The 60,948-nt window shown below is 45.4% G+C and overlaps 4 protein-coding genes across 4 annotated transcripts in view; all 4 read left to right on the top strand.

Annotated features, from left to right (window-relative positions):
* The first annotated feature begins 220 nt into the window (after positions 1-220).
* On the top strand, positions 221-3,984 carry LOC105486840 (putative olfactory receptor 7A2). Its single transcript, XM_071086184.1, has 2 exons — positions 221-252; positions 3,042-3,984. The coding sequence occupies exons 1-2, from the start codon at positions 221-223 to the stop codon at positions 3,982-3,984; spliced, it is 975 nt and encodes a 324-aa protein (XP_070942285.1).
* Positions 3,985-6,447: 2,463 nt separating this feature from the next.
* On the top strand, positions 6,448-16,438 carry LOC105496560 (olfactory receptor 7A10). Its single transcript, XM_071086974.1, has 2 exons — positions 6,448-6,870; positions 15,013-16,438. The coding sequence occupies exon 2, from the start codon at positions 15,026-15,028 to the stop codon at positions 15,953-15,955; it is 930 nt and encodes a 309-aa protein (XP_070943075.1). The 5' UTR covers positions 6,448-6,870; positions 15,013-15,025; the 3' UTR covers positions 15,956-16,438.
* A 14,385-nt stretch (positions 16,439-30,823) lies between these two features.
* On the top strand, positions 30,824-31,786 carry LOC105496626 (olfactory receptor family 7 subfamily C member 1). Its single transcript, XM_011767180.2, has one exon. The coding sequence runs from the start codon at positions 30,824-30,826 to the stop codon at positions 31,784-31,786; it is 963 nt and encodes a 320-aa protein (XP_011765482.2).
* Positions 31,787-54,821: 23,035 nt separating this feature from the next.
* The window catches only part of LOC105486850 (adhesion G protein-coupled receptor E2), a 39,128-nt gene continuing 33,001 nt past the window's right edge, over positions 54,822-60,948 (top strand). The window contains 4 exon segments of the mRNA XM_071087564.1: positions 54,822-54,952; positions 57,747-57,797; positions 57,999-58,115; positions 59,769-59,924. Of these exon segments, the coding sequence (XP_070943665.1) occupies positions 54,931-54,952; positions 57,747-57,797; positions 57,999-58,115; positions 59,769-59,924 (346 nt within the window). The 5' untranslated portion in view covers positions 54,822-54,930.

The raw sequence follows: 60,948 nt of genomic DNA, 5'->3' as shown, positions 1-60,948 counted from the left end.
CAAGAGGAAATGTGCCTAATGAGCAGATATACAAATCTGTAAGTACTTCCTTGGCTGTTGTCACTCAGCATATGCAACCTTGGGCTGGATGGAACATGCTTGTGTTTTTTGGAGTCTAAATCTGCTGGCTCAGGTACCTTTCCTTTCTCCTACTGTCTTGTCTCAGCACAGAGCTTCCGTCTCCACCATCAACCACCCAGGGAGGAATTCACACTTCCACATGGCGACTTTTCTTTCAGAAAACCAGTCAAGGTAAGTCCAAGTGTCCAGTAGGTACTGCGGGAAAGGGTCAGGGAGAATGGAACTGTGAACGTGAACCTAAGGTCACCTGAGAGCCAATCCAACCAGTGCTAGAGTGGAGAGATTGTTGTGGTTGTTTGCTAGTTTGCCTGACTAATTAATTGATTCAGGTATTTATTTAGGATACTAAAAAGAAATGTGAACATTGAATTCAGCATTGGAAGATGATTGTTGACAATGAAGTAATAGTAATAGAAGCCCAATTAGGAGAGGAAATGAGAGGATTAAAGTGGCTCCAGTAAAAGCAGCATCTGTGCCCAAGGATCTTTACAATTAAGTGAAGATGAAAAATAGGGTACTACTGTAATAGTTAAAGAAAGAGGAAAGAAACATGAAAAGCAGCTCAATGGTCAAAGACAGGTTTATTTTGGAGAACAAACATGAGAGGGGCTTCTGGCTGAGTTAGGTCAGTGGTACTCTTTTTTTTTTTTTTTTTTTTTTTTTGAGACGGAGTCTCACACTGTTGCCCAGGCTGGAGTGCAGTGGTGCAATCTCAGCTCACTGCAACCTCTGCCGCCCAGGTTCAAGTGATTCTCCTGCCTCAGCCTCCCAAGTAGCTGGGACTACAGACACCTGCCACCACACCCAGCTAATTTTTTGTATTTTTAGTAGAGATGGGGTTTCACTATGTTGACCAGGCTGGTCTCAAACTCCTGACCTCGTGATCTGCTTGCCTTGGCCTCCCAAAGTGCTGGGATTATAGATATGAGCCACTGCACCAGCCGAGGCACTCTTACTCTTTCTTATACACTAAGAGTTTTTAAGGGCTCAAGGTGGGAGAGCTTATCACCGGCTCAGAATGTTTCTGTGCCTCTTTGTCTTGCTTACCTGGAGACAGAGTTTTTGTGCCTGTTCCCACACATCTTCTTGCAGCTGCAGGCATACCCCCCAAGTCTGCTTTTAGCTTCCCTATCTTAGTGCACCTAAAGGGAAAAGAATGTGCTTATTAGATCCCACTGTTATACTGAGGCCCACTGTGCGAGTGCCAGGTTTGGTGGTTACCCAAGAGATTTTCCCCCTCCCTCTGTGCCCGAGTTGTCTTATCTGTGTTTTACTGTCTGCTTTTTCTGGTTGCTTGTTGTTAGAAGAGAAGTGATTTTCCGAAGATGCATGAGGTTAGAAAAGGAGCTGGAACTTACAGTGGCGTTTGTCCAAGATGACGGTGCTTCTGCTCTGTCAATTACCTGTGGAGACATATACACTGAAGAGAGGGACTTTTTCGTTTGTTTGTTTATTTTTAAGGGGCATATTTGACTCTCTTTCCATATTGGTGAGAAAGATCCATACCAATGAATTCCTTTCAAATACTATCTAACAACAGCAGTCATGAGGTACACATTTTGCAATATCTTCTCTCATGCTTAAGAATTCAAATGGGCCGGGCGCGGTGGCTCACGCCTGTAATCCCAGCACTTTGGGAGGCCGAGGCGGGCGGATCACAAGGTCAGGAGATCGAGACCACGGTGAAACCCCGTCTCTACTAAAAATACAAAAAATTAGCCGGGCGCGGTTGTGGGCGCCTGTAGTCCCAGCTACTCGGGAGGCTGAGGCAGAAGAATGGCGTGAACCCGGGAGGCGGAGCTTGCAGTGAGCCGAGATCGCGCCACTGCACTCCAGCCTGGGTGACAGAGCGAGACTCCGTCTCAGAAAAAAAAAAAAAAAAAAAAAAAAAGAATTCAAATGAAATAAAAAACTTATTTAATAGGTGAAAAGGTGATATACTAGCAACCTTTACTTTGCCACATTTTTTTAATAGTGAAGCTAAACATATCTGCGTATTTGTTAGACATTTACAGCTATTGCAAATTGTACGTGAACTTTCTGCTTGCAAAATGGGTTTGTAATCTTTTTAATCCTGTTTTTATTGCATTTATCAAAATAAAAGACTTGGAGTTTTTCATCGATTTTGGCATTTGTCTTTTATTACTGTTACGTAACTTTCAATGTATTTGAGGGAAATGTGTGAAAGCTTAGAAGTATTGTGTAGCCAAATCCATTTATCATAGTGTGCTCCCCTCATTGCTACATAAATGTAGAAAGTTCTTCTGCATCATTTGGACAAATAAATTGCCTTTTATGCGTGCATTTCCAACTTGTTTTCTCTCTCTTATTTTTTATTGTGCTTTTTGGATTTTTGTATTAGATCTCTTCTTAGAAGTTGCATCACCTTTGACCTTTGACCATCATTTGGTAATCATTCTTTATCATCTGACTAAAGACCACCTTTCTCTCTCACAAATATTGGAATCCTTATATAATTATATGAGAGGAAACCATAACCTTAGATACTACTTCTTCCCATGCTTGCAATCCCAGCACTTGGGATGCCGAGGCAGGTGGATCACCTAGGCTCAGGAGTTTGAGACCATCCTGGCCAACGTGGTGAAATCCAGTCTTGACTAAAAATTCAAAAATGAGCCAGGCATGGTGGCGTGTGCCTGTAATCCCAGCTACTTGGGAGGCTGAGGTAGGAGAATTGCTTGAATCCGGGAGGCGGAGGTTGCAGTGAGCTGAGATTGCACCACTGCACCCCAGCCTGGGCATCAAGATTAAAACTGTATCTCAAAAAACTAAAAATAAAAAATAAAATAAAACGTATCTTCTTCACTGTAGAATATGTATGACAGCATTTCTGGTGGGTTGGCAATGCATGTTTTTCTCATGTTCTCTTCTTTCTTGTGTGTGTGGGGTTTTTTTTGTTGTTTTTTTGTTTTGTTTTGTTTTGTTTTTTGTTTTTGTAGAAACATCAACCAGGTGAAAGCAGGGAATGAGACACGAATTTCAGAATTTCTTCTTCTAGGATTTTCAGAAAAACAAGAATTGCAGCCATTCCTCTTTGGGCTATTCCTGTCCATGCACCTGGTCACCGTGCTTGGGAACCTGCTCATCATCCTGGCCACAATCTCAGACTCCCACCTCCACACCCCCATGTACTCCTTCCTCTCCAACCTGTCCTTCGTAGACATCTGTTTTGCCTCCACCACGGTCCCAAAGATGTTGGTGAACATCCAGACACAGAGCAAAGTCATCACCTATGCAGGCTGCATCACCCAGATGTGCTTTTTTGTACTCTTTATAGTGTTGGATAGCTTACTCCTGACCGTGATGGCCTATGACCGGTTTGTGGCCATCTGTCACCCCCTACACTACACGGTCATCATGAACCCTCAGCTCTGTGGACTGCTGATTCTGATGTCCTGGATCACGAGTGTCCTAAACTCCATGTTACAAAGCTTAATGACGTTGCAGTTGTCCTTCTGCGCAGACTTGGAAATCCCTCACTTTTTCTGTGAACTTAATGAGATGATCCACCTTGCCTGTTCTGACACCTTTGTGAACAACATGGTGATGTATTTTGCAGCTGTGCTGCTGGACGGTGGTCCTCTTATTGGGATCCTTTATTCTTACTGTAGGATAGTTTCCTCCATACGTGCAATCTCGTCATCTCAGGGGAAGTACAAGGCATTTTCCACCTGTGCATCTCACCTCTTGGTTGTCTCCATATTTTATGGTACGGGGCTAGGAGTGTACCTTAGCTCTACTATGACCCAAAACTCACACTCAACTACTGTCACCTCGGTGATGTACACTGTGGTCACCCCCATGCTCAACCCCTTCATTTACAGTCTGAGGAATAAAGACATAAAGGGGGCTCTGACACAATTCTTCAGAGGGAAACAATAAAAGAGCCATTTTTCAGCCAGGTGCGGTGGCTCACCCCGTAATCCCAGCACTTTGGGAGGTGGAGGCGGGCAGATTGTGAGGTCAGGAGTTCGAGACCAGCCTGACCAACATGGTGAAACCCCATCTCTACCAAAAATACAAAAATTAGCCGGGCGTGGTGGCATGTGCCTGTAGTCCCAGCTACTCAGGAGGCTGAGGCAGGAGAATCGCTGGAACCCAGGAGGTGAGGTTGCAGTGAGCTGAGATCATGCCACTGCACTCCAGCCTGGGAGACAGAGTAAAACTCTGTCTCAAAATTTAAAAAAAAAAAAAAAAAAATTAAAAACAGCCATTTTTAAAGAAGGGTCTGTGATTCCAGAGTTCTAAGCCCCAGACCCAGAAACTCTGATTTATTAGTCAGATTGTGAAAATAGAAGTGGCTCCTTCCGTTAATTTTTTAGGATTTCCATTCGTATGATCTTAACTGCTTTGTAAAATGTATGCCTTTTCTTTAAAAGTTTTCAGCTCTCAAACAGCCAACAGTTTTTTTGTCCTTTGTCATTTTCCTACTTTTGCAAAGCTCTTTCCAGTCTAGGGTCAGAAACAAGGTGGAGATTCCTATCGGACTCATGGAGTAATGAGTTGTGTTAGACCAGATAACCAAGAATGGCCACTCTAAGGCCATTAATATAATTTTACTGTGGATGCCTAGCTGAGACCACAGGTTTTCACTTTTCCATTTGGCATTTCTTTCTCTGTCACTGTCTTAACTGGTCCTCCTCACAATGTAAACTTTAATATACTAGTGTGTTTTATAGCTACTCCTGGAATTTTATTCTCTTCCTTAGGATCCTGTCTTCTATTCTGCTTGGTATCTACAGTACCCACTATATTCTCTGGTTAAAAACAAGGAAGACAAAAAGTGCTTAGAGAATAGATGTTCCAAGTGTAATCTAAACAGAAAGACAAGTTAGCAAACATGAATTGACTTCATCTGGCCTTAGCCTCAGAGATGACCTTAAATATGACAGAATAAAACTTTCAGTCACATATGGAATTACTGTGGAACATTTGAAGCATAGAAGCTTGGTGTCCATGTGTAACGAAGTTCGTTCATCTGAGAGATTTGGTGTCATGGTCCATATAATTTTATTGTATTAGCTTCCTCATTTTACTTAAAATTTTCCAGTACTGCCTGTAGATATCACTCCTTCTGTTGTACTAACAAATATCTTCCTCTTTAAAAATTGTGTCATAATTGGGAGAAAATTTTTGCAATCTACCCATCTGACAAAGGGTTAATATCCAGAACCTACAAAGAACTCAAACAAATTTACAAGAAAAAAAACAACCCCATCAAAAAGTAGGCAAAGGATATGAACAGACACTTCTCAAAAGAAGACATTCATACAGCCAACAAACACATGAAAAAATATTCATCATCACTCACCATCAGAGAAATGCAAATCAAAACCACAATGAGATACCATCTCACACCATTTAGAATGGCCATCATTAAAAAGTCAGGAAACAACAGGTGCTGGAGAGGATGTGGAGAAATAGGAACACTTTACACTGTTGGTGGGACTGTAAACTAGTTCAACCATTGTGGAAGACAGTGTGGCAATTCCTCAAGGATCTAGAACTAGAAATACCATTTGACCCAGCCATCCCATTACTGGGGATATACCCAAAGGATTATAAATCATGCTGCTATAAAGACACACGCACACGTATGTTTACTGTGGCTCTATTCACAATAGCAAAGACTTGGAATCAACCCAAATGCCCATCAGTGACAGACTGGATTAAGAAAATGTGGCACATATACACCATGGAATACTATGCAGCCATAAAAAAGGATGAGTTCGTGTCCTTTGAAGGGACATGGATGCAGTTAGAAACCATCATTCTCAGCAAACTATCGCAAGAACAGAAAACCAAACACCGCATGTTCTCACTCATAGGTAGGAATTGAACAATGAGATCACTTGGACACAGGAAGGGGAACATCACACACCGGGGCCTGTTGGGGGGTGGGGGGAGGGGGGAGGGATAGCATTAGGAGATATACCTAATGTAAATGACGAGTTAATGGACGCAGCACACCAGCATGACACATGTATACATATGTAACAAACCTGCACGTTGTGCACATGTATCCTAGAACTTAAGGTATAATAAAAAATATTAAAAACAAAAAAAAATTCGCAATAGCAAAGACTTGAAATAAATACTTTTTTAAAAAATTAATGAGATCACCCTTATAAGGTGATAATCTAAGTGTAACTTGCATGAAAAGATGTAAATATATCTCTGACAATTATCAAATGTTTTATAAATGAAGGATTAAGTGACAGCTCTTAACCTGTGTTCCTATCACAAGTCAATGCTTTGGAGACTCAAGGGGCTTAGTCAAGAAACATTCCTCAGTTTAAACTTCGGAGGAAACTTTCCATCAGGGTTGGAATGAAGGGAGAGGAGGTTAGACCTTTGGAAGGCAGACAAATCCATGGAGAAGGAATAATAAAGACTCGATTCACCTGATGTTTAATCTGGTGTCTTGGGAACTGAGTATGCAAGAAAAAAAATTCATTCCATGAAGAGCAATGTCCCACAGGGACTTGATGTGATCAGGGGTTGAATAACAAGAAGAAATGTCTCCAATGAGCAGGCATACGAAGCTGTAAATTTCTCCTCCGCAGGTGTCCCTCAGCATATGCAACCTTGGGCTGGATAGGACATCCTTGTTTCTTTCAGAGTCTATATCTGCTGGCTCAGGGGTACTGATTCTTTCCTTTCTCCTACTGTCTTGTCTTGGGACATAGCCTCAGTCTCCACCATCAACCATCCAGGGAGGAATTTGCACTTCTAGATTGAGACCTTCATTTCAGAAAACCCAACAAGGTGAGTCCAACAGGCACTGTAGGAAAGGATCAGGGAGATTGCAAGCTGTGAGCATAGACCCGAGATCTTGAAAGAGCCATTCCTGGCGACACCAGAGTAAAGAGGCTGCTGTGGGTATTTGCTTGGTGAACGAATTGATTTGTATCTTTATTTACGATGCTAAGAAGGGAAGTGCATGTTGAACTCAGCAATGGAGAGTGATAGATGACAATCAAGTAAGGATAATAAAAGCCCAATTAGAAGAGAAAATGTGGGGTCTAAAGTAGTTCCAGTGAAAGCAGAACATCTGCCCAAGAATCACTGCAATTAAGTGGGAAAGAGAAGTAGGGTATTAGCTATGGGAGATATGAATGGAAGTGAGGGCATTTTTTCTTTTTTCTTTTTTTAACACAGAGTCTCGCTCTGTCGCCCAGGCTGGAGTGCAGTGGCGAAATCTCGGCTCACTGCAACCTCTGTCTCCCAGATTCAAGCAATTCTCCTGCCTCAACCTTCCAAGTAGCTGGGATTACAGGTGCATGCCACCACGCCCAGCTAAATTTTGTATTTTTAGTAGAGACAGGGTTTCGCCATGTTGGCCAGGCAGGTCTCAATCTCTTGACCTCGTGATCCACTCACCTCGGCCTCCCAAAGTGCTGGGATTACAGGCATGAGCCACCTGGCCCCGCCAATTTTTCATTTTTAAGAAGGATATATTTAAGTTTGTTTCCATATTGATGAGAAAGATCCAGACCAATAAATATTTTCCAACTACTACCTGGCAACAGCAGTTTATGAAACATACAGTTTCAGCCTCTTTTCTTATGCTAGGTATTCAAATGAATTAGAAATTTATTTAATAGTTGAAAACTGGTATATTAATGGCCTTTACGTTGCAATTTTTCCTTACTAGTAAGACTGACTATACCTGTGTTCGTTAGACATTTATCACTCTATTGGAAATTGTCTATGAAAATTCTTGGCTTTTGTATGATGCATTCAAAGTGATTTCATTCATGTTTTTTACTGCTTTCTTTAACATATAAGCATTGGAGTTTTTGCCAATTTTGGCATTTGTCATTCAGTTCTGTTACGTAAGTTGCTACATAAAGAATCTTATATGTACTTTTTAAAGCTCTTTTATGTTCTTTTATATAAGTTTCAATGTATTTGAGAGGACTGGGTGCAAGTTTAAAAAGCTTGTATACCCAAATCCATCCATTGGTCACATTGCATCCCCCTAATTGCCTTATAAATGTAGAAAGTTATTCTGCATCTTTCGGCTAAATAAATCACCTCCTATACATAAACTTCCAACTTCTTTTCACATCTCTGTCATTCCTTATTGTGCCTTTTAGCTTTTTGTATTCAATCTATATCTAGAAGTTGCATCGCCTTTATTTCTTATAAACAGATTTGAATCCTTATATATTTAAAGGTCACATTTATCTGTCATAAACATGTTTGAATCCTTACATCTTTTTTTGTTTTGTTTTGTTTTGTTTTTTTGAGATGGAGTCCTGCTCTGTCACCTAGGCTGGGGTGCAGTGGTGCAATCTCGGCTCACTGCAAGCTCCGCCTCCCGGGTTCACGCCATTCTCCTGCCTCAGCCTCCCGAGTAGCTGGGACTACAGGCTCCCGCCACCACACCCAGCTAATTTTTTTGTATTTTTAGTAGAGACGGGGTTTCACCATGTTAGCCAGGATGGTCTCGATCTCCTGACCTCGTGATCCACTCGCCTCGGCCTCCCAAAGTGCTGGAATTACAGGCATGAGCGTCCGGCCCCTTACATCTTTATATAAGATCAAATTATAACCTTAGATACTGCTTCCTTTTCATTTTTTTTTTTTCTTTTGAGATGGAGTCTCACTCTGTCACCCAGGCTGGAGTGCAGTGGCGCGATCTCAACTCACTGCAACCTTCACCTCCCGGGTTCAAGTGACTCTCCTGCCTCAGCCTCCCGAGTAGCTGGGATTACAGGTGCCAACCACCATGCCCAGATAATTTTAAAAGGCTTCCTGTCATATTCTTTAGTTTCCATGACTGGCAGTTTAATCTTACATTTGTAACCCATTTTGATGTTATTAAATTATTAATATTTTATATGATTATATTAATTTTTTTCAGATTTTCATTCTATATTGCTTTATACAGTTGTTTTGAAACCTCTGTGCTTAACCTAATTGCATGTTAACTGCCATTCCTTGTTGTATAAGTTCGTTTCCTTTAAAACTTCTCTTTCTATATTGTGCACACTTTTGTATTTATACAGCATTTATACAAATGCATAGACAGAATCCTATGCATATCACAAATATGCTATATTTTAGGGCAGTTGTTTTTAGCTTGTCTTCTCCTTTCCTTTCGTTTCCTATAAATGCTATAAAAACATTTTGGAATTTTTTTTTTTTTTTTTTTGAGACGGAGTCTCGCTCTTTCCCCCAGGCTGGAGTGCAGTGGCGCGATCTTGGCTCACTGCAAGCTCTGTCTCCCGGGTTCACGCCATTCTCCTGCCTCAGCGTCTGGACTAGCTGGGATTACAGGTGCCCGCCACAGCACCTGGCTAATTTTTTGTATGTTTTAGTAGAGACGGGGTTTCACCGTGGTCTCGATCTCCTGACCTTGTGATCCGCCCGCCTCGGCCTCCCAAAGTGCTGGGATTACAGGCGTGAGCCACCGCGCCCGGCGGAATTTTTTTTTTATTTAAGACGGAGTCTTGCTCTTGTCGCCCAGGCTGGAGTGCAATGGCCCGATATCGGCTCACTGCAACCTCCGCCTCCTGGGTTCAAGTGATTCTCCTGCCTCAGCCTCCCGAAGTAGCTGGGATTACAGGCCCATGCCAGCATGCCGGGCTAATTTTGGTATTTTTAGTAGAGACGGGATTTCACCACGTTGGCCAGGTTGGTCTCAAACTCCTCCTGACATCATGATCCGCTCATCTCAGCCTCCCACATTTTGGAATCTTTATGTTAAAATTGTCGTTCTCACTTGAGTGGGCAGCATGATTTTGTCCCCCTGGGGACACTGAGCAATGACATATCTGGCTTTCACCCTGTGAAAGGTCAGTAGACAACAGGGACAGACCCTACCACAATAAATAATCTGGCTGAGAATTTAAGTAGTGCTGAGATTGAGAAACCAAGTGAATGAATATCTGAGTATTTTTAGTATTTATAGCTGTATCCAGGTGTATCACTTCACATTTATGCCAGCAAAATTGGAGAGTTTCCCTTTTCTCCCTATTTATAAGTTCCAACCCTACTTAATGTGGTAGCTCCTTAAGTTTTTTCCCAGGCTGATGGGTGTGACAGAGATTTATTATTGCCTTAAACTATTGTTTGGTTTAAGCAAAATTCATATATAATATATCATCACCATTTTCACTCTTTTTTTTTTTTTTTTTTTTTTTGAAACGGAGTCTTGAGTCTTGTTCTGTTGCCCAGGCTGGAGTGCAGTGGCATGATCTTGGCTCACTGCAACCTCTGCCTCCCAGGTTCAAGCAGTTCTCCTGCCTCAGCCTCCACGTAGCTGGGATTACAGGCACATACCACCGCTCTCGGCAATTTTTTTTTTTTTTAATTTTTAGTAGAGATGGAGTTTCACCATGTTGGCCAGGCTGGTTTTGAACTCCTGACCTCAAGTGAATCTGCCCACATCGTCCTCCCAAAGTGCTGGGATTGCAGGCGTGAGCCACCATGTCCAGCCCTCACTTGTTGATTATTATATGTCCATTTTTCTACAATTATCAGCATTTCCATTAATTTTTACAGAATATTGTTTCTCTGTTTACTTTTAGAATATTTTCAACCATTAAAGGTTTTAAATCTTATCTAGATAAACACGTCTCTCTTACTTCTGTTTCCTGCCTTAGTTAAGAGGGTTTGCCCACACATGCCTTTTATGTGTAGTTTTCCATCTTTTTTTTTTTTTGAGACAGGGTCTTGCTCTGTCACCAGGCTGGAATGAAGCGGCACGATCTCGGCTCTCTGCAACATCTGCCTCCCAGGTTCAAGCGATTCTCGTGCCTCAGCCTCCCAAGTAGCTGGGATTACAGGCACGCGCCACCATGCCCAACTAATTTTTGTGTTTTTAGTAGAGACGGGGTTTCACCATGCTGGCCAGGATGGTCTCCATCTCCTGACCTCATGATTCACCCACCTCGGCCTCCCAAAGTGCTGGGATTACAGGCGTGAGCCACCACGCCTGGCCTTATATGTAGTTTTCTAGATAGTCGCCAAAAATAGATTGTTTGCTTTTACACTGACATCTTTAAACCCTCTAATTCTTTACATGATATGAACGAGGAGACAAATATCATTTTCTTCCAGGTATACAGCTATTGATGCCAGGTTTTACCCAACAATCCAAACATTTTCAACCTAATTGAAATAAAACTTTGTCACATATTCAATGTCTACATGGACTGAGATTTGTTCCCTGAAACATTTAATAAATGGAGAGGATCTACTATGCACCAGAACATTCTAGATATATTATATATTGTATAATTTTATATCTAGGTCTTTGCCAATTCAATAATTAATCTATTTTGATGTTACTAAGTAATTGATATTTTGTATCTTGTTTAAATGAATTTTTGACATTCCTTTCCATTATGTTTAGTGCAATTGTTTGAAATCACACTATACATATATGTGTATGTGTATGTGTGTGTGTGTGTGTGTGTATACACATAGAGAGACAGATGGAGTCTTGCTCTGTCCCCAGGCCAGAGATTTATTGCCTTAAACTGTTGCTTAGTTGAAGCAAAATTAATATGTAATATATCACCACCATTTTCACTTGGTGTTTTTTTTTTTTTGAAATGGAGTCTTGAGTCTTGTTCTGTTGCCCAGGCTGGAATGCAGTGGCATGATCAGTGGCACAATTCTGGCTCACTGCAACCTCCACCTCCTGGGTTCAAGCAATTCTCCTGCCTCAGCCTCCCGAGTAGCTAGGATTACAGGTGCGTGCCACCACGCTCAGCTAAATGTTGTATTTTTAGTAGAGATGGGGTTTCACCATGTTGACCAGGCTGGTCTCAATCTCCTGACCTCGTGATCCACCAGCCTCGGCCTCCCAAAGTGTTGGGATTACAGGTGTGAGCCACTGCACCTGGCCCTGGAATCACTACATTTAACCTGACTTTATTCCTCTGGCATTCTTTGTATTTCATAACCTCTCCTTGCTTTAATTTTTTTCCATATAATGCACATATATTTACATACTTTTGTGAAAATGTGAAAGTACACAGAGCACGTGTAGTTTCTGTTCATGTGGATCTTGCATTACAACAGTGAAGACACAGTACAATATAATAAATGTGTGCGTGACAGTGTCTTCTGGGAGAAATCATATCCCGAATTTTATTCAGTGAAAAAGGACAGAATTATTATGGTGCATGCTCGATTTTATCGTGTGGCCTGGGAACGCCTTTGCATGTTAGAGGAAGATCAGCACAAGGACTAGAGCGTGCTCATTGGATTCAGCCAATGAGCAATTATATAAATTATTAAATATAAATTATTGGGTTGGTTCCAAGTCATCAATGATAGACTGGATAAAGAAAATGTGGCCAATTAATTCTCCTTTCTCTATGTTTATTGGGCAGATTTTTACAAAATATTTCTTTAAAAATAAGGCAGAAAATGGCCATACCAAAATATAGCCTCATGGCTACATGTGCATGGGAGATTTCCAAACTGGAATTTCTGTGTATCATTTGTATATGCTCTTGGGGAAAAATAATTTGATATTGAAATGTGCCTGGTATCCTTTTTTTTTTTGAGATGGAGTCTCGCTCTGTCACCCAGGCTGGAGTCCAGTGGCGCGATCTCAACTCACTACAACCTCCGCCTCCCAGGTTCAAGCAATTCTCCTGCCTCAGCCTCCCAAGTAGCTGGGATTACAGGTGTGCACCACCACGCCTGGCTAATTTTTGTATTTTTAGTAGAGACAGGGTTTCACCATGTTGGTCAGGCTGGTCTCAAACTCCTGACCTCAGGTGATCTGCCTGCCTCAGCCTCCCAAAGTGCTGGGATTACAGGCTTGAGCCACAGTGCCTGGTCTCCATTCCTTTCTAATAGTGAGACTAGGGGTGAGAAGAGCATAGGAGTAACACAGCCCGAGGAGGCCACGATGTGATGCACATGTGTATGCAGTGTGTGTGTGTGTGTGTGTGTCTGCACGCACCTCTAGGGTGAGAGGAATTTTCAGAAGAAAAGAACCTGGGACCAATATATTCCAAAAGGCAACTTGTAATTAAAAGACCAGAACTTGGCCAGTCAAGGTGGCTTATGCCTGTAATAACAATTACGGGCATAAGCCCATAATTAAGATGACAATTAAGGTCAATTAAGGACAATTAAGCCCATAATTAAGATGACAATTTGAGGTCATGTAGATGTTAATTAGCTAGATTTCGCTGTTCCACAATGTATTTATAGTTCAACACATCATGTTTTAAGTTCTTTGAGAAATCACCAAACAGGTTTCCACAGGGGTTGAACTAATCACATTCCCACCTTTTCTCCACAACGTCAGCAGTGTGTGTTATTTTTTTGACTTTTCAATTAGAGCCATTCTGACTGGTGTAAGATGGTATCTCACTGTGGTATCTCACTCGCATTTCTATCATGATTAGGGATGTTGAGCATTTTTTAATATGCTTCTTGGCCGCATGTATGTGTTTTCCTGAAGTGTCTGCTCGTGTCCTTTGCCCACTTTTTAATGGGGTTGTTTGTTTTCTGCTTGTTAATCGTTTAAGTTCGTTATAGATTCTGATATGAGACTCTTGGCAATTTCTCAAAGAACTTAAAACACAACAACCATTTGACCTACCAATCCCATTACTGGGTATATACCCAAAGAAATATAAATTATTCTGCCATAAAGACACACCCACACTTACATTCATCACAGCACTGTTCACAATTACAGAGACATAGAATCAACCTAGATGCCCATCAACAGTAGACTGGAGGCCGGGCACAGTGGCTCAAGCCTGTAATCCCAGCACTTTGGGAGGCCAAGGCGGGTGGATCACGAGGTCAGGAGACCAAGACCATCCTGGCTAACATGGTGAAACCCTGTCTCTACTAAAAAAAATACAAAAAATTAGCTGGGCCTGGTGGCGGGCGCCTGTAGTCCCAGCTACTTGGGAGGCTGAGGCAGGAGAATAGCATAAACCCGGGAGGCGGAGCTTGCAGTGAGCTGAGATCTGGACACTGCACTCCAGCCTGGGCGACAGAGTGAGACTCCATCTCAAAAAAAAAAAACAAAAAAAAACAGTAGACTGGATAAAGAAAATATGGTACATATATACCATGGAATACTATGAAGCCATAATAAAGAACAAGATAATGTCCTTTGTAGCAACATGGATGCAGCTAAAAGCCATTATTCTAAGCAAACTAAAGCAGGAACAAGAAATCATATTTCTCACTTCTAAATGAGAGTTAAACATTGAGTACATAGGAACACAAAAAAGAGAATAGGCCAGGCGCAATGGCTCGCGCCTGTAATCCTAGCACTTTGGGAGGCTGAGGCGGGCAGATCACTTGAGGTCAGGAGTTCAAGACCAGCCTGGCCAACATGGCAAAACCCCGTCTCTACTAAAAATGCAAAAATTAGATTGGCGTGGTGGTACCCACCTGTAATCCCAGTTACTCAGGAGGCTGAGGCACAAGAATCACGTGAACCAGGAGGCAGAGATTGCAGTGAGCCAAGATCACACCACTGCACTCCAGCTTGGGTAACAGCACAAGACTGCATCTCAAAAAAAAAAAGAGACAATAGATACTGGAACCTACTTGAGGGTGGAAGATGGGAGGAGGGCAAGGATCAAAAATCTATCAAGTACTATGCTTATTACTAGGTATTGAAATAACCTGTACACTAAATCCCCATGACACGCAATTTACCTGTGTAACAAACCTGCACATGTAATCCTGAAACGAAATAAAATTTTTAAAAACACATCATGTTATATGTGATAAATACATATAATTTTATCTGCTAACTTAAAAATAATTTTTTAATAAAAAGATATTAACTTCTTGACTGTGGAATATAAATGATAACATTTCTGATAGTTTTGGAATGCATGTCTGTTTCATGTTCTCTCTCTCTCTCTCTCTCTCTCTCTCTCTTTCTCTCTCTGGTAGTCACATCAACAAAATGAAATTGTGGAACAATACAATAATTTTAGAATTTCTTCTCCTGGGAATTTCAGAGGAACCAGAATTGCAGCCCTTCCTCTCTGGGCTGTTCCTCTCCATGTACCTGGTCACCATCCTCGGGAACCTGCTCATCATCCTGGCCACAATCTCAGACTCCCACCTCCACACCCCCATGTACTTCTTCCTCTCCAACCTGTCCTTAGTAGACATGTGTTTTGTCTCTACCACTGTCCCGAAGATGCTGGTGAACATCCAGACACACAGCAAAGTCATCACCTATGCAGGCTGCATCATCCAGATGTACTTCTTCTTACTCTTTGTAGGGCTGGATAACTTCCTCCTGACTGTGATGGCCTATGACCGGTATGTGGCCATCTGTCACCCTCTGCACTACATGGTCATCATGAACCCAAGGCTCTGTGGACTACTGGTTCTGGCGTCCTGGATCATGGGTGTCCTTAATTCCCTGTTACAAAGCTTAATGGTGTTGTCACTGCCCTTTTGTACACACATGGAAATCCCCCATTTTTTCTGTGAAATTAATCAGGTCATCCACCTTGCCTGTTCTGACACCTTTGTTAATGACATGGTGATGTATTTTGCAGTAGCACTGCTGGGCGGTGGTCCCCTCACTGGGATCCTTTACTCTTACTCTAAGATCGTTTCCTCCATATGTGCAATCTCATCAGCTCGGGGGAAATACAAGGCATTTTCCACCTGTGCATCTCACCTCTCAGTTGTCTCCTTATTTTATGGTACATGCTTAGGGGTGTACCTTAGTTCTGCTGCAACCCGCAACTCACACACAAGTGCAACAGCCTCAGTGATGTACACTGTGGTCACCCCCATGCTGAACCCCTTTATCTACAGTCTGAAGAATAAAGACATAAAGGGGGCTATGAAAAGATTCTTCAGAGGGAAGCAATAGAAAGGTTATTTTTCAAGAAGGGCCTGTGACTTCAGAGCTCTAAGCCCCAGAGCCAGAAATGGTGATTTGTTAATAAGATTGTGGAAGGAGGACTTGCCCCTTCCATTTATTTCCTGGAGTTTAAACTTCATTCCTCAACTACTTTATAGAATTTACACTATTCTTCTTAGAGTCAGAGATGATCTTAAATATGACGGAATACAATTTTCAATCATACATTAAATAACTATTGAATATTTGGTTTTGATGATGCACATCTAATCATTGAAGTAGAGGAGCCTGGTGTCCACATGTCACTAGATTTGTTCATCTCAGTGAAGGATTGAGTGCCATGTTCTGTACAATGTCCTTGCATCACTCTGCTACTTCTGCCTAATGGTTTCCAGTGCTACCTACAAATATGACTCCTTCCATTGTCCTAACTAACATCTCTTCCTTAAAAATGTCATAAGCATCAAAGTGTTGATAAGTGAACAATACATGTATTTACTTTATCTTTGGTTGTTTTCTCTCTTTTGTACTCTAAACACTCTTCAACTCTCATGATCAAAGGATGACTCACACAAGAGCTCGAACTTCTACCCAGTGTTGCCTCTGGGAATAGACACTTGTGATTGAAGGTCATAGTTCTTTCCTTCAAAGACATATGTGTTGTTCCATGAAAGGACTATATATTCAAAGCAGTTCCCAAGTGCAGAAGGATCTGAGAGGCCAAAGGACAACACAGACAAGCCAGTTTGTTGGTTAGGGTAATTTCCCAGGGAAACTTACAGACAGAAGCATGGTCTTAGGTGGCCGCAGGACAAGTGGATCTCCACACCTCCACCACCCAGACCCAGGGCTTGTATCTTGGAGGAAACATTATACGTGCTCTGGAAGGAATGTGTAAGCAGCTACAAGCATCATAGACTATGATGTATGGAAGAACACCAAGGGTTGTTTTGGAGGAAAGGCAAAAATTACTGTGGACACATTTCTATAAAAAGAGTAATCCATCAACTAGACATTTTTGGAGGCTTTTCTGGACTCAGGGTTACTCAAAAGTAACCTGGTGGATTAGCATGTGAAAAAAAGTCAGTGTTTTCCGAACATATTTACTTTCAACCTCTCCTAGCTACCTGAAGACAATCTAATAGGCAGTCTCATTTTAATACAGTTATCTGAAATAAATATGAATAACCAGGTAATCACGAACGTTTCCTTCAAATAACAGAACAAAGGTCCAGAACCAAGAAACAGCAGATTATTCTGAATCTCTTTAGTTCCATTTACATTGATTATTGTATCAGTAAGCTACTGCTGCATAACAAGTCATCCTAATAGTAAATGGTTTAATGTCATGCTTTTTGTTAATCACATAGGAGGCCTGTGGAGAAGTCTTAACTTTGGGAATTTGGGATATATGAAATTTGGAAGGGACAAAAATATTCAGTCCATAGGGCTACCCAAATCAAGTTCTTGAACTTTGGACAGCAAGGACAATTTGAGAGAGGAAGCTCAAGAAAAGTGATGGAATCTCAATTTTTTTTTTTTTTTGAGACAGAGTCTTGCTGTGTTGCCCTGGCTGGAGTGCAGTGGCGCAATCTTGGCTCACTGCAAGCTCCACCTCCCGAGTTCATGCCATTCTCCTGCCTCAGCCTCCCAAGTAGCTGGGACTACAGGCGCCTGGCACCATGCCCAGCTAATTTTTTTGTATTTTTAGTGTATGAAACAAACACTCATGCAACATACAACCCATGCCCACTTTGGAGTGGAGATTTTAACATTGAAATGTATTACAAGTAGACCCTATCCCTCAAAAGCTCTTTCCAGAACAGAAAGGCATGCAAGTGAGCAGCCTGTATAAACCAGCCAGAGCCAGTCCATAGTCAATGATACTGTTATCAGGAGAAAGTTGCCCAAATCAGTCACTTGTCCAATCAAAGCTGTAGTTATGGCTGCTGGGGGTCAGTTAGCATTCCAAAAAATGTTTGCCCAGACCAATGTCATGCAGTCTTTCCACTATGTTTTCATCTAGTAGTGTTACAGTTTTGGGTCTTATATTTAAGTCTTTAATCCATTTTGAGTGAATTTTGTATACGGTGTGAAATAGATCCAATTTCATTCTTAGACATGCAGATATCAAATTTTCCCAATGGCATTTATTAAAGAGACTGACCTAACATAAATCCTGTTGGTCGTGGACATAAATCCTGTTGGTCGTGGTGTACAATATGGTTTGACTCTGTGTCCCTACCCAAATCTCATCTCCAGTTGTAATCCCCGTGTGTCAAGGAAGGGACCTGGTGGGAGGTGATTGTATCACGGGGGCCGATTTCCCTGCTGTTCTTGCCATAGTGAGTGAGTTCTCGCGAGATCTGGCTGTTTGATAAGTGTCTAGCATGCCCCCCCTTCTCTCTCTCTCTCTCTCTCTTGCTCTCGCTCGCTATCTCTCTTTCTTTCCTGCTGCCTTGTGAAGATGTGCCTTGCTTCCCCTTTAGGCCTCTGCAGTCATGAGGACCTGTGAGGCAATTAAACCCTTTTTGTTTATAAATTACCCAGTATCAGGTAGAGTCTTTATAGCAGTATGAAAATGGACTAATACAGTGTATAATTATTTTTGTACATTGTGGATTGAATTTGTTAATTTTGTTGAGAATTTCTGCATCTGTGTTCATGGGGGATATTGGTTTGCAGATTTCCTTTCTTATAAATGTTTTCTGGTTTGGACACTAGGATAGCTTTTTCTTTTCTTTTCTTTTCTTTTCTTTTCTTTTTTTTTTTTTTTTTTTTTTTTTTTTTTTTTTTTTTTTTTTTTTTTTTTTGATGGAGTCTTGCTCTGTCACCCAAGCTGGAGTACTGGAGTGCAGTGGTGCAACCTTGGTTCACTGCAGCCTCCGCCTCCCAGGTTTAAGCGATTCTCCCGCTTCAGCCTTCCAAGTAGCTGGGACTACAGGCATGCACCACTATGTCCGGCTAATTTTTTGTATTTTCAGTAGAAACGGGGTTTCACCATGTTGGCAAGACTGGTCTTGAACTCCTGACCTCAAGTGATCCACCTGTCTCGGCCTCAGGTAGAAAGAAATTATTTAGGCAGATAGTGAGGGCAAGAGTCCTCAGAAGAGCTTCCATTTTAACAAAAAGCAACCCAAGAAATTATTTTTTTTCTAACAAAGAGCAGCCTGAAAAGTCAAGCTGCAAACATAGGTAAGCAAGCTGGAAGTTTGCACGGGGGGATGCCGGCAGCTGCGCCAATATAAAAGGGTTACCTCGGGGCCAGTCATATCCAACATGGAAGCTCTGTCTACTCTTTTCTTTTTTTACCACATGTACAGTAAAGAAACAGGCAACATGGCACAGCTCAGGCAGAGACCTGCTTGCATAATAAAAGATTAGAGTATGGTAGATAGTCTGACAGTCCTTTTAATCGGTGAATTACGGTAACAGAAATGAAGCCTTATTTAACTTTTCTTTAAATTTTAGTGTCCTCTGTGATTATCAGCTCCCTATGTCTGAATCTACCCTCTAAGTTGGGGGTCAGCAAACTACTGCCCACAGGCCAAATCCTACCCACAGCTTTTGTAAAAAGCTTTTGTAAAAAGGCTTTATTGGAGCACAGTAAGTTTGGTGAGTTGAATGTTGGCCCCGCTAAAGGATCAGCTCACATCCTCACCCCCAGTACCAATGAATGTAACCTTTTTTGGACAAAGGGTCTTTACAGATGCAATTAGGTATGTTGAGGTGAGATCATCCCGGATTATCCAGGTGGACCTTAAATTCAGTGACAAGTGTCTTTATAAGCGACATGCACAGCAGAAAACACACACAGGTGCAGAGGAAAACAAATGACACAGAGAGAGAGAGAGAGAGATTGGAACGACGCAGCTGCAAGGTCGGGAACACCTGGAACCACTAGAACATGGAAATGTTGAGGAACGGAATCACCCTTAGAGACTCTGGAGGAAGCCTGGCACTTCTTGCACCTTGATTTTGGACTTCTGGACTCCAGAACTATAAGAGAATAAAAATTCCTATTGTTTTCAGCTACCCAGTTTGTGGTTATATGTGGCAGCAGCCACAGGAGGCTAATATACACCACCATGCCCATTTGTGTCAGTATTGCATACACCTGTGTTCACAGCACTGGCAGAGTTAAGTATTGTGACAGAGAACATAGGACCCAAAAAGCCTGACATATGTACCATTGAGCCCTTTACAAAAATGTTTGCCAGTGCATGCTCTTAGTCACTGTCAGGTACTGATTATTTTTTATCCAAATTCCTTCCCATTTGAAAGAAATGCTCCGAATAACATACATAGGAATATAGCCCAAAAAAGTAGATCATGTGGATTAAAAGATATGAACGTGTTTAGCCCAGGTGAAGAAACTGAAAAACTGAACTTGGAGAACTTGAGACAAGAAAACTCTAACTCTGGAGCCAAAATGAGCCTTTTTTACTCTCTACCAAGGGAAATGGTCCATTAATTTTTCTCCAGAATCTGTCTCCAGCATCCAAAACAGAAGCCAGGATAAAGCCGCATTTAAGAGCTCATTTTGGGCCGGGTGCGGTGGCTCAAGCCTGTAATCCCAGCACTTTGGGAGGCCGAGGTGGGAGGATCATGAGGTCAGGAGATCAAGACCATCCTGGCTAACACGATGAAACTCCGTCTCTACTTAAAAAACAAAAAAAAACAAAAAAACAAAAACAAAAAAAATAGCCAGGCATGGTGGCGGGCAGCACCTGTAGTCTCAGCTACTTGGAAGGCTGAGGCAGGAGAATGTTGTGAACCCGGGAGGCGGAGCTTGCAGTGAGCGGAGATCACCCCACTGCACTCCAGCCTGGGCAACAGAGCACTACTCCGTCTCAAAAAAAAAAAAAAAAAAAGAGCTCATTTTGGTTGAATAAAGATGGTTAGGGGACAAAACCAAATGTCTAAGTCTAACACTGGAAACCCAGTGTCCCTCAGAAGCTTGGAGATTCATGAGGTGGTTCCTGAGACGTGCCCTGCAAGAGGGGTCATTTCCAGTGTTGGGAGGAAGGATGTTAATTCTAAGGGAGATGAAAACCATGGAATAGAAAGGAATATGTGTCTAGTCCCAAAGGTGAGCCCACAGGGAATGAACTGGCAGAAATACTTTTTATTTATGTTGCTTGGCCTCCAAGGAGCTGAACTGCTTGGAGAACTGAGCAACAATAAAACAACTTATTTAATGATGAGCCCTGAGAATTCAGCCTCTGATTCTCAATAAACTGCAAATTCTCCCTTTGCAGAACCCACCTGCAGTTCACCAGCCCCAGACCAAGAGCACCTTCTCTATGCCTCTCTGAAATGTCCATCTACTCCAGAGAACCAGCCCCTGACACCCACCCCCTTGCCCTTCCTGCATCCGTTGTGCAAGGAGGGAAGGTCAGCAGAGCCAAGTCCACTGAGGGATATCAAGAGAAGCCAGAGTAATCCCGTAAGTACTGTGGGAAAGTTTTGTGGCGGGAAGAAAAGCTTTTATTAACCATGTCTTCTGGGATACAGCCAGAAATGATGAGATGGTGAAAGAGGATTGAGTCAAAGTCTTGTGCAGTTTGTGTCCCTGGCTCTGAAGGAGATTCTTGCAGCCGGTCCTCTCTCTGTTCTTGCTTCCAATCTCTGTTTCTTCTTGCTTTCAATCTGTTTCTTCTTGCTTTCAATCTCTGTTTCTCGCTTTCAATCTGGCACAATTCCAGGGCCACTCTCTTGCTGCAAGCAGGATCTGACCTTCCTTTGCGTATGCTCAAGCCTCAGGATTCGGCTCTATTTCAACTTTACCATCTCCTCGTATTTATGAAGCGTTGTGAGTGAGAAAGGCCCTGACTTGGAGTTGGGCAGGTGTGAGTTTTACTTCAGCCTTTTCCCTCTAGAACCTGACCCCAGAGATGTTTCATACATTCTGTGGATCTCTCCCTCATCAGCACAACAGTGAGTTTAAGGAGATCTCAGAGAATGCTTTTGGAAGTAGAGATACAATGGGTGAAATTGAGGACTGAGTGTCACTCGAAACACACCATTGATTTATTTGTCCATTTACGTAACATGCCCCAAAAGAATTTCAAGAGACCTACTCAATATGCAAAACAAAGAAAAATATCTTCAATGTATATGACAAAAGAAATATTGTAACAGAAGTAAAAAGGGGGACATACAGCGAGGTGCATAATTACAGAAGTAATCAAAATATATTTCACAAAATGTTACATAGTAGCCCAAATTAGGCCCCTGATATGACTCTATGAATTCTAATGAGGACAAAGGATTGTGTGCTGTTAGGTTGAAATGTCTACATAAATGGAAAAACTTTTATTTTACAGATGTAATAAGTGCATTTGTGTTACATAGATACATTGCGTAGTGGTGAAGTATGGACTATTAGCGTAACCATCACGCAAATAGTGTACATTGTACCCAATAGGTAATTTCTCATCCCTCACCCCCTCCCACCCTCCCACTTTTTGGAGTCTCCAGTGTCTACCATTATTCCATTATCTATGCCCATGGTATACATGGTTTGGCTTCTACTTCTAAGTGAGAACATATGGTATTTGATTTTCTGCTTCTGAGTTATTTTACTTAGGATAATGGCCTCCAGTTCCATCCATGTTTCTGCATAAGACATGAATTCATTCTCTTTATGGCTGAGTAGTATTCCACTGGGTGTATACATACCACATTTTATTTATCCAATCATACATTGGTGGACACTTAAGTTGATTCTGTGACTTGGCTATTGTGAATAGTGCTGTGATAAATGTGTTAGTTCAGGTGTCTTTTATGTAACGATTTCTTTTTCTAGACCCAGTAGTGGGATTGCTGGATTGAATGGCAGTCCTACTTTTAGTTCTTTGGGAAATCTCCATACTATTTTCCATAAAGATTGAATTAATTTACGTTCCCACCCACAGTGCATAAGCAGTCCCTTTTCTCTGCATCCTCACCAACATCTATTGGGTTTTTTTTTTTAATTTCTTTAGTAATAACCATTCTGACTGGTATAAGATGGTATCTCATCGTGTTTTTAATTTGCATTTCTCTGACGATTACACCAGTCAGAATGGTTATTATTAAAGCAATAAAAAAAAATTGGTGAGGATGCAGAGAAATTTTTGAGCAATTTTTCATGTGTGTTGGCTGCTTCTAAAGAGTTTTGGGTTTTTTTTTTTTTTTTTTTTTTTGGTTTTTGGTTTTTGGTTTGTTTTTTGTTTTTTGTTTTTTGTTTTTTGTTTTTTGAGACGGAGTCTCACTCCATCGACCAGGCTGGAGTGCAGTGGCGCAATCTCAGCTCACTGCAAGCTCTGTCTCCCGGGTTCACACCATTCTCCTGCCTCAGCCTCCCGAGTAGCTGGGACTACAGGTGCCCGCCACCACGCCCGGCTAATTTCCTGACCTCGTGATCCACCTGCCTCGGCCTCCCAAAGTGCTGGGATTACAGGCGTGAACCACCGCGCCCGGCCTAAATACTTCTTTTTAACCCCTATATCAGAAGGATTCCTGGGAATGCAGGATACATACGTGTCCTACCCTGGATTGCATGCTCAGTAAGCATCAAGAAGGCCCTGATCTCTCACGTCTAGCTGATATTCAAGCTCTGTGCAAGTAAGAAGTTAAGGCAAAGGCGGGAGTTGAAAAATGTGCAGCTGAGTGTTAAAGGCATGTCTCAAAACACACACAGAGCCAAACTGCAAAGGTTGGGAGATTTTGGTTTTTGGCTCCACTGTTTAAGGAAATCTCTATCAAATCGCTATCTGGCCATGAAGCTAACAGCCTAGAGACTTCAACAGCCACACACTGGACAAATATGCAATCTTTATACCATTAGAAGACTCATTAGGCAAGTAAACAACTACAGATTACAATAAGCAGCAACCATAAGCCCCAAGGAGGAGAGAAAATTCGATTTCCAGAGTCGCCACACTATATCATATTCAAAATATTTAGTTGTAACAAAATATTATGAGACATGCAATGAAACAAGAAAGTATAGCAAAGGAAAGAATAATCAATTAGTAGAATCCGACCCCAAGGAAGCCTTTACTGAAGCTCAAGGCCTGGGCTTCTTCATTTACATGCAAACTCATTTACATGAAATGGTCACAATACATAAAATGGAGGATAACAAGTTGCAGGGACTGGGGCGTGGGGGTGGAGGATGAGGATAAACTGCTGCTCTAACGTGTAAGTAGTTTTATTGAAGAGTGATGGAAATGTTTTGAAACTAGATAGAGATGGTGGTTGCGCAAAACCCAGAATGTAGTGAATGGCGCTCAGTTGCTTGCTTTCAAGCAACTGGTTAATTTATGTGATATTAATTTCATCTCAATAATATATATATATATTTTGAGACAAGGTCTTGTTCTGTTGCCCAGGCTGGAGTGCAGTGGTGCAATCATGACTACACTGTAGCCTTGACCTTCTGGGCTCAAGCAACCTCACGTCTCAGCCTCCAAAGTAGCTGAGACTACAGGAATGTGCCATTACCCCCAGATGCTAGTGGATCTAGATAGATAGGAAGTCTGATTGCCTGTTAAATTCCTCTGCCATATATGTGGTCTCAATGCTTGAAGGAACAGTTCTTTGTTCGGCTTTGACCACTACACTGCAGAATGCCCAAAGAAGGCCCCCAGTCTCTATTCCCCACCCCACCCCCCCAAAAAAAATCTGAGAGTCCTTGGGACTAGAGTTTCCTCACACTCAAGGGGAATGAAATGCGCATTGATTCAAGGCTCATTGAGACCCTGGTGCCTTCTGTAATCTAGGACCATCCCTGGAGCATCTTCATGTTGCCCATGATGATGCACTGAGGCAGGACCCAAGAAACAGGAAAATAATTTCTTTCTTTTTTTTTTTTTTTTGAGATAGAGTCTCATTCTGTCACCTAGGCTGGAGGGATCACAGCTCACTGCAACCTCCGCCTACTAGGTTCAAGCCATTCTCCTGCCTCAGCCTCTCAAGTAGCTGGGACTAAAGGCATGTGCCACCACAGCCCACCACATTTTGTATTTTTGGTGGAGACAGAGTTTTGCCATGTTGCCTAGGCTGGTCTCAAACTCCTGACCTCAAGCGATCCTCCTGTCTTGGCCTCCCAAAGTGCTGGGATTATAGGTGTGAGCCCCCATGCCCAGCCTGGGAAATTATTTCTGCGTGACAAAAAATAATCTGAATGACCAGTTTCACTGGTTTTTTTTCCCACTTTCCACATATGACCATCCATTAGGGATCTGGTAATAACATTTTTAAGTCACAAACTTTGAGAGGGACCAGATATTTTTATTATCCCATTTATATAAGACTGCTATCTAAAAATTACAACAGTTTTGGGATATATACTGAGATGAGTCAATCCAAAAATGTAACTTGGATATCAAAGTAGGACCAGATGGTGACTTGTTAATTGGAGACACCAAATTAATGTTACTAATACAGAAAATTGTCCTCTAACTATGATGGTGTTATGCAATAAGTCTGTACTATTTAGAATCTAAATGTTCTTGTCACTCAATGAGATGTGCTTTAACTCAAGTCAAGGTTTACTGCTATTTTTTTCAGGGCCCCTGAATACCTGGACAATACCTAGTGTCCTTGGTTCCTCTCTCCCACTGTGTGGCTGTTACTGTGTGTGAGGTCTTTAGCCTACATTAGGGAACATTTCAAGAACCTTAAAATGTGTTTTTTGATTCCTTCAAGGGAATTGGCTGGAGACATTGCTCCTTCCATCACATAATGTGACTGCTTTAAGATGAACAGACATTAGTGTATTTTATGCCTTCGTGTCAGGAATGGCCATATTTCTTTTTTTAAGTTTTATTTTAAGTTCCAGGATACATGCGCAGGACATGCAGATTTGCTACACAGGTAAACGTGTGCCATGGTGGTGTGCTGCACCTGTCAGCCCATCACCTAGGTGCATGCATTAGCTATTTATCCTGATGCTCTGCCTCTGCCAACTCCCACTGACAGGCCTCAGTATGTGTTATTCTCCTCCCAGTGTCCATGTGTTCTCATTGTTCAGATCCCACTAATAAGAACATGCGGTGTTTGGTTTTCTGTTCCTGTGTTAGTTTGCTGAGGATGAGGGCTTCCACCTTCATCCATGTCCCTGCAAAGGACATAGTCTTGTCCCTTTTTATGGCTGCATAGTATTCTGTGGTGTATACGTACAAAATTTTGTTTATCCAATCTATCATTGATGGGCATTTGGGTGGATTCCACGTCTTTGTGAATAGTGCTGCAATAAACATATGTGTGGATGTATATTTGTAATAGGATGATTTATATTCCTTTAGGTATATACCCAGTAATGGGATTGCTGGGCCAAATGATATTTCTGGTTCTAGATCCTTGAGGAATTGCCACACTGTCTTCCACAATGATTGAACTAATATAGATTAGCATCAACAGTGTAAAAGCGTTCCTATTTCTCCACAGCCTTGCCAGCATCTGTTGTTTCTCAACTTTTTAATAATTGCCATTCTGACTAGCGTGAGATGGTATCTCATTGTGGTTTCGATTTGCATTTCTCTAATGATCAGTGATGTTGAGCTTTTTTTCATGTTTGTTGGGCGCATAAATGTCTTCTTTTGAGAAGTGTCTGTTCATGTAGGGATGGCCATGCTTCAGTTAAGCATTTTTTTGTTTTAATGTTATGGATCCTGTTAATCTTGTAATTGATCATTGTGCCAGAGATTGCCTACCCAATATGTCCATTCTTTTTTTGTTATTAATAGAACTCAATTATATTTGGAAGTGGTCATGTGTCCAGCTAAGATACTATATTTTCCACTATCTATTACAAAATCATGGAGAGTTGGTGGAGTATAGGAAGCTATTTGATAGGAATCCCGGAATCCTCCTTAGAAGACTTCCCCTCTGTTCATCTTTTTCTTGCCTGGAATTCGCACATGACGCTGGAATTCCCTTAGCCAATATATCTTGGAAAACAACACATTAAAGATGGGGCAGCAGAGAGACAGAGTAAACCCTTGTGCCTCAGGTTAGCATAAAGTGATCATGGTGACCCATTCTTTTATGAAGGAGACACATTAACTCCTGATTGAATTAAAACATTGGCGGATCACGAGGTCAGGAGATCGAGACCATCCTGGTTAACACGGTGAAACGCTGTCTCTACTAAAAATACAAAAAATTAGCTGGGCTTCGTGGCACGTGCCTGTAGTCCCAGCTACTCAGGAGGCTGAGGCAGGAGAATCACTTGAACCCGGGAGGCAGAGGTTGCAGTGAGCCAAGATCACGCCACTGCACTCCAGCCTGGGTGACACAGCGAGACTCCGTCTCAAAAAAAAAAAAAAAAAAAAAAAAAATTATTTAGACAGATAGTGAGGGTAAGGAAGTCCTTGGTAAGGTTTCCCTTTTAATAAAAAGCAGCCCCCAGATAATTTCTTTTCTAACAAAAAGCAACCTGTAAAAATCAAGCTGCAGATATAGGTGAGCAAGCTGGAACCCTGCAGGGTGGCGAATGCCGGCAGCCCTGACAAACAGGAAAAGGCTCCCTGGGAGCCCGGCATGTTCAACATGGCGGCTCCCTCTTCCCTTTTCCTTGCAAACCACGCGTACAGTAAGGAGCAGACAACATGACAGCGCCCCCGCAAAGACCCCATTTGCATAATATAAGATTAGGATGGAGCAGCCAGCTTCCTCCGGACTATGTAAACATCACACTTGGTCCAACTGATCTTTTTTTTTTTTTTTTGGAGACAGAGTCTCGCTCTATCACCCAGGCTGGAGTGCAGTGGGGCAGTGGGTGTGATCTCGGCTCACTGCAACCTCCTCCTCCCGGGTTCAAGTGATTCTCGTGCCTCAGGCTCCCAAGTAGCTGGGATTACAGGTACACACCACCACGCCCAGCTAATTTTTGTATTTTTAGTAGAGATGGGGTTTCGCCATGTTGGACAGGCTGGTCTCGAACTCCTGACCTCAAGGGATCCACCTGCCTCAGCCTCCCAAAGTACTGAGATTACAGGCGTGAGCCACAACGCCTGGCCCCAAACAATCTATGGGCCCTATTTAAATCAAAAACTGCCTCCTGAAGCCAGTCTATAAAATCCAGTGCACTTTGCTGCCAGCGGGAAGTCCCACTCAGGCACGTTCTCCTTTCTCTTTCTTTTGCCTATTAAACCTCTGCTTCTAAACCCACTTTTTGTGTGTCTGCATACTCAATTTCCTTGGTATGAGATGAGGAACCTTGGGTATTTACCCTAGACAACAACGCAGTTTCACTTCTACATTCCTAGGAATATGTGATAAATTTTCAAAGTCATATGTTCCAAACATCTCACTCCCCAGCCTTTCTTCCAAGACAGGTCAGCATGTCCATCGTTTACCACTACTCATATGCTTTTCCCTAGACACTTGTGGATAGTTCATTTGTCTTTAAATGTTTTCAACAATCTCCTTTGAGAGAGGTTTCAAGGTAGGGAAAGGTAAGCTCTTTGTGTTATTCCTTCAGGAGTCCATTGGACTTATTATTTTTATTATTATTTGGAGACAGAGTTTCACTCTTGTCACCCAGGCTGGAGTTCAGTGGTGCAATCTCAGCTCACTGCAACCTCCGCCTCCCAGGTTCAAGCGATTCTCCTGCCTCAGCCTCCCCAGTAGCTGGGATTACAGACGTGTGCCACCACGCCCAGCTCATTTTTGTATTATTAGTAGAGACAGGGTTTCACCATGTCACTCAGGCTGGTCTTGAACTCCTGACCTCAGGTGATCCACCCACCTTGGCCTCCCAAAGTGCTGGGATTACAGGCGTGAGCCACCACGCCCGGCCCGTTGGACATATTAAAACAGAACATTGCCACACATTTCTGCTGTCTTCAGCACCAGGAACTGGTGGGACTGTGGGACTGTCATATTCAGCACTGCCACTGAGCCAGGAAGGATGGTGGGAAAATGATAAATTAAACTGCCACAAAGCTGTCCAACCTGGTTTCAGTCACCTTTTTAAAAAAGTAAGGATTCGCTTTGTTGCTCTAAACCTTTTACTGTTTTCCAGATTCCTGACTGATATGGTTTGGCTCTGTGTCCCCACCCAAATCTCATCTCGAATTATAATCCCCAAGTGTTGAGGGAGGGGCCTGGTGGGAGGTAATTGGATCACAGGGGCAGTTTCTAATGGCTCAGCACCATCCCCCTTGTGCTGTCTTGTGATGGGATTCTCATGAAATCTGGTTGTTTAAAAGTGTGGTGCTACCGCCTTAGCTCGCTCTCTCTCTCTGTCTCTCTCTGCTGCCATGTGAAAAAGGATGCCTGCTTCCTCTTCCCCTTCCACCATAATAGTAAGTTTCCTGACGCCTCCCACGTCATACAGAACTGTGAATCAACTAAACCACTTTCTTCATAAATTACTGAGTCTCAGATAGTTCTTTACAGCAGTGTGAGAATGGACTAATACACTGATCAAGTTGATGATGACAGCTGCCCCAGTATTATCAATGTTTCTGTGAAGTATTGGTACTTTGGAGTTCTCTACCTAAAATTCAAAATATATCCTAAAATGCAGTACCTATAAAATTTTTAACCATATTTCACCAAAATATTTTTTAAAGCATAATGTCTGACTGGCTTTCCAGTGACAGAACAGAAACTCACAAAACATACATGTAAAACAATGTGACATATGATCACATAAACAAAGCAAATTATTGTAAACATGTCAGATGTTTTCACTGAAAAAATGAAACACTGGCTTTATAAACAAAGGGATGGAATAGCTGAGACCAATGTGTGAAAAGTATCAACTCCATGTAAATAGCAGGGGAAAAAAATACAGTTACTGAGCTCCTATTTTGCATACATATTAAGTAATGAGGAATGAGGGAAGACATGGAGGAGAACAAGAGTGAGAAGAGCTGAGAACTGGAAGCTGTAAGTGTCCAAGACCATTGCTACTCAAATATTAATGAAGCCGCTACGTTGTCTGGAGTGTATACCCTGGGGTTCATTGGCATGCACTAGGAAAATTTAGAACACGAATACACACGAGGAATTCAGAGGCGGAGGTTTAATAGGGAGAAGAGAAGAGAAAGAGAAACATCTCTCTCCTGAGAGGAAAGGACAGGCTGGTGCTGTATTCGCAGAGTTTAATACTCCCGTTTGCGAAGGCAGTGTCTAATTTACATCGGGCTCACAGATTGGTTCGATCAGGTATGACATTTGCATAGTGCTCAGGGAAGGCTGGTGACCCCACCCTAATCTTAATTTGCAATTGGACTTTCTAGTTGATCTGCGCCATCTTGTCTGCTGGTGGCTGACAAAGAGAAGGGAAGATGGAGCCGCCATCTTGAAAACGTCTAGTCCTTAGTTCCTGCCGGCATTCACCCGTGCAAGCGGCCAGCTTGTTGTTGTATGTCTGCAGCTCCTCTTTACAGGCTGCTCTTTGTTAGAAAATGATTTGGGGCTGCGTTTCATTAAAAAGAAAAGCCTTACTGAAGACTCCCATAGCCTTACTATCTGTCTGCCTAAGTGATTGTGTCTTAACTCCTCTGTCACTAATATACATGCGAAATCCTTGGTGATATTGTTAAAATATAGATTCTCAATCCATAGGTCTGACCAGGGATTCTGCATTCAAAGAAACTCTTGGGTGATGTTGATCTTGTTGGTTCATGAACCACACTTTGAGAAGCCAGGCCGTGGAGGGTACAAGTGTTATGGAACTAATACTACATTTCTAGATCGTGATGGTAACAAAGAAAAGGATGGAAGAATTTCAAATCCCCCAGATGAAGACAGCAAGAAAAAGGCAATCTTTTGTTAATTTATTCCTTCACTTAAAATTAAATGTAACCAAATTTTCATGTTGCCAGTGACTGTTGCTTTTTCCTCTCTTGTGACAGTTATTTCATCCCCATGGAAATAGGAAATCAGACACATGCCCCAGAATTTCTCCTCCTGGGATTTTCAGCAACGTCACAGATTCAGTTTATTCTCTTTGGCCTGTTCCTCTCCATGTACCTAGTCACTTTCACTGGGAACCTGCTTATCATCCTGGCCATCAGCTCAGACTCCCACCTCCACACCCCCATGTACTTCTTCCTCTCCAACCTGTCCTTTGCGGACCTCTGTTTTACCTCCACAACCATCCCAAAGATGCTACTGAATATAGTGACACAGAACAAATTCATAACATATGCAGGCTGTGTCAGTCAGATTTTTTTTTTCATTTCATTTGGATGCCTGGACAATTTACTCTTGACCGTGATGGCCTATGACCGGTTTGTGGCCATCTGTCACCCCTTGCACTACAAGGTCATCATGAGCCCCCGGCTCTGTGGACTGCTGGTTCTGGAATCCTGGTGCATCAGTGTCATGGGTTCCCTGCTCGAGACCTTGACTGTTTTGAGGCTGTCCTTCTGCACCAAAATGGAAATTCCACACTTTTTTTGTGATCTTCCTGAAGTCCTGAAGCTCGCCTGTTCTGACACCTTCATCAATAATGTAGTGATATACTTTGCAACTGGCATTCTGGCTGTGATTCCCTTTACTGGAATACTTTTCTCTTACTATAAAATTGTTTTCTCTATACTGAGGATTTCCTCAGCTGGGGGAAAGTACAAAGCCTTTTCCACCTGTGGTTCCCACCTCTCAGTGGTCAGCTTGTTCTATGGCACGGGCCTTGGGGTCTATCTCAGTTCTGCAGCTACACCATCTTCTAGGACAAGTCTGGTGGCCTCAGTGATGTACACCATGGTCACCCCCATGCTGAACCCCTTCATCTACAGTCTGAGGAATACGGACGTGAAGGGGGCCCTGGGGAGACTCCTCAGTAGGGCAACATTTTATAATGATGACATCATTGCAGGACTTTCATAAGTAGCAAGACTTAGACCATTGGGAGGCATTTTTTTGGTGGTTCTTGAATGTAGCTAAACATCAACGTATTCTCTTTTAGTTCTGGAATTACATATCTTATCGTGTCTTTGATACAGGAACTAGAAATAAATTATTTAGGTAGGTAGATAGTAAGGGCCACAGAGTCCTTGGCAAGATTTCCCTGTTAACAAAAAGTAGCCCTCAAAATCATTTCTTTTCTAACAAAGAACGCCTGAAAACTCAAGCTGCAGACATAGATAAGCAAGCTGGAAGCTTGAAGCTTGAAGCATGAGTGAATGCCAGCAGCTGCGCCAATAGAAAAGGGCTAGCTGGGGGCCAGGCATGTTCAACATGGAGGCTTCCTCTTCCTTTTCTTTGTCAACCACGTGTACAGTAAAGGAACAGGCAACATGGAGCTGGCCAGGTAGAGAACCCGTCTGTATAATAAAAGATTAGGGTGGAGCAGCCAGCTTCTCCACATGCTATGCAAATGGCACACCTGATCCAACCAATCTTTTATGGCCTATGTAAATCAGACACCGCCGCCTCAAGCTAGTTTATAAAACCCTATAAATTTCACCATGGAACTGGCAATCCATTTTCTCTGGGACCCCAGAGGGCTCTTCTCTTTCGCTCACCTATTAAATTTCCGCTCTTAACCTCAGTCTGGTGTGTCCACATCCTAGTTTTCCCCGGCTGTGAGACAACGAACCTCAGGTGTTAACCCAGACAACTATGCTGCTTCATCTTGATTTTGACAATTTTTGAAGACAGTGTATTAACTTTCTAGGGCATGTGTAACAATGTGCCACAAACTGAGTGAGTTAAACAATAGCAATTGATTGTCTCACATTTCTGTAGACTATGACGCCTGAAATCGAGGTGTTGGCAGGGCTGGTTCCTCTTGAAGGCTGTGAGAAAGTATCTGTTCCGTGCCTTACCCTTAGCTTCTGCTGGTTGCTGGCAGTCTTTGGCTTTCCTTGACAATATAGAAGCATCACCCCAATCTCTGCTTTCATCTTCACGTGACGTTCTCCCTCTAGGTGTGTCTGTGTCCAATTTTCCCCTTCTTATATGGACAACATTCAGATTAGAGGCCAACTCTACTCCACTATGGACCTCGTCTTAGGTTAACTAATTACATTCGCCACATCCCTATTTCTAACTGAGGGCTTTAATGTAACGTATGATCACATAAGCAATGCAAACTATTGTGAACATCTCAAATATTTGCAATGAAAAAATTAAACATTGGCTTCACAAAGGTCAGAATAGCCGAGACCACATTCTGAAGTTTTGGCAGTAAAGACTTCAACATATGAATTTGTAGAGAATGAAAATTCAACCCATAAAAGACAGTTTGATCAAGACTAGTTTTAAATGCAAAGAATGACCAGCATTCCAAATTGCTCCTTTTTCTGTTTTTTTTTTTTTTTTTTTGCAAATAAAATTTTATTGGCATATAGCCACACCCACTTGTGTACATACTATCTGTGGCTGCTTTCATGTTACAAGAGCAGATATGAGTAATTGTCACAGAAATCATCTGGCTTGGAAAGCGTACCTAAAATATTTACTCTCTGACATTTTTCACTGTGAAAGTTTGCTGACCCCTGAATTAAAACATTGCTCTCAGTTCATCTTATCTAAGTTAGATTTTTTTTTTTGAGACGGAGTCTTGCTCTGTCACCCAGGCTGGAGTGCAGTGGCGCGATCTCAGCTCACTGCAAGCTCCGCCTCCTGGGTTCACACCATTCTCCCAACTCAACCTCCCGAGTAACTGGGATTACAGGCATGCACCACCACACCCAGCTAATTTTGTTTTTGTATTTTTAGTAGAGAAGTTAGCCAGGATGGTCTTGATCTCCTGACCTCGTGATCTTCTCGCTTTGGCCTTCCAAAGTGCTGGGATTACAGGCGTGAGCCACCATGCCCGGCCTAAGTTAGATTTTTTTTTTAAGCATCTCAGCACACCTAAATTTTTTTTTTAAACATCTCACACACATAAATTTCATGAACTTAAACATGAAATTTAAGTTCATTAAAATTTCCTAATGAACATGAAATTCTTTGCAAAGCTCCATTCTTATTACTATGTAAATAGAAGGGGTTTGTTCTATACACAGAATGCTAACTCAAACCATAAGTGATCCTTTCCTAGTAATCTAAATATTAATTCTCATGATGGGTGGGCCCTTCGTTTTTTAAAATCGTCATATCCCCTCTGCATAGCAAAATCTCTGACATAGAAGGAAAGTGTGATAAATTCTTGTTGAATAGGTAAACCTAAACTAGTATATGCACATCCTGAATAAGTAAGTAGAATTAACAAAGCTGCGAAGCTAGAAAAACTTTTAGCTACTCTGTAGTTAAGCTTCACGGAGATTTTGAGTAACACCCTTATATGAAAGCTGTGCTGTAAGATTACGTCATTATTCACCATCACGCACATGTTAAAGCTAACTCAGTGCCATCATCTTCCAGGGGAGTGATGTAGAACAGGAAAGACTGGATGAATGGGCAACTTCTCATGTAACCCGCTCAATTTGTCCTTCCATTGGTCCTTCAAATGGTCCTTCCATTTCTTTATTTTATTTTATTTTGTTTTATTTTATTTTATTTTATTTGAGATGGAGTCTCACTCTGTCACCCAGGCTGGAGTGCAGTGGTGCAATCTTGGCTCACTGCAACCTCCACCTCCCGGGTTCAAGCGATTCTCCTGCCTCAGCCTCCTGAGTAACTGGGACTACGGGCACGTGCCATCACGCACAGCTGATTTTTGTATTTTTAGTAGAGACGGAGTTTCACCATGTTGGTCAGGATGGGTTTTTTTTGTTTTTTGTTTTTTTTTTTTGAGACGGAGTCTCGCTCTGTCACCCAGGCTGGAGTGCAGTGGCGCGATCCCCGCTCACTGCAAGCTCCGCCGCCTCCCAGGTTAACGCCATTCTCCTGCCTCAGCCTCCCTAGAAGCTGAGACTACAGGCGCCCGCCACCACGCCCAGCTAATTTTTTTGTATTTTCAGTAGAGATGGGGTTTCACCGTGTTAGCCAGGATGGTCTCGATCTCCTGACCTCGTGATCCACCCGCCTCGGCCTCCCAAAGTGCTGGGATTACAGGCGTGAGCCACTGCGCCCGGCCTGGATGGTCTTGATTGCTTGACCTCGTGATCTGCCTGCCTCAGCCTCCCAAAGTGCTGGGATTACAGGTATGAGCCACTGCACCCAGTCTGGTCCTTCCATTTCTAATTGAGAAGAGTGACAAGGAAACTGCGTTTGCAAAAATTATCACTGAGAACATTATGACGGTGAAAGAGATCTGACCTAACTAACTCCACCTTGCCTCTAACCTTGCTCATTCCCGGGCATAGGCAAAACTAACTTTGGGAAAAACTTAGTTTATAGTTTAACTTTGAAACAAAGACGGTAACAGCCCTTCCCCAAAACCAACTCCCTTCCTGCTGGAAGACTAGACGGCCTTCGTAGGACTAACAAATTAGCCACAAGATCAGAAACTGTGGTTTAAAAGTCACACAGTTGGCTGGACGCGGTGGCTCACGCCTGTAACCCCAGCACTTTGAGAGACCGAGGCAAGTGGATCACGAGGTCAGGAGATCGAGAACTTCCTGGCTAACACAATGAAACCCCGTCTCTACTAAAAATACAAAAAAATTAGATGGGCGTGGTGGCTGCGTCTCAGGTTCAAGCAATTCTCTTGATCAGCCTCTCAAGTAGCTGGGATTACAGGCGCCCACCATCACGCCTGGCTAATTTTTTTGCATTTTTAGTAGAGACCGGGTTTCACCATATTGGCCAGGCTGGTCTCGCATCAGGTGATCCACCCCCCTCAGGTTCCCAAAGTGCTGGGATTACAGGCGTGAGCCACCGCACCCAGTCTTGTGTACAAATTTTTGTGTAGACATGTTTCCATTTCTCTTGAATATATACCTTGGAGTAGAATTACTGGGTTGTATGGTAATGCTATGTTTAACACATTGAAGAACTGCCAAAATGTTTTTCATAGTGACTGCACCATTTTCATCTCTACCAACAATGTAGGAGTGTTCCAATTTTCCCATGTTCTCATCAAAACTTGTTAGTGCTTGTCTTTTTATTATTATTATTATTTTAGCCATTACAAAAGATGTGGAGTGGTAACTCAGTGTGGTTTTAATTTGCATTTCCCTAATGACTTATGATAAGACTCTTTACGAGTGTATATTGACCATTTGCGTATCTTCTGTGGGGAAATACCTATTCAAATTATTTGCCCATTTTTAATTGGGTTATTTGTCTTTTATTAAGTTGTAAAAGTTAAGTTGTAAAAGTTCTATGTATGTTCTGGATATAAGTCTCTTGCCAGATGATTTTGAGGCATAAACATTTTTAATTGTGATGGAGTTCTATTTATCTAATTTTGTATTTTGTCACTTGTGCTTTGGATGCCACATCTAAAAATCCACTGCCTAAATCAAAGTCAAAACGATTTTTTTTTTCTACAAGTTTTACAGTTTTCGCTCTTACATTTAGGCCTATGATCCATATAGAGTTGATTTTTTAATGCAGTGCGAGGTAGGGGCTTAACTTCATTCTTCTGCATGCTGAAATACAGTTGTCCCAGAAACATTTCTTAAGTAGACCATTCTTTCTCCCCAATGAATTGTCTTCACATCCTTGTTGAAAATCTATTGACCATAAATGTAAGAGTTTATTTCTGTACTCTTAATTCTATTTCATTGGGCTATATGTCTAATCCTTATGCCCGTACCACACTGTCTTGATTACTGTAGCTTTGTAGTAAGTTTTTAAATCAGGAAATGTGAGTCTTCAAGTTATTTCTTCTTTTTCAACATTCATTGACTATTGTGAATCCTCTACCATTCCACATAAATTTTAGGGTCATCCTGTCAATTTATGCAAAAAAGTTAACTGGGCTTGTAGTAGGGATTATGTTAAATTCATTAAGTTGGGGAGTACTTCTGTCTTATCAATACTACGCCTCCCAATTCATGAACATGGGATGTCTTTCCATTTCTTTAGATCTTTAACTTCTTCCAACAATGTTTCATAATTTTCAATGTACAAGTCTTGCACTTCTTTGTATAGTAGTATTTGTACCTCTTCTTTCACAGGATAATTATAATGAGCAGCTAAACCAGATGATCCTGTCTCCTGGAAAATGAGGAAAATATTAAACTGTTATTCACTGAGCCAGGAGTATTTTAAAAATGCTTTTTCATGTTTGTTACAAATAACTTTTTATGGCACCATTATAAAAGAAAATTTCCAGGAAATGTTTGACACTCAGTTGCTGTAGAATTTAGGTTTTCTTGTCCATAGAGCATGCTTAGCTAACTCCCATTATAGGTAAGGTGCTATGGCCCAATTTCACACATACCTTGGATTAAGTCCTCTGCTTCAACCTCCTTTTCTAAAAAGATTCTTCCTCAAGTGGAAAATATATAACCAGGAAAACCAGCCTTAACAGACTTTCTTAAAATAGCATAAGAGAGGAACAGAGGCACAGAACAGTCCCCCAGAGCAAAAAATGATGTGGCCCCAAATGTCAAGAGTGCTGAGGTTGAGAAACCCTGGTCTACGGGAAGCCACTGGCCCCACATGGAAACAGCTGAGTGCACACATATTATTCAAATGCAGACACACAGTGGGTGCACCGGCAGCATTAGGCCACACACATCCACTGTGCACCAAGCCCTCGAGCTAGAGAAACAGCAGAATCATCCACGCCTGGTGTGTTTTCCTACCAAGATGTATATAGACCACGAGAGGAGACCCCCAATTCCACCTAGGGTTCCACCCAGGTACAGGGACCTGCCCGGACCAGCTTTTTGTGCGACTAACTCATTCCATCCTCACAGACACCCTTGAAAGTGGTTCAATGACCATTAAACCCATTTTACAGATGAGGCAACTGAGACCCAGACAGGGGAAGTTTTGTTGTTGTTGCTGTTATTGTTGTTGTTGTTGTTGTTTTGAGACCGAGTCTCGCTTGTTGCCCAGGCTGGAGTGCCGTGGCACCATCTCAGCTCACTGAAGCCTCCATCTCCTGGGTTCAAGCGATTCTCGTGCCTCGGCCTCCCAAGGAGCTGGGATTACAGGCACGCACCACCACACCAGGCTAATTTCTGTATTTTTAGTAGAGACAGGGTCACACCATGTTGGCCACGCTGGTCTCGAACTCCTGACCTAAAGTCATCCACTCGCCTCAGCCTCCCAAGTGCTGGGATTACAGGCGTGAGCCACTGCACCCAGTCCAGACAGGAGAAGTTTATGACCCAGCAAGAAACCCAGAGGCCCCTGAGGCATGTGTAGACATGCGTTTGAAGGCAAAGAGGGCAGGATAAAAGGAGACCCTCCCTACCATCATCTCGGAGTTGAGATAAGGAGGGACAGAAAGGACTTTAGCTTCCCAGAGGGAATCCTGTATCACTCTGGGTAACTAGAAAATCCATTGAAAAATGTTTTTAGCCTGGGCAAGGTAGTGCTCGCCTGAAATCTCAGCACTGAGGGAGCCTGAAGCAGGAGGAACTCTTAAGCCCAAGGGTTAGAGACCAGCCCAGGCAACATGGCAAGACTTCTCGTCTCTACAATAAAAAAAAATACAATGGTTTTTAAACACGGTGACTCTTGGCCAAGCGTGGTGGCTCAAGCCTGTAATCCCAGCACTTTGGGAGGCCGAGACAGGCAGATCACTTGAGGTCAGGAGTTCGAGACCAGCCTGGCCAACATGGTAAAACCCTGTCTCTACTAAAAATACAAAAAATTAGCTGGGCATGGTGGCACACACCTGTAACCCCAGCCACTCAGGAGGCTGAGGCGGGAGGATCACTTGAGCCCAGGAGGTGGAGGCTGCAGTGAGCCATGAAGGCAACACCACACTCCAGCCTGGGCAACAGAGCAAGACCCTGTCTCTAAAAGTAAAAAGAGGCCAGGAGCAGTGGCCTGGCCAGGCACAGTGGTCACGCCTGTAATTCCAGTACTTTGGGAGGCCGAGGCCAGTGGTACACCTGAGATCAGCAGTTCGAGACCAGCCTGGCCAACATGGTGAAACCCCTTCTCTACTGAAAATACAAAAATTAGCCAGGCCTGGTGGCAGGCGCCCGTAATCCCAGCTACTCAGCAGGCTGAGGCAGGAGAATTGCTTAAACCTGGGAGACAGAGGTTGCAGTGAGGCGAGATCGTGCCACTTCTCTCCAACCTGGGTGAAAGAGCAAGACTCTGCCTCAAAAAAGCAAAGAAAAAAGAAAAAAAAAAAAAAAAGGAAAAACAATACTTAGCTTCAGCCTCCTTTATTTATTTATTTATTTATTTATTTATTTATTTATTTAGAGACAGGGTCTCGCTCTGTTGCCCAAGCTGGAGTGCAGTGGCATGACCGTGACTCACTGCAGCCTCAACCTCCCGGGCTCAAATAATCCTCCCACCTCTGGCTGGGCGCAGTGGCTCACACCTGTAATCCCCTCATTCTGGGAGGCCAAGGCGGGAGGATCACTTGAGGTCAGGAGTTCCAGACCAGCCTGGCCAACATGGAGAAACCTCATCTCTACTAAAAAGATAAAAAAATTAGCCGGGCTTGGTGCCGCACGCCTGTAGTCCTAGCTACTCGGGAGGCTGAGGCAGGAGAATCGCTTGAACCTGGGAGGCAGAAAGTGCAGTGAGCTGAGATCGCACCACTGCACTCCAGCCTGGGTGACAGAGCAAAACTCTGTCTCAAAAAAATAAATAAATAAAAAAGATTCTCCCACCTCAGTAGCTGGGACTACAGGTGCTCACCACCATGCCCGACTAATTTAAATTCTTTTTTCATCAAGACAGAGTCTCATTACGTTGCCCAGGCTGGTCTCAAACTCCTGGCCTCGAGTGATCCTCCCACCTCAGCCTCCCAAAGCGCTGGGATTATAGCTCTTCGGTCTCTTGATACTAAGAGACAATAGACGGCCAAGGGTCTCCTACCTCTGTCAGCCTGGGGACTGCAGTGAGTGCCTCCACCAAAAAGTGTCCTCTGTCCTCTCTGAGCCCGCCGTCCTCCCTGTGGTCCTTAGTGAGGATAATCACATGCTTGGCATCGTCACTTCCATTTGGAGCTGGGGGGTGTCTCTGCTTCAGCTCTGCCAGGCTAGAGAAAAATGGTCTTGAAGATTGACAGGGCTCGGCGACTCACACCTGTAATCCCAGCACTTTGGGAGGCCAAGGGAGGTGGATCACCTGAGGTCAGGAGTTTGAGACCAGCCTGGCCACCATGATGAAACTCTGTCTCTACTGAAAGTACAAAACACAAAATTAGCCGGGCGTGGTGGCGCATGCCTGTAATCCCAGCTACTCAGGAGGCTGAGGCAGGAGAATCACTGGAACGTGGAAGGCAGAGGTTGCAGTGAGACGAGATTGCACCACTGCACTCTGGCCTAGGTAACAAGAGCGAAACTCCGTCTCAAAAAAAAAAAAAAAAGATTGCCAGCCCCACACACGAACCCCAGCCGAGCCTGCCCCCTTTGCCTTCATACCCCCAAAAGCAAAGTCTCCCCGTGTGCCCTGACAACCCCAAAAGGGACTATGCAGGGAAGAGATCTGGTTTCCTGAACATTGCTCTTGGGATCCCTGCCTGGGGGGGGACCACGAGAGAGGCTGTGGGTCTCGCTCAGCCCCAGGAGGGGAGCAGAGCCCTGTCCCCGACTCCCCGCTAGTGCAGAAGGGGTACACCCGGTCTCCACAGCCCGGCCTCAGTTCTGGGGGCTGCCTGGCTACTGGGGAGAGGGCAGAGCCTCTTGGAGCTTATAATTAAGGCTTCAGAGGCACCGACTTAATTACTACCTTGTGAAGGGTTAATTACCCCTAATTGGTTGGGAATCAGGCAATCTTTGTGCCTTCAGAGAATCAAAATATTTTCCCTTCCAGAACTACCCCCTCCCTTTTGCTTTTTCTAATTTTCCTGCAAGGAGGGGCACGGTGGGCTGGGGGGGTCTGGAGGATCGGAAACCACCAGTCTCCCCTCGGAGAACACACTTGCCAGGCCTGCCACAGGCAAGAGCGGGATTCAGAGGAGAAAGGTTCCCGGCCAGCTCAAGACAGGAAGACTTCCTGGAAGAGGTGGCCAAGTCTTCAGGACCCCAAGTCATCCTCCCAGGTAGGCCAAGGGCTCCTAGAATTCTCTCCCACCTAGAGGGTAGCAGGGCCTGGGGAAGCTGGAGCTGATGGTTCCAGGCATGGGAATGCTGCCTAGAGTCTCAGTTTCCTCACCTGTCATATGGGGCCAAGGCTGCGATGCGCCAGGCAGAGTGAGCAGGAAATGAAGGCTGTCCCTGGAGAAGAAATCCTGGTGGGCACCAAGGAAGCAGCACTCATCCACAGCTCATCCAGCTTGTTGCTTCTCTGCCTGGGTTTGTAGTAATGTAAGCATTAGGGCCTGCCCACTTCCCAGCCCTCATCTCCCTGCCTTCCTCCTAACCGCCTTGATGGGCTTTGGATATACCACACTGGCTCCCAATTCAGAGCCTTTGTCCCTGGAGTTCCCCCTGCCTGGCTTACTCTCCCCCTGATGGTGCTGCGTATGAGAAGCTTTTGTCCTGAAATGTCACCTCCTCCTGGGAGCCTTCCCTGACCACCCTGTCTCCCCCTGAACCACTCCCTGCTGAGAATTCTCCAGCTTATTACACTTTTACCTCCCTCTTGCTCTCTCTCTCTCTCTCTCTCTGTCTCTCTCTCTCTGTTTCTTGTTTTTGTTGTTGTTGTTTGTTTGTTTTGTTTTGTTTTTTGAGATGGAGTGGCACAATCTCGGCTCACTGCAACCTGAGCCTCCCGGGTTCAAGTGATTCTCAGGCCTCAGCCTCCCCAGTAAGTGGGATTATAGGCGTGCACCACCACACCCAGCTAATTTTTTATGTTTTTAGTAGAAGCAGGGTTTCACCATGTTGGTCAGGCTGGTCTCGAACTCTTGACCTCAAGTGATCCGCCCACCTCAGCCTCCCAAAGTGCTGGGATTACAGGCGTGAGCCACCACGCCCAGCCCTTGCTCTCTTTTTTTAGACACAGGGTCTCAGCCTGTTGCCCAGGCTGGAGTGCAGTGGTGTGCTCATAGCTCACTGCAGCCTTGAACTCCTGGCCTCAGGCGATCCTCCCAAGTAGCTGGGACTACAAGCACGCACCACCACATCGGGTAATTTTAAAATTGTTTTTTGTAGCAATGGGGTCTTGCTATGTCACCCAGGCTGGTCTCAAACTTTTGGCCTCAAGAGATCCTTCTGCCTCTGCCTCCCAAAGTGCTGGGATTACAGGCATGAGCCACTGCCCCTGGCCACACTTGTACCTCTCTTATGTAAATTGCCTTGTTGAGATCCTGGCTGGGTCTAAACAAGGGCCCAGTTTCCTCATCTGTGAAATGGGGGTGATGACAACAGCCCTCTCAGAGTTTCAGACCTGACTGTGGTGGCCATGGGGGTCTGGTGGGTTGAGACCTTCTTCTACTGGCCAAGGAGTGAACTTGGGGGATTGTAGGCAAAGCTTTGGGACAGGGGACCAGAGGCCAGAGCAGGGCAAGTGAGCAAGGCTCCGTGATGGGTCAGTCGCAAGGGGTTAGAGGACTGACACAGTGTCTCACACCTGTAATTCCAGCACTTTGGGAGGCCGAGGTGGGTGGATCACTTGAGGTCAGGAGTTCGAGACCAACCAGGGGAACATGGTGAAACCCTGTCTCTACTAAAAATACAAAAATTAGAGGCTAGGCGGAGTGGCTCACGCCTGTAATCGCAACACTCTGGGAGGCCAAGGTGGGTGGATTACAAGGTCAGGAGTTTGAGACCATCCTGGCCAACATGGTGAAACCCCATCTCTACTAAAACTGCAAAAATTAGCTGGGCGTGGTGGCGTGCCCCTGTAGTCCCAGCTACTCGGGAGGCTGAGGCAACAGAATTGCTTGAACCCGGGAGGCGGAGGTTGCAGTGAGCCAAGATCATGCCACTGCGCTCTAGCCTGGGAGACAGAGAGACTCAGCCCCGAAGGAAAAAATATATATATATATACACACATACCCACACACACACATATATATGTATATATAGAAATAGAAAGAAGGAAGGAGGCTGGGCGTGGTGACTCTCTCAGCTGTGGCACCATCATGGTTCCATTGCAGCCTCAATTCCCAGGCTTGAGTGATCCTCCGTCCTTATTTTTTAATTTTTTTTTAGAGATGAGATCTCACTATGTTGCCCGGGCTGGTCTCAAACTCCTGGGCTCAAGTGAGCCTCCTGCCTCAGCCTCGCAAAGTGCTGGGATTACAGGCATGAGCCACCGTACCCGGCCAGATTACTTTGTTTGAGCCTGTGGGTCCAGCTGTCCCTGAAACCAACATATCTTAGACTTTTCAGTGACACAAACCAATAAATTATCATTATTTTTTCTTTAAGCCAGTTGGGGTTTGGATTTTTTACTTGCAACTAGAATAGTCTTCAAAAATTGACCACCTCTCCCTCCCTCCTTTGCTCCCTCCCTTCCTTCTTCTCTCCCTCCCTTCCTTCTTCTCTCCCTCCCTCCTTCCTTGTTTTTTTTTTTTTCCTCTCTCTCGAGACAGAGTCTCGCTCTGTTGCCCAGGCTGGAGTACAGTGGCATGATCTCAGCTCACTGCAACCTCCGCCTCCCAGGTTCAAGCGATTCTCCTGCTTCAGACTCCTGAGTAGCTGGGATAACAGGCATGCGCCACCACGCCCAGCTAATTTTTGTATTTTTAGTAGAGACAGGGTTTTACCATGTTGGCCAGCCTGGTCTCAAACCCCTGACCTCAGTTGATCCGCCCACCTCGGCCTCCCAAAGTGCTGGGATTACCGGCCTGAGCCACCGCATCCAGCTGAGAAACATTAACTGAGCACCTGTGGTGTGCCTGGCCCTGTTTTAGGGGCTGAGGATACAGCAGTGAACAAGACAGAAAAACCCCTGCCCTCGTGGGGCTGCCACTCTATGTAAATTCATGAATTAAAATATTCGAAGGTGATGTGCTATAGAGGAAAATAAAACAGAGGGGAAAGGTTAGAAAGGAACTGGGGGACGGAAGCTGACGTTTTAAATGGGGTTTGGTCAGGGAAGGCCTCCCTGAGGAGGTGACCTCTGAGCAAATACGTGAGGCAGACAAAAGAGTGAGAGGGGCCACGTGAGGTGGCTCATGACTGTAATCCCAGCACTTTGGGAGGCTGAAACAGGAGGATCGCTTGAGCCCAGGAGTTCAAGACCAGCCTGGCCAACATAGCAAGACCCCGTCTCTATAAAAAAATAAGAAAAATCAGCTGGGTGTGGTCGCGTGCACCTGTAGTCCCAGCTACTTGGGAGGCTGAGGCAGGTGGATCATTTGAGCCAAAGAATTTGAGGTTACAGTGAGCTATGATTGCACCACTGCACTCCAGCCTGGGCAACAGAATGAGACACCATTGAAAAAAAAAAAGAGAGAGAGAGAAAGGAAAAAAAAAAAGAGAAATAGTGAGAGTGAGACTCTCTGGGGGAGGCTGGGCGCAGTGGCTCAGGCCTGTATTCCCAGCACTTTGGGAGGCTGAGGCGGGCAGATCACTTGAGGTCAGAAGTTCGAGACCAGCCTGACCAACGTAGTGAAACCCCATCTCTACTAAAAATACAAAAATTATTCGGGTGTGGTGATGCACACTTGTAGTCCCAGCTTCTCGGGAAGCTGAGGCAGGGGAATGGCTTGAACCCAGGAGGCGGAGGTTGCACTGAGCCAAGATCGTGTCACTGCACTCCAGCCTGGGTGACAGAGCAAGACTCTGTCTCAAAAAACAAAATAATTGAAAGATAAAAAACATTCTGAGGGAAAGGTGTTCCAGGTGAAGGGAACAGCACATGCAAAGGCCCTGAGGCTGGACTGGGCCTGGCATATTTATTTGAGTAACAGTGAGGAAGCTGGTGTGGCTGGAGCCAAGTGAATGAGGGGAAGAGAGCTGGAGGTGACAGGGCAAATCACACAGCTAAGCCTTGTGGGCCTTGGGGAAGACTGGATTGTACTGGGGGAGGTGGGAGTCATAGAAGGTTCTGGGGAAGAGGAAGAGCTTGGTCTGAACAGATTCAGGTGTTTACAGGAAGAATAGATGGCCACACCAACAAAACAGCTGTCACAGATACAGGAAGAGATTTCATATCTCCCTGCGGTTGGTTCTGTTGCCTTTTCCCACGACTCATGGGGAGAGGCACCAGTGGGGCGAGGAGCTGGGAGGACAGGCCACCCCAGAGTTCCCCATCCCAGGAGTCAGGGAGCCCCCACCCCCACCATGTCCCAGGAGTGTTTGTGTTTCGCCCTCTCTAGATGGGTGGAAATGGGGTGTGGCTGGGGAGGTGGTGGGGTGGCCAGGAGGGAAGCCGGGTCCCGGAGAGGCAGGACCTATGAAGGCATCAGAGAAGGGGGTGCCCCCTCTGAGAAGGCAAAAGGGTCTTGCTGTCTCCTTTCTCTATTTGAGTATCAAAGCCCTGCTCAAGCCCGCAGCTAAAGGGAAGGTCAAGGGTGTGGGGGCGTCAGGCTGTGGATGGCTTGGTTTAGTCACAGTTGCGATTGCACTGCCGATAAGGACCCTCGAGGCTGGACGTCAGCCCGGCCAGGGTTGGGCAACATCCTGTTGGGAAAGTCTCTTCTAGTTATGGTTTTTGCTTCTCCAGCCCTGCCCTGACCCTAGTGGGAGAGGGGAGTACACGCTGGGGAGGCAGGGGAGCACACGCTGAATGCTTGCGTAACCAGAAACAGAAATAATCCCTTTTAAATTTTCCCAAGAATAGGATATACATATGCAAAAAATAATAATAATTAAAGAACTTAGACCCTACCTCATAATCATACACAAAAAGTAACTGTAAATGAGGCCAGGTGTGGTGCCTCACACCTGTAATCCCAGTACTTTGGGAGGCCGAGGTGAGGGGATCACCTGAGGTCAGGAGTTTGAGACCAGCCTGACCAACATGGTGAAACCCTGTCTCTACTAAAAATAAAAATAAAAATAAAAATGAATAAAAATAGCTGGCATGGTGGCACGCGCCTGTACTCCCGGCTACTCGGGAGGCTGAGGCAGGAGAGTTGCTTGAACTCGGGAGGTGGAGGTTGCAGTGAGCTGAGATCGCACCACTGCACTCCAGCCTGGACAAGAGTGAGACTCCATCTCAAAAAATAAAAATAAACGTAAGTATCCGTTTGAGTGTCTGCCTTCAGTTTTCTCAGGTGTATACCCAGGAACAGAATGGCTGGATCACAGGGTCGCTCTACATGTAACTTTTTGAGGAGCCGCAAACTGCTTTCTATGCTTAGAAAGAAGTGAAAGGGAGAGCTCCAGCCGAGGCACAGATCCCTGGGGATGGACTGATTCTCACCAACGCTTTCCCATCGCTTCTTTCTGCGACTGGCTGGGACTGGCAGTGCCATCTGTGGCCCTATTTCTCGGGAACCCACAAGCCCACAACAGAAGAGGCCCAGATGCATGAGGAGGGGTTGACCCGGGTGGGCACCCAGCCTAAATAAGCCCCCTTCCTCCCCTGCCCTTCCCCACCCATCCAAAGTCAAGGGAAGGATTCTGAGACCTCCGTCCTCCCAGTACCCCCTGAGACCTCCGTCCTCCCAGTACCCCCAGAAGCCTGACCCCATCCTTATCGGGACATCGGCACCACCCAGCTCAGAAGTCTTTGCAAAAGGGAAAGACACTGAGAGCTGCAAGAAAGTGACAAAAATGCCACCAAGTGTCACACAGCATTCCTAGTTCGGAGCTTCTTGTTGGCTCCCACCAGTTCCCCACCCCCACAGCCACCCGCCCCCTAGCCCCGAGCTGTTCCCCTCCCCCACCCTACTCTCTCCTTTGCTTCCTCTAAACGCTTCTCCTTAAAACCTGCAAACATTTTAAAATTCTTTTTTAAATAGTTGTATAGAGCCTCAGGTTTATAGAATCCATGAAACAGTATAATTCTTGGGACCATCGGTCTATCCATGGTCAACTTTATTTTACTTATTTTCTGAGACAGTCTCACTCTGTGGCCCAGGCTGGAGTGCAGTGGCGAGATCATAGCTCACTGCAACCTTGAACTCCTGGGCTCAAGAGATCCTCCCACCTCAGCCCCTTGAGTAACTGGGATTACAGGCACACGCCACCACTCCTGGCTAATTTTTGCATTTTTTTGTAGAGACAGGGTTTTACCATATTGCCCAGGCTGGTCTCAAACTCCCGGCTCGGCCTCCCAAAGTGCTGAGATCACAGGTGTAAGCCACTCTCCCTGGCTGATTTTATCTTCCTTGATACGAACTCTTTTCAGAATTCTCTTTATTTTTGCTTTGGTCTCTGATAAAATCACATCTGCATATAACCACAAAACACCACATACCTGCGTTACATGGCATTATGTTAAACAGCCATCATTTTGGCTGGGCGCAGTGATTCATGTCCGTCTCTACTAAAAATAAAAAAAAAAATTAGCCAGGTATGGTGGCGGGCACCTGTAATCCCAGCTACTTGGGAGGCTGAGGCAGGAGAATGGCTTGAACCTGGGGGGCAGAGGTTGCAGTGAGCTGAGATTGTGCCACTGCACTCCAGTCTGTTGACAGAGCAAGAGACTCAAAAAAAAAAAAAAAAAAAAAAAGCCATCATTTTAGGAAACATTTGCATGTGGAAACTTCTATGCAAATTGTTCACAGTTTGTGGGAATAAAGAATTTTGCTTTGCAAAAAAAATAAGTAAATTTAAAAATAAAAGGGAAGGAAGGCACATACACAAGCCTCCTTCATCACCAAGAAATGAGACGTGACCTTGTTCCCATGCTCCCATCTTTATCTTGCTGATTACCACCACCCCAAATATTCTTTGCCCCTTATTTCTTTGCTCAGTTAACTCATTTTTTACTTTATTTATTTTTGAGACAGGGTCTTGCTCTGTCACCCAGGCTGGAGTGCAGTGGCATGATCACACACAGCTCACTGCCGCCTCAAATTCCTGGCCTCAAGCCACCCTCCCACTTCAGCCTCCTGAGTAGCTGGGACTACAGGTGCGAGTCACCACGCCTGGCAAATTTTTTATTTTTATTTTTGTAGAGATGGGGGGGTCTCACTATGCTGCCCAGGAAGGTCTCGAACTCCTGGGCTCAAGCGATCCTCCTGCCTTGGCATCCCCAAGTAGCTGAGATTATGAGCATGAGCCACTGCACCTGGCCCAGCCTCGTTTATTTTTGTTTGTTTGTTTATGTTTATGTATTTTTTTATTTTATTTTGTTTTATTTTATTTAGACTGAGTCTCGCTCTTGTCTCTCAGGCTGGAGCGCAGTGGCGCAATCTCAGCTCACTGCAACCTCTGCCTTCCGGGTTCAAGCAATTCTCCTGCTTCAGCCTCCCAAGTACCTGGGATTACAGGCATGCAACCACCACACCCGGCTAATTTTTGTACTTTTAGTAGAGACCGGGTTTCGCCATATTGGCCAGGCTGGTCTTGAACTCTTGACCTCAGGTGATCCGCCCGCCTCGGCCTCTCAAAGTGGTGGAATTACAAGCGTGAGTCACCACACCTGGCTGCTTTGTTTATCTTTTAAAGTCTTCTTGCGTATGTTTGTATCCTGAAAACAAATCTCATTTTATTATCTTTGTGTCTGAGCTTTTTCGCAAGGTGGCTTTTTCCTGTGGGGCTTTGGAGACTTTTTCTGCTCAAGATTCTACTATGGAATCTGTCTCACTGCAATTTAAGACTTCCCCCACCCCGCCCGCCCGACTTCATTCAGAAAGGGGTGTGGCTGGGCATGGTGGTGTGCACCTGTAATCCCAGCATTTTGGGAGGCTGAGGTGGGCGGTTCACTTGAGGGTCAGGAGATTGAGACCAGCCTGGCCAACGTAGTGAACGTGGTGAAACCCCATCTTTACTAAAAGTACAAAAATTAGCTGGGCGTGGTGGCGTGTGCCTGTAATCCCAGCTACTGAGCAAGATTCCATCCCCCTTGCCAAAAAAAAAAAAAAAGTAAAAAATTAGCCAGGCATGGCAGCATGTGCCTGTAGTCCCAGCTACTTGGGAGGCTGAGGCAGGAGGATCTCATGAGCCCAGGATGTGCAGGCTGCCTTAAGCCATAACTGTGCCACTGTGCTCCAGCCTGGGTAACAGAGACCCCATCTCTAAAATAATAATAATAATAGATTATACTAATATAATTAATAATACCATTATTATTATTATTGCTTGGAAAATCTTGGGTTGATTCTTTTTTTTTGAAACGGAGTCTCGCTCTATCGCCCAGGCTGGAGTGCAATGACGCGATCTCAGCTCACTGCAACCTACATCTCCTGGGCTCAAGCAGTTCTCCTGCCTCGGCCTCCCAAGTAGCTGGGATTACAGGCAATCTTAGGTTACTTCTGAGTTGAGCAACCTGGGGCCAGTGGCCTGAAACCCCCAGATGCCAGTTCCCCTTTTGACAAATGAGGACCACGTTCCCGACCCCATCATTGCAGAATAAAAGTCATGAGGTTGTCCAGAAGCTGCAAAATAGGTCAGCCGGACTGAGACTTCAGGATGAAGAGAAGGCAGAGAAACATAGGCAGATACCCCGGCAGGGACCGGATCAGCAAGGCTGAAGGAGGCTTCCCTTAGCTGGGCGGCAGTGGAGGGGCAGGAGTACTAATTTGCATGGTTTACCATATGGGGCTCCACTCAGTACAGGCTCTGTGCTCATGCTCTGCAGAGAACAAGACAAAAGTCACTCAGGGGGCTGAGAGCCTAATGCGGCTGGAGGGCAGATGGTTGCAAGGGAAGAAGAGAGATGGTGAGAAGTACAGGAGAGACTCAAGAAAGCCTCGGGGCAGCCAGGCGCGATGGCTCAAGCCTGTAATCCCAGCACTTTGGGAGGCTGAGACGGGCAGATCACGAGGTCAGAAGGTCGAGACCATCCTGGCTAACACGGTGAAATCCCGTCTCTACCAAAAAAATACAAAAAACTAGCCGGGCGAGGTGGCGGGCGCCTGTAGTCCCAGCTACTCGGGAGGCTGAGGCAGGAGAATGGCGTGAACCCGGGAGGCGGAGCTTGCAGTGAGCTGAGATCTGGCCACTGCACTCCAGTCTGGGCGACAGAGCGAGACTGCGTCTCAAAGAAAAAAAAAAAAAAAAAAAGCCTCGGGGCGTGGTGACTCATGCAAGACAAAAAAAAAGCCTCGGGGCATGGTGACTCACGCCTGTAATCCCAGCACGTTGGGAGGCTGAGGCGGGTGGATCATTTGAGGACAGGAGTTCAAGACCAGCCTGGCCAACATGGTGAAACTCTGTCTCTACTAAATATACAAAAAACTAGCTAGGCATGGTGGTTGCATGCCTGTAATCCCAGCTACTTGGAAGGCTGAGGCGGAAGAATCACTTGAACCTGGGAGGCAGAGCTTGCAGTGAGCTGAGATCACGCCACTGCACTCCAGCAATCTAGATGACAGAGTGAGACTTCATCTGAAAAAAAAAAAAAAAAAAGCCAGGAAGGGTTTTGGAGTGCTGAGGATGGGAGGAGTTTACATTTTGGATGAGGCGTGTAGGTCAAAATATGTTTCAGCCAAAAGTTGAAGAGAGAAGGGAGCGAACCCTGAGGTTATTCAGGGTAAGAGTGTTTCAGGGTCAGGCACAGTGGCTCATGCCTGTAATCCCAGGACTTTGGGAGTCTAAGGTGGGTGGATCACAAGTTCAGGAGTTCAAGACCAGCCTGGCCAACATGGTGAAACCCTGTCTCCACTAAAAATACAAAAATTAGCTAGAGGCGGTGGCATGTGCCAATAACCCCAGCTACTAGGGAGGCTGAGACAGGAGAATTGCTTGAACCCAGGAGGCAGAGGTTGCAGTGAGACGAGATAGCGTCACTGCACTCCAGCCTGGGTGACAGAGCAAGACTCTGTCTCAGAAAAAAAAATAATAATAAATAATAAAAATAAATAAAATAAAAATTTTAAAAGGATGTTTCAGGCTGGGTATGGTGGCTCAAGCCTGTAATCCCAGCACTTTTGGGACACCAAGGCTTGCAGATCACTTGAGGCCAGAAGTTCGAGACCAGCCTGACCAACATAGCAAAACTCTGTCTCTACTAAAAATACAAAAATCAGCCGGGCATGGTGGCTTGCACCTGTAATTCCAGCTAATTGGGAGGCTGAGGCAGGAGAATCTCTTGAACCCAGGAGTCAAAATAAATAAATGAATGAATAAATCTATAATAAAATAAAATAGGCCGGGCGCGGTGGCTCACGCCTGTAATCCCAGCACTTTGGGAGGCCGAGGCGGGCGGATCACAAGGTCAGGAGATCGAGACCACGGTGAAACCCCGTCTCTACTAAAAATACAAAAAATTAGCCGGGCGCGGTTGTGGGCGCCTGTAGTCCCAGCTACTCGGGAGGCTGAGGCAGGAGAATGGCGTGAACCCAGGAGGCGGAGCTTGCAGTGAGCCGAGATCGCGCCACTGCACTCCAGCCTGGGCGACAGAGCGAGACTCCGTCTCAAAAAAATAAAAAATAAAAAATAAAAAATAAATAAAATAAAATAAAATAAAAATACAAAAATTAGCCAGGTGTGGTGGTGGGCACCTGTAGTCCCAGGTACTTGGGAGGCTGAGGCAGGAGAATTGCTTGAACCCGGGAGGCGGAGGTTGCAGTGAGCTGAGATGGCGCTCTTGCACTCCGGCCTGGGCAACAGCAGACTCTGTCTCTAAAATAAAGTAAAATAAAATAAAATAAAAAAGTGTCAGTGATCACCATGAATGGGGGTAGAGACAACCCCCGGCGTCAGGAAGTGCCTCGTGCCTCCCTGAGATTCTGCAGACGCCAGCTGTCTGACCTCCCCGTCTGATCTGCAGAGAAGGGATGTTGAGCCCTGGGGTTCTAGCTGGAGTTTCTGGCTTTCTGAGAAAAAAAAGGCAAAATCCCTCCAGAGCTGGTCTGGCCTCTCTCCTTCCGGCTTCTGCTGATGTTCATTCCCCTCCCCCACAGCCCGTGGCCACCCCCACAGGAGCCCGGGACAGGAAGGGGTAAATTCTAGGACTGGGGATGTTTGGTTACTCCCAGGACAATAGTTCTCTGACTTCAGTCATTAGTGACTTTTTTTTCCCCATTGCTGCAATCTCCCCCTTTGAACAATTGAACTATATTTTCCTTAGCATTCATCACTTCTGCATCTTGAATTTATTCATGTAACAAGGAGACTTGATTTTGACATCCTCATTGAAAATCCCTCCTCATTGCCCCAAATAGTAGGGAAACCTAAAAATAAATATGAATATAAGGAACAGAAAACCGAGTCCTTGAATTCTGGCTGGACACAGACACCTGCTAAGCCTCAGGGCCACGGAGGCGCAAAGACATGTTAGCGCCCATAGAGATTCTCTCCTGGGCGCATCGCAGGGACTCCGGGGCTGCGCTGCCCGCCTGTGGATCTTCTCCGCTGGGTCAGTCATTTGTGCCTCAGTTTCCTCCTCTGTCAAATGGGAATGACAACATGTTTGCAGCTGTTTTGAGGAGTAAATGAATTAAAATAGATTAAAAAAAATACTTAGGACCTGGTGCAAATTAAGTGCTCCATAAATAATAGCATTTTCTTGACAGCATGGCGAGATCTCGTCTCTACAGAAAAAAAAAAAAAAAAATTAAGGAGAAAACTAGCCTGGCATGATGGTGCACAGCTGTAGTCCCAGCTCCTCAGGAGGCTGAGGCAGGAGGACCCCTTGAACCCTGAAGTTTGAGGCTGCAGTGAGCTGTGATGGTGCCACTGCACTCCAGCCTGGGTGACAGAGTAAGATCTGTTAAAATATATATATAGCGTTTTAAAAAATTGTTATGTAGGCCAGGTGCGGTGGCTCATGCCTGTAATCCCAGCACTTTGGGAGGCCGAGGCAGGCAGATAATGAGGTCAGGAGATCGAGACCATCCTGGCTAACATGGTGAAACCGTGTCTCTACTAAATATACAGAAAAATTAGCCAGGCGTGGTGGCGGGCACCTGTAGTCCCAGCTACTTGGGAGGCTGAGGCAGGAGAATGGCGTGAACCCAGGAGGCGGAGCCTGCAGTGAGCCGAGATCGTGCCACTGCACTCCAGCCTGGGCGACAGAGCAAGACTCTGTCTCAAAAAAAAAACACAAAAAACACAAAAAACTATTACATAGCTCAAGAGACAAGCTAATCATATGATTTATCCAGAAAGGAAAGAACCCTCCTATCACATGATTCTCTGTCCATTAACAAAGTGCCCAGGGGCCTCAAATATAAATTTCCCACAGGGGGAAACTGACTTAGAAAGACCAGAAAGATCCGGGGGGGGTCTGCCCTGTGCAGTGAAGCTTCTCTTCTTGGCACCTGCCTGGCATCGGAAGGGGGCCCCTTCTTCCTTCCTGGTCTCCTGTGTGGACACTGTAATGCCTCAGTTTTCTTTCTTTCTGTCTTTTTGTTTTTGACACAGGATCTCACCCAAGCTGGATTGCAGTGGCACCATCACAGCTCAAACTCCCCAGCTTGGGTGATCCTCCCTGCTGCAGCCTCATGAGTCATAGTAGTTGGGACCACAGACATCTGCCACCAGCCTGGATGATTTTTTTTCTTTTTTTGAGAAGCAGAGTTTTGCCATGTTGCCCAGGCTGGTCTCAAACTCCTGAACTCAAGCAATCCTCCTGCCTCGGTCTCCCAGAGTGCTGGGATCAGAGGTGTGGAGAAATAGGAACACTTTTACACTGTTGGTAGGGAGTGTAAATAGTTCAGCATTGTGGAAGACGGTGTGGCGATTCCTCAAGGATCTAGAACTAGAAATACCATTTGACCCAGCAATCCCATTACTGAGTATACACCCAAAGGTTATAATTCATGCTACTATAAAGACACACGTGCACATATGTTTATTGCGGCACTATTCACAATAGCAAAGACTTGGAACCAACCCCAATGTCCATCACTGATAGACTGGATTAAGAAAATGTGGCACATATACACCAGGGAATACTATGCAGCCATAAAAAGGGATGACTTCATGTCCCTTTGCAGGGACATGGATAAAGCTGGAAACCATCATTCTCCGCAAACTAACACAGAAACAGAAGACCAAATACCACATCTTCTCATTCATAGGTGGGAATTGAACAATTAGAAAACTTGGACACAGGGCGGGGAACATCACACACCAGGGCCTGTGGTGGAGTAGGGGGAAGGGAGAGGACAGCATTAGGAGAAATGCCTAATGTAAATGACAAGTGATGGGTGCAGCACACCAACATGGCACCGTATACTTATGTAGCAAACCTGCATGTTGTGCTCATGTACCCTAGAACTTAAAGTCTAAACAAATTAATTAACTAATTAATTAATTAAAAAAAAAAAGGAAAGAAACAGAGCTTCACCACGTTGCCCAGGCTGGGCTCAAACTCCTGAGCTCAAGCGATCCTCTTGCCTCAGCCTCCCAGAATGCTGGGATCACAGGTGTGAGCCTCTGCACCTGGCCTCAGTTTCCTCATCTGGAAAACAGCAGGGGAAGATACAGCCAGCTGGCACGCAGGCTCTGCCAATTCTGGCATGCCAAAGCTCTGGGCACAGGGCGAGCCCCACCAAAGTGGGAGCCCAGAGCTATTTCTGACAAGGCCCCTGCGTGCCTGCCCAGGGAAGAGCCAAGTGGCCCTGGGTGAGACCAGCCCGCCCGGCTGTCACACCTTCCCCTCCAGAGCAGCCAGCCCCAAACACACAGAGGCCAGAGGGTTCCTCAGAGCACGTGGTGGAAACTCCAGTAGAGGGTTTCTAAAGCAGGTTGCACTTCATTCTTGCTGAGCTAGTGCACGTGTGTGTGTGTCTGTGTGTGTGTGTGTCTGTGTGTGTCTGTGTGTGTGTCTGTGTGTGTGTGTGTCTGTGTGTCTGTGTGTGTGTGTCTGTGTGTGTGTGTGTCTGTGTGCGTGTGTGTGTTTGCAGCGCCCCTGGGTCTTGTTTTTATTGCACTTTCCTGCTGGTTTCCAGCTGCACCGCCAGTTCCGGGGAGGGTCCTGGGCCTGCGGCTGTCAGTCCCCACCTCCTTCATAAAGTCCTGGCCTCGGGACAGTCCGCACAGCTGCCCAGCCTGAGTCGGGGCAGCCCGCACAGCTGCCCAGCCTGGGGAGACAGGACAGACCTGCCCCACTCACTCTTTCCCCTGCCGCTCCTGCCGGCAGCTCGAACCATGGGAGGCCGCGTCTTTCTCGGTAAGTACTTCGCGGCCCCGCTGGGAGGGGCGAGGAAGCTCCAGCGGTACCCTTGGCTGCCTCTGAGAAACGGGAGGCGCCGCTGGTGGCTGTGGGGCCTGCGATGGAGGAAGCCACATGGTCAAGCAGGGCACTCTCGGCACATGGGGAGAGGGGCTGGTTGTGCTTGGACACCCCCACACTCCGGCAGGACACTCTAGGGTGCGCTCGGAGCCTGCTACTCTGCCGGAGGTATCCTCAAGCTTTCTACTGGAGCCAATTTGGCATCTGCTCCCTAAGAGGGGAAACTGAGGCACGGGGGAAGGAAAGGGGCAAAAAGTGAGTGCTGGGACCCCAGAGGCCACTGCTCTTAATATAGCGCATAGAAAGACATGGGCCGGCGGGAGAGGGGGGAGGCGGGGAAAATAGTGGCCAGGACTTCTCCACTGCAGGTACCCCCAGCTTCTCCCTCTCTTTCTCTCTCTCTCTGTCTCTCTCTCTCTTCTTCTGTCTCTCTTTCAGTCTATCTCTCTAATCTCTGTTTTCTCTCCACCTCTGCCTCTTTGCCTGTCTGTCTCTCTCTCTCGTGAACAGCAAGGAGAACCCTAGGTCTCCATCTCTAAAGCCGCTGATGATCTGAGGGGGGTCCCCCAGGACATGCCTTGGGAAGGGGAACCCCCTGAACGCTGGGCACTGCAGCTCCACATGCACCCAACAGGCGGTCACAGCGTTTTCCTGTGGGAGGGGCGCCCAGGGGTGAAATATCACCACTGGGTTTCAGGATGGGCCACCAGGGCTGGTGGCGGTTGTGATTGTGGTGTGTGTGCACCTGTGTCTCTGAGGAAGCATGCGGGTCCAGGGCATCTTAGAACCTGGGGGATCCAGCGCTGTCATTTTTTTTTTTTTTTTTTTTTCTGAGACAGAGTCTTGCTCTGTCACCCAGGCTGGAGTGCAGTGGGGCAATCTCAGCTTGCTGCAACTTCTGCCTCCTGGGTTCAAGCGATTCTCCTGCCTCAATCTCCCAAGTAGTTGGGTAACAAGAGCCTGCCACCATGCCCAGCTAATGTTTTGTATTTTTAGTAGAGACGGGGTTTCACCATATTGGACAGGCTGGTCTCGAACTCCCGACCTCAGGTGATCTGCCCACCTTGGCCTCCCAAAGTGCTGGGATTACAGGCCTGAGCCACCGTGCCTGACCATGCCTTCATTTTTACCTAAAGAAATGAAGATGGCAGTAAATGCTCAGGCACACCAGACACCCCCAAGTCAGAAGAGTGGCAGCTGGAGCTGGACTCCCACCAGGCTCATGGCCCTTCCCTACTTCTCAGCTCCTCCCCAAGCTGAGCTCGGGAGGCTGAGGCGGGAGGATCGCTTGAGGCCAAGAGTTCAAGATCAGCCTGGGCAACAAGCAAGACTCTGTCTCTAAAATAATTTTTAAAATTATTTTTAATTTTTTTGGCCAGGCGTGATGGGTCACGCCTGTAATCCTAGCACTTTGAGAGGTCAAGGCGGGCAGATCACTGAGGTTAGGAGTTTGAGGCCAGCCTGGCCAACATGGTGAAACCCATCTCTACTTAAAAAATAAAAAAATTAGCTGGACATGGTGGCTCATGCCTGTAATCTCAGCTACTCAGGAGGCTGAGGCAGTACAACCTCTTGAACCCGGAAGGTGGAGGTTGCAGTGGGCCAAGACTGTACCACTGCATTCCAGCCTGGGTGACAAAGGGAGACTCCGTCTCAAAAAAATAATAATAATAAAAATAAATAAATTATTTTAAAAATTTTGAGCTGGGAGCTCAAATTTTGAGCTGTAATCCCAGCACTTTGGGAGGCCAAAGCCAGCAGATCACCTGAAGTCAGGAGTTCGAGACCAGCCTGGCCAATGTGGTGAAACCCCATCTCTACTAAAAATACAAAAAATTAGCCAGGCATGGTGGTGGGTGCCTGTAATCCCAGCTATTTGAGAGGTTGAAGCAGGAGAATTGCTTGAACCCAGGAGGTAGAGATTGCAGTTAGCTGAGATCACACTGTTGCACTTCAGCCTGGGTGACAGAGCAAGACTCTGTCAAGAAAGAAAGAAAGAAAGGAAAGAAAGGAAGGAAGGAAAGAAAGAAAGAAAGAAAGAAAGAAAGAAAGAAAGAAAGAAAGAAAGAAAGAAAGAAAGAAAGAAAGAAAGAAAAGAAAAGAAGGAAAAGAAGGAAAAGAAGGAAAGAAGGGAGAGAGGGGGAGGGAGGGAGGGAGGAAAGGGAGGAAGGAAGAAAAGAAAGAAAGAAGAAAAGGAAGGAAGGAAGGAAAAAAAGAAAGAAGAAATGAAGGAAGGAAGGAAGGAAAGAAAAGAAAGAAAGAAAGAAAGAAAGAAAGAGAAAGAAAGAAAGAAAGAAAGAAAGAAAGAAAGAAAGAAAGAAAGAAAGAAAGAAAGAAAGAAAGAAAGAAAGAAAGAAAAGGAAAGAAAGAAAATTTAAAATATGGTAGTGCACACCTGTGGTCCCAGGTACTTGGGAGGCTGAGGCAGGAGGATCGCTTGAGCCTAGGAATCGGAGGCTGCAGTGAGCTATGACTGCACCCCAGGCTGGGTGACCGAGTGAGACCCTGTGTCAAACAAAACAAAACAAAACCCACCCCTATGGGGACAGGCTGACAGACTCTTTGGCTTTGAGCATCGAGTGGGACGTGACATCTGCCCACTCTGTTTGAACGACGGGCAGGATCTCAGCCTGAGAGGGGTCAGCATCCTCCTTCCCCAAAATGCATCACCTTTATGTCTCCTTTCCCACCCTGGGATTCCCTCTGACCCCCTTTCCTTTCTCTGTTGCAGCATTCTGTGTCTGGCTGACTCTGCTGGGAGCTGAAACCCAGGACTCCAGGGGTGAGTCTGCTGGGAAGCAGAAAGCACAGTCCACAGCCAGAGTCTGGGGAGGGCCCTGGACCCCCGCCCAGCCCCCTTCAGCCCAGGGAAAGAGAGGCCTCGTGCACGGGAAACTCAGTGCCCTGTCCCATCTCCCTCAGTGCCCCCTTTTTGTGTGTCCCCTTGCCCCTCACCTTCTGACCGTGCTCCCTGCTCTTGCAGACTGTGCCCGGTGGTGCCCTGAGAACTCCTCGTGTGTCAGCGCCACCGCCTGTCGCTGCAATCCAGGGTTCAGCTCTTCATCTGAGATCTTCACCTCCCCCACGGAGATTTGTGACGGTACCGAGGCTTGAGGCAGCGCAGGGTACATCTGAGATTATGAGGCTTTGCCCAGTGCCAGTGGGGACAGAGTTGTTGTTAGGGGCCACAGCATCACCTTCCAGACTATCATCATGGACAGAGAAAAGACAAAGAGGGCAGGCATGGTGGCTCACGCCTGTAATCTCAGCACTTTGGGAGGCTGAGGCAGGTGGATCACTTGAGGCCAGGAGTTCAAGACCAGCCTGGGCAACATGAAGAGACTCTGCCTCTACAAAAATACACAAAATAGCCGGGCACGGTGGCACACACCTGGAGTCCCAGCTACTCAGAAGACTGAGGCAGGAGGATTGTTTGAGCCCAGGGGTTTGAGGCTACAGTGAGCTATGATTGCACCATTGCACTCTAGCCTGGGCAACAGAATGAGATCCTGTCTCAGGGAAAAGGAAGAAACAAAGAAAGGGGCCGGGTGTGGTGGCTCACACCTATAATTCCCACCATTTTGGGAGGCCACGGTGGGCGGATCACTTGAGGTCAGAAGTTCCAGACCAACCTGGACAATATGGTGAAACCCCATCTCTATACTAAAAACACAAAAAATTAGCCTGGGGTGGTGGTGGTGCCCTGTAATCCCAGCTACTCAGGAGCCTGAGGCAGGAGAATCACTTGACCTGGGAGATGGAGTTTGCGGTGAGCCGAGATCATGCCACTGCACTCCAGTCTGGGTGACAAGAGCAAGACTCCATCTCAAAAAAAAAAGAGACAGAAAGAGAGAAAAAAAAGAAGAAAAGAAAAAGAGAGAGAAGGAGGGAGTGAGGGAAAGAAAGAGAAAAGGAAAGGAGGGAGGGAGGGAGGGAGGGAGGAAGGAAGGAAGGAAGGAAGGAAGGAAGGAAGGAAGGAAGGAAGGAAAAATATGAAGGGGGAGAAGTAGAAGTGAATAGGCATGGCTTCCTGGAGAGAGAGAAGCTGGGGTGCTCAGGAATCTGGAGTCTGTGCCTCAGTTTACCCTTAAGACTGGGGAGGGGGTACATTCTGGCCATGGGTTTTTTTCTCCTTATTTTTCTTTTCTTTCTCTTTTTTTTTTTTTTCTCTTTCTTTTTTTTTTTTTTTTTTTTTTGAGATGGAGTGCAGTGGCCCATCTCGGCTCACTGCAACCTCCACCTTCCAGGTTCAAGCGATTCTCCTGCCTCAGCCTCCTGAGTAGCTGGGATTACAGGCGTGCACCACCACGCCTAGCTAATTTTTGTATTTTTAGTAGAGATGGGGTTTCACTATGTTGGGCAGGCTGATCTCGAACTCCTGACCTCCGGTGATCTGCCGCCCTCAGCCTCCCAAAGTGCTGGGATTACAAGTGTGAGTCACTGCACCCGGTCACCATGGGGTTTCCATTTCTACAAAAAGTCTGAGGAGAGGGATGTGGAGCTTCCTGTCCATCCCCCACCTCAGCTCTGTTCACTGTGGTCCAAATCTAGGATGCCAGCCAGAGAACTGAGATCAAGTGTGGTCTTCAGGAATGGCTTGCTCCAGCTGCAGCACAGCCTGTGCAGTGCAACTTAGGATTCTTTCCAAAAGATACTAAGCAGCAGGTCCCATGTTGGGGAGTCAGGACGGGGGTCTCTGCCCTGACGGAACTCACAACTTTGGGAGGTGACTCCCTGTCCTGTTGTGTTCCAGACATCAATGAGTGTGTGCCACCGTCAAAAGTGTCTTGCGGAAAATCCTCGGACTGCAGGAACACAGAGGGGAGCTACGACTGCGTGTGCAACCCGGGGTATGAGCTTGTTTCTGGGGCAAAAACATTCAAGAATGAGAGCGAGAACATGTGTCAAGGTAAGAACCACCCCACGTCCTCCATCACCACTGTCCATGAGGTTTGGGGTCACCAGAGCTGTTTCTGCAGCATCAGGGAGCAGGTGCCCAAGTGTAGGTTCAGTTCCTGGAGTCTGAGATGAGACAGGTGTACCTGTACCTGTTTCGCCGGCCCAGAGAGGCAGCGTGGTGTGCGGGCCAAGGGAAACCTCTGGGACCAGCTACCTGGACCCAAATCCTGGCTTTGCCACCTGTTACCTAATATTACCAACATCACTACTGCTCTTAGAGCCTCTATTAAATGAGGATGATAATAATGGTGCCTACTCGTATGCCTTCTGGGAGGGATCAAGGAAAGAATAGGTGCTTCTAACAGAGCCCCAGCACACAGCATCTTCGTTCTTTAAACATTATTATGCACCATAATCCCAGCACTTTGGGAGGCCGAGGCAGACGAATCATGGGATCAGGAGATCAAGACCATCCTAGCCAACATGGTGAAACCCTGTCTCTACTAAAAAATGCAAAAATTAGCCGGGCGCAGTGGTGGGTGCCTGTAATCTCGGCTACTCAGGAGGCTGAGGCAGGAGAATCACTTGAACCAGGGAGTCGGAGGTTGCAGTGAGCCGAGATCGTGCCACTGCATCCCAGCCTGGCGACAGGAGGAAGACTCCATCTAAAAAAATACACAAATAAATTATTATGCAATTGATGCTTCTTAGGAGTTGTTCAGACAAACTGGGCTTCTGTGGGGCCACGCCCCTGGCTGGCACTCAGAATGAATCTATTTCGACACAGCCTGCTTCATCCCTTGCCATATTCTTATCCCACACTGCACCTCCAGCCCAGGAGAAGCCAGGCCCCCATGCATCACTCTGCTTTGCCTTCTTTCCAGTGGGAGCTAGTTGGGCAGGGCAGGGAGTTTCAGGCATCTGCAAGGCCAGAAGGGAACAAGTAGCAGGTGGGCAGAGAAGCGAGATTCATACAGAGTACACAGAGTGGGAAGGGAAGGTGAGCAAAGGCAGGAAGTGAAGAGGCTGAGGCT

Source organism: Macaca nemestrina, chromosome 20, assembly GCF_043159975.1.
Source record: "Macaca nemestrina isolate mMacNem1 chromosome 20, mMacNem.hap1, whole genome shotgun sequence".
NCBI classification, from domain to species: Eukaryota; Metazoa; Chordata; class Mammalia; order Primates; family Cercopithecidae; genus Macaca; species Macaca nemestrina.
The sequence above is the reverse complement of the archived record's forward strand: the minus strand, read 5'-3'. Positions and strand labels throughout refer to the sequence as shown.

Coding starts and splice junctions, on each gene's coding strand:
- LOC105486840 (XM_071086184.1), top strand. CDS start 221: ATGGCGACTTTTCTTTCAGAAAACCAGTCAAG. Junction 253..3,041: donor CTTTCAGAAAACCAGTCAAG/GTAAGTCCAAGT, acceptor TTGTTTTTGTAG/AAACATCAACCAGGTGAAAG.
- LOC105496560 (XM_071086974.1), top strand. CDS start 15,026: ATGAAATTGTGGAACAATACAATAATTTTAGAATTTCTTCTCCTGGGA.
- LOC105496626 (XM_011767180.2), top strand. CDS start 30,824: ATGGAAATAGGAAATCAGACACATGCCCCAGAATTTCTCCTCCTGGGA.